General features: G+C 43.6%; 1 protein-coding gene across 1 annotated transcript; it reads left to right on the forward strand.

Annotated features, from left to right (window-relative positions):
• The first annotated feature begins 31,757 nt into the window (after positions 1–31,757).
• LOC119259388 (cytochrome P450 1B1) lies at positions 31,758–40,937 on the forward strand. The gene is made up of 3 exons (XM_037528210.2): positions 31,758–32,176; positions 32,663–33,706; positions 36,707–40,937. The coding sequence occupies exons 2-3, from the start codon at positions 32,664–32,666 to the stop codon at positions 37,293–37,295; spliced, it is 1,632 nt and encodes a 543-aa protein (XP_037384107.1). The 5' UTR covers positions 31,758–32,176; position 32,663; the 3' UTR covers positions 37,296–40,937.
• Positions 40,938–64,198: the final 23,261 nt, after the last annotated feature.

The raw sequence follows: 64,198 nt of genomic DNA on the forward strand, positions 1-64,198 counted from the left end.
GAGTCCATTTTCCATAGGCAGACTCCGAGGAAAAAAAAAATGGTAGAGATAGGTATGGTAAAAATAATTTGGTTGGTTACTATAGAAAACTGTATGATTCCTCAAAAAATTGAAAATGTAATAGCCTATGATCCAACAATTTCACTTCTGATAAATAATCAAAATAATTGAAAACAAGGGTTTTTGTAAATCCATGCTTGTAACAGCCCTGTTCACAAAGCTTGGAAGCAATCTAAGTGTCTATCAGCAGATAAATAGGCGAAATGTGGTCTGGTCATAAAATGCATATGATGCAATGTTATTCAGTCTTAAAAGGATTTTCTGACCTATGTTATGACACAATGCACCTTGAGAACATTATGTTAAGTGAAATAAGGCAGTCACAGAAACACGAAGCCTGTATGATTCTAGTGCTTAGCATAGTCATAATCATGGAAGCAGATAGTAGAAGGAGCAGTTGCCAGGACTGGGGAGGCAGGGGGAACAGGGAGTTGTTTTCAATGGGCATAGAGTTTCCATTCTGCACGAGGAAAGGGTTGTGGAGATGGACGGGGCGGGGATGGTTGATAACAGTGTGAATGTGCTAAGTGTCACGAATTATACACTCAGAAATGTGCAAAGTAGTAGAACATTTTGAAAAAATATTGGATTAGTGGTTCTTTCATAGATGCTGTTCAATATTTTTCTTTGCTTTTATCTTTTATTCCCTGCAAGAAATTCACACTTTCACACTGAGGCCAAACAGAATTACTACTTTACAGTTTTGCAATATGAATGAACTTTACAGTTATGAATTACTTTACAGTTTTGCATGACTGAATGAACATACTTTTCATAGTTCTATCATGCTTCTGATTGCCATAAAATTTTTTCCTTTTCTTTGGCTCAGGACATGACATTGGAAAATAAAGATGAAATGGATAAGGGACAGCGGCCATGACATGTGTCCCCTGAAGCTCATCTCCTCAACCCTCTTGCATTATAATTATTTTATTCCATAACCTTGAACTTGGGACCAATCATAAGATCCTACATCTTAGGGTTCCCAGAAAAAGAACATATTAATTAAATATGTATTCAATGTTGTTGATGTGTATGTATCGGATTAAGTGCTTTCCAGACACTATCTCCTTTAGTATTCAACAGTTTGAGGCATGCACTATCATCAACCCCATTAACCTCAATAGAAACTGAGCTTTGGGGAACTAAGGAATTGCTGTGGGTCACACATGTAGGAAATGATGGAGTCAAAATTTGAACCAAGGGCACCTGGATCCAGAGCTCAGGTTTTAGTGACTTGCTGTAGCTACATTGTATCAGAGTGTGGCAGCAGAAGGCGTGCCTGCATGGACTAGCCATGGGCTCTGTGACTCTGTCGTCATGGTGTTCGACACATTCATGTGAGGGCACTGGAAGCTGGTGACAAACTATCTGCTCTGAGTTTGAAACTGATAAAAAAAATGACACATGGAAGAGATAAAGAAAGATTACATCAGATGGAATGTGCATATCCAACACATATCTATACATTTTAAATCATGCAATGGCTAATTTTATTTTATTTTATTTTTTTTTTTAATATTAAATTTTATTTTTATATTCCCCCATACAATTGCAAACGCCCCATTCTGACCCCAATCCTTCCCCTCCCGCCCCCCACCCCCCAAAAAGTGTCTCTGGTTCATAGTTTTTTGTTGATTTTGATTTTCACTTTCTTATATTCATTTTCCTGGTCCCTTATTTAAGTTTTCTAGATTCCTGCTATGAGTGAGACCATCCGGTATTTTTCTTTTTCTTTTTGGCTTATTTCGCTGAGCATGATCCCTTCCAGTGCCATCCATGTTGCTGCAAATTGCATGTGTTTATCTTTTTTGAATGCTGAGTAATATTCCATGGTATATATGTACCACATCTTCTTGATCCAGTCATCTATTTTTGGGCATTTGGGTTGTTTCCAAAGCTTAGCTATTGTAAACAGTGCTGCTATAAACATAGGGGTGCAGGTGTTCTTTGGAATTGATGTTTCTGTGTCCTTTGGGTAAATACCTAGGAGTGGAATTGCTGGATCATATGGAAGCTCTATGTTTAGTAGGTCCAGAAATCTCCACACAGCTCTCCATAGTGGTTGGACCAGTTGCAATGGCTAATTTTAAAACAAACACCATACTTAGGCATTTCTCTAAATGGGGACTTAAAGTTATGTAAGTCATTCCTTTTCCTTGATATAATGGTAGAATTTAATTAGCAATGCCTTTTAGCATAAAATCAAAATGATTATCGTTAGTATTCTCATTCACCGCCTACTCTGTTTTTCTTTCATTCCTTAATTTCTTATCTATCCTTTCTGTCTCTCTTCTCTCTGCTTCTTCATAGGAATTTAAGCAACTGATTTAAATGTTGAATAAAATGTCCTCCATTGGATAGAAATCACTTCTGACTGACGAGGCTAATATCTTTGGATAGAAATTCAGCCTGTATGAATCTTATCATCTCATGCTGGTCTTCTAATGCTGTGCTGTGCATGACAGAACTATCAAAAGTTTATTCATTCAGCTAACCTTTATTGATGCTCATTGGTACCAGGCATGGTGAACTTGCTTGCCCAAGGTCAAAAGTATGTGGCAGATTCAGGATTTGACCCCGGTCTATTTGACTTCAGAGCCTAGCTCTTAACCACCACACTATATGTCCTTCTAGCCAAGGTCAGCCTCAATAAGTACCTCCAAGAGAAGTTTCCCTAGTAATGTAGGCAGTCATTGTAGAGCCACTGAGTGTCAGCTGCCGTAGCTAATTGGAGGTGACTTTGGACTGTGACTGGGCTTTCTGTTCCTAAGAAAAAAAGGCATGAGGGTGAGGTGGAAGATTCCAGTTGTAGTCTGGAGGAGACAGAAATCCCCAAGATTTAGGAGAATAATATGGTCAAATAAATGGTATCATGTATGTGGTCAACTATATGGTCAAGTGCTGTCGAGCTGAGCTGGGCTTTAAAGATGATCTCATTTAACTTTATTTACAGTGAGGAATTTTAAGATCTGAGAGGTTAAATAAATTGTCTAAGGACACACAGCTAACTAGATGCATTACCAAGACGTAACTTTTTCGACTCATAATAAACTCTTTTCTCAATCTACCTTCACTCTGCTTGGAGTTTATTTGCTTTTAAGAAGTCTGAAAGATCAGATAATTAAATTGCTTTTGGCAATATAATTTCACATTGTACAGTTCTGCTGAAAGTCATTCTAATAATAGTCTATGGCCCTACCACACTGAATTTGTCTGATCTCATCTGAAAGTCATTCTAATAACAATGTAAGCAAATCTCCCAAATCCATGGGGTTACAAAATGTTTCTCCCTTTTGCTAAGCTAATATACAGAATTCCAAGATCATATTTATATAGTATGAAATTTCCAAAGAGCTGGGTAATTTCCTATAACAGCTCAGCTATGTACTGACTTTCCACACTGAAAACTCAGGGTTTCCTGGCAAGTCCCGTTTCCTTCTGTTCAGGGAATACAAACTCCTCAGCTAAACCCTCTGGTTTACCTCATCCACAGCATCCATGACCAGGTCCCCCCAGCCCTTTCTAACAGTCCCACCTCCCTTGCTCACTTTCTCTCAAGATCCTACAATCTTGCCTAAAACCCTTGTTGACTGAGCTCCCTCAGATGGTAAATTCCTGGGAGGAGGATTCCACGTTTCCCCCAACTAGAAGGAATACCGGACTAGAACTTCAATAAGCACACTTCTGCATTCAAAAACATCAGATTCAGGGCCTTCCCTGGTGGCGCAGGTGGTTGAGCACAGCGCTGTGAAGCTGTTCACAGCCTCAGCAGCGTGGGTTCTATCCCGGCCGGCCAGGGAGCTACCGCGGCTAGACCTCTCCTGTCTCGCCCGCTGCTCCCTTCAGCAGTGTATTTCGTCAGTCTGCCTGTTCTGTTCCCCGCTCTGTCTCTGGTGAATCCTCTCACCCTCCCGCATATCTGGCCTGTACCCCGGTTCTTGTACGCATGAATAAATAAATCTTTAAAAAAAAATCAGGTTCTAGCACTAATCTATCTTTTAAATTCCCTGGACCTCAGTTTCTTCATGAGTGAAAATAGGGCAACACTCCTTTCCTACTTACCTTTTAGGGTTGTTCTGAAGAATTTGAGAGTTAGAGTTAGGGTTGTTCTGAAGAATTTGAGAATTTGCCCCCATCAAGGGGGCAAATGGGCCTTCTGTGTTTAGCCCCTCATGTCAGAGCTGAGCAGAGACCCAGAGGTGCTGTGACCTCTCACCTTGAGAGGCTTACAAGGACTGGTTAATGGCAAAATCAGAACCAAACTTCAGGTCCTTGCTGATGTTCTTTCACTACTCATTGCTGCTATGATGATAAAGGAAAACGTGCTTAAAATGATGAATCACAGCACCAGCAGCATGTAATTATTTAGGTATTAATTAATAAACTATGTATAGAGTCAGCATTAATCAAAATGTTTTTCATGTCTTAATAGGGCTGAAGGTTGTCAGGAATTTCTAAAGGGTCAAAAATATTATGTCCAAAAATAAATCCTACTCCTTCCAGTAAACACAAGGAAAACAGGAAGCTTAGCTAGAGATATTCAAGCTTGGCCTCCAGCAGTCATCTCTTCTTGCTTAAAAAAAAATATTATTGAGATGCAACTCACACACCTTAACATTCACCATTGATGATGTACAGCTCAGTGGTTGTTACTGTGTTCACAAGACTGGGTAGCCTTCAACACAATCTAATTCTAGAATGTGCTCATCATCCTGCAGTGCTGTGAATGTCAGTTTGGTCAGGTTGAGTGAAGCTTCACTGAAGTTTGTCTTGGGGCTCAGGCATTTGACTTGGGATCCTCAGTGTGGTGGTCCTCCAGGCTGAGATGACCAGCTCTCTCAAGTAAGTTCACTCTTTTTTTAAAAAAGATTTATTTATTTATGCATACAAGAACTGGGGTACAGGCCAGAGGTGTATGTGGGGAGGTAAGAGGATTCACCAGAGACAGAGGGGGGAACAGAGCAGGCAGACTGACTGAAATACACAGTTGAGGGGAGCAGCGGGCAAGAGAGGAAAGGTCTGCTGTGCCTTGTGGGTAGTTCCCTGGGCGGCCAGGGATCAAACTCTTGCTGCAGAGGCCTGGGATAGCTTCACAGTGCTGTGCTTAACCCCTGCACCACCAGGAAGGCCCCATTCTTTTAGGCTTTGGGTTTTTTCCCCTTTATTCTTTAGTTAGAGGCTGAAAATGTGAATTTGGGGGTTCTGGTCTTTCCTGGGTACTTTCCATATGTGCAAGGGACAGAACCTCCAGGGCCAGAAGGCCAACAGAAGAAAAAGTGATTTTCCTCTGTGACAAGCAGGATAAATGTGGGAGAGCGCCACAGGCTTGGGTGGCCAGGAAACGCAGGAACGCTTCCAGAGAAAACAGAGCGTGTTAAGAGTCCTTCTGTCTTCTAGCAGGATGTAATTTGTGCTGAGTATTTACACATTAGTGATTTTCACTGTTTAATATTTTCAAACAATTTTTCATGGTCTCATATCTCTTCATTTACCCAATATTTATAAGGCACCATCTATGTGCTAGGAACTTTATACTTCAGAAATAACTATATCATCAGGGTTGTCTTAAGAGGAAGCTGTAGCTATGGGTTTTCCATATGATTCCCAAAACACAGCTTATGCCTCACTCTGGGCCACAGTACAATGACCACTCTCTGCAGGCAGCTGAGGATAGAAACTGGAATCCTGCCAAACGAAGTTTCTTGTCCTAAGAAGTCATCAGCTTCAGGATGAGTCTGCAGAGGCTGTTGTAAGGGCCATGGTGAGGGCTGTTGCCATTACCCCCTGGTTTTGTTTTTGTTTTGTTTTTTTAAAGATTTATTTATTTATTTTTGCATAGAAGAACTGGGGTGTAGGCCAGAGGTGTGTATGTGTGGAGGGGGTGGGGATGAGAGGATTCACAGAGTCAGGAGCAGAACCAGTGGACTGACCGAAATACACTGCTGAGGGGAGCAGCAGGCGAGACAGGAGAGGTCTGCCGCACCATGTGGGATTCTCGCCGGCCAGCTGGGATTGAACCAGCGCTGCAGAGGCTGTGGACAGCTTCACAGCGCTGCGCTCAACCACCTGAGCGACCAGGGGAGGCCCTCAAATAATTTTCTTTTAACTAGTATACCTTTTTCTGTATACTGCTCTCACCAAAGAATTTCTTTGTTATGTACGCTCTTAAAGAAAAGTTGGAAAATAGAGATAAACACCAAGTAGGAAAAGGAAATTATCTATTATCCCACTACGCAAAGATGCACATTCATAAAATGTGGCATAAACATCTCATCATCTCCCTAGTTCTGACTTCCTTTGATAGCAGTTTCATAGCCTGCTTTTTATGTAACAGTGTATGGGGACCATTTATCCAGGTCCTGTGTTTTCTTCTACAATATAATTGTTACAACTGCCTGCTTTTCCACTGAAATGTATATACCAGTATTGATTTAATTAATTGCTTATTATTGGGCTCTCAGGTTTCCCCATAATATATGTACATATATATGTGTATTTGTATGTATACATATACATATATCTAAATATATATATACACATATATGGATAAACATTCTTGTCTCTACCTCTTTTTTCCCATTCATGACCATTCCCATTCATTATTATGTCCTTATAATGATCCTCAGAAGTGGACTTTCTGGGTAAAAGGATAAGCCAAAAATGTAAACTTTTTGAAATTCCCATAGAGAATCTTTAGATTCTGAGTTAGGTCTCTTGTTCTGAAATTTAACTCAGCTATGTGACCTTGAGCCTAATTAACCCTTACACAAAATGAGGAACATGGTCACACACCACTGTATTTCAAAAGATGATTCTGGAAAGAATATGGTAAGACTTGTGATACATAGCATAGGGTAGACACTGATGCTTGACCCTTGAGCAGGCAGTTTTCATCCTTCCAACAGACACTGATTTTTTCAAGTATTTAACCTAGTCCCATTATAGTCCTTATACCTATAGAGTAGGAGTAAATCATCTAAGCATCATCCCTTCACTTCTGCCAGTGATAGACAGAGGAATAGGTATACAAAGAACTGAGTTGTTTTCATGAGATTCAAGGGGAAACTTGCTGGAGCTTCTGGACAATTCCTCACTCTTAAGAGAAGTACAGGAAAGGAGAGGCTCTCCCTGGACACCATTACACACAAAGATTAAACTTGGGCTTATTGCTGCAATAGCCATATGAGCCCCTGCCTGAGAACTAAACTAGCACAGACGAGTATCATGGGGAAGCAGGACTGGAGCCACTGGATTAGTCAACCTTGAGACCTGACCCACTTCAGAACTTCAGAACTTTGAGACCTAACACTGGTGGTGTATACTCGTAGAATCAGCCAACTGGAATTGCAATGCTAATTCTGATCATCTTTTTCATTTTCTTTTTTAATTATAGGAAATGTTTTTTAGTCTTTTATAGGTTTCCTTTCATTTTCTTGTTTCCTCCCTTTCCCAATTTTCCAAAAAATATTATGCCTCAAGGGAATGTTTGAGTGAAGAGGTTAGTGCTTATTCCAACAATTTAGAAGTGACTCACTTAAATCTGCTGAGCTGAAAGAACCCAACCCTGCTCTTCCAATTTCATCACAGAATCAGAAGAGTTCCACCTAATGGTGACAAGGAAAGCAAGGTTCAGAGGGATTGTGGTGCAGAGTCCATGATAGCTGGTTCCCAAGCAGCAGTGGCCAGACACTCACCTGGAGTTCCTGTGTGACTCCTTCCATGCTTCAGTGGGGAAATTTCAACAAAAACTATCATCATTGGCTTTTCCTACTCTCTGTTTCTTGGTAAATCAAAGCATTCCATTTGTAGCAAGACCCCAAAGAGCAATGCTCCTATCTACCACAGGGGAAGTCCAATTTTCTTTAGTGATTCCTGGTGATTTTTTCTAGAAATCCTTGGGCAGATGTCTCACAAATAATCCAGACTTCTTCCTGCAGTTCTACAGTGCACCCCCCTGGGCCTACCCCTCCTGCTGTCCTTCTGCTTCTTGAATTACTATCTCTCTGGGCCCGTGGTTCACAGTCCATGCTGCTGCCAAACCCTCCATTTCCATCCAGCCCAGGAACATTGTCCCTTCTCTTTCTAACTGTTCAGGGTTGGCAGCCACTTGTGTTCTCCAGTCGCTATGATGACTCTTGTTTCTCATAGTTGCTGATTCCACGTGGGTTCCCCCAGTGGAGCCGTGGCCTCTAGTGCGGAGCCTGCTTACCTACTCCTTACTCGGCCTGCTCCTCCCGAGATAATACATGCATTCCAGGAATGGGTTTTACCAGGGCTGGCTCTGTTACAGCATCACGCTCTGTGAGGACCACATCCCTCTCAGTATTCAACTTACTCGGGCAGCTTCTCCACCTGCTGTGTTTCTTGGAAACCTCACTTCCAAATTATGCGGTGGGACGAGAGCTGGAATTCTCAATCTATGATGAACTTTGGTTTGGGTATTTGTTGAGCATCTATGAATCCTTTAAAATGTATTCAAAGTTTTGTATAAAATAACCTTTTATGACACAAAAGCCTCTAATTCTAATCACTGTCAAAGGGTCCCATGATCCTCTAATGGTTGAAAATACTGCTCTCTAGATGATCTCTAAGCCCAGTTCTGTGGCCCTGTGATTCCCTAATGCAGGCTTGTAACAAGCATACCAAAAGCTAAATCATTCAGTCACTCTCCCAAACTACGCCGTTCTCTCTACTATACTCTGTACTTAAGTGTGTACAGTTCATGCAAGAATTTATAACCTTATTTACACACGAGATACTATGTGGTTTTAAGAATATAAAAAAGAATTTGAAGTTGAAGCTCTTTTTAGCAAGATATTAGTACTCTCATAAAATTCTATTTATTCTAACCTCAAGTACTATAAACATTGGGAGATCTTTCTTCTTATAGTAATAAGCCTTGGGAGCTATACTAACTGGAAGGATATTGGGACAGGATGGCATTTAGAACTGCCTCCCTTCCTGGTGCTCCTTCCTTTCCAGGAGTGGAGACCTGGGGGAAGAGCCTTACTTTTTTTTCTGAATAAGTTCACAATTGATGGCAAGATAGTGTTCTTCTGTAGGGACCCAAAGATCATGGAAAACACTCATTGGGGAGCATGCAATGACTGATGGCTGAAACTGTCAATTGATCTAATGATAATAGGTGAAATACATCAAAGACATCTTTACAGACACATCACCCAAAGCAGTGATAGTGAAGGCAAAGATCAACAGCTGGGACTACATCAAATTAAAGAGCTTCTGCACAGCAAAAGAGACAATAACCAAAACAAAGAGAAACCCCACCAACTGGGAGAACATTTTTGCACCCAACACTAATGATAAAGGACTGATCACAAAAATCTGCAAAGAGCTGATGAGACTCAACAAAAACAAAGAAAATAATCCAGTCAAAAAATGGGCAGAAGAGCTAAAAAGAAATTTCTCTGAAGAGGTTATGCAAATGGCCAACAGGCATATGAAAAAATGTTCAACATCACTTGTAATCAGGGAAATGCAAATCAAAACTACCATGAGATACCATCTCACACCAGTGAGAATGGCACATATTAAAAAAACTAGCAACAACAAATGTTGGCGAGGATGTGGAGAAAAAGGAACTCTCCTGCACTGTTGGTGGGAGTGCAAACTGGTCCAACCACTATGGAGAGCTGTGTGGAGATTTCTGGACCTACTAAACATAGAGCTTCCATATGATCCAGCAATTCCACTCCTAGGTATTTACCCAAAGGACACAGAAACATCAATTCCAAAGAGCACCTGCACCCCTATGTTTATAGCAGCACTGTTTACAATAGCTAAGCTTTGGAAACAACCCAAATGCCCAAAAATAGATGACTGGATCAAGAAGATGTGGTACATATACACCATGGGATATTACTCAGCATTCAAAAAAGATAAACACATGCAATTTGCAGCAACATGGATGGCGCTGGAAGGGATCATGCTCAGAGAAATAAGCCAGAAAGAAAAAGAAAAATACTGGATGGTCTCACTCATAGCAGGAATCTAGAAAACTTAAATAAGGGACCAGGAAAAAGAATAACTATAAGAAAGAAAATATCAAAATCAAATAATTACCAACAAGAGACGCTCTAGGGGTGGCGGGCGGGGAAAGGAGGGCTTGGGGTGAAAATAAGGGGGTTGTAATTGTATGGGGAATATAGAAATAAAATTTAAATTAAAATAAATAAATAAAAATAATGATAATAGGTGAAATATAAGTGATTGCAAACCTACACAATTGGAAGACAATCTTCTTTCAAGAGTAAATAAAAAATCTGCCTGTACTACTTATAATTTGGAAATTTTCAGCATTATCCCAGTCATTGAAAACATAATGTAAGCGTGATAGAGGATATTGCATTTTTTTTAAGTTGTGGTAAAATACACATAGCAAACAATTTACCATCTTAACCATTTAAGTGAAAAGTTCAAGTTATTTTGCAACCAATTTTCAGAACTTCCATATTGCAAAACAAACTCCATAGCTATTAAACAGCTCTTCCACCCCAGTCCCTGGCAACCTCCTTCTATTTTCTGTCTCTAGGTTTTCAACAACTCTATGTACCTCACAGGAGTGAAAGCTTTTTTTGACTGGCTTCTTTTACAGAGCATAATATCCTCAAGAGGTCAATTTTTATATTAGCTATTTTTTTCATTCGTAAAGAAAAAAAATAATTAACAATATATCATGTGACCAAACCATTGACTCAAGCAGAACACTTCATAGGCAAATACTCCTGTTCCCGTCAGTAAATCTCAAAACCTTACCTGCAATGGCCACCAGGTCTAAGAAGAAGAAGACGTGGAGGGAGAAAGAAAAGGGGAGCTGATCCATGAAGAAGGCAGCAGAGTGAGTACTGGAAGGCACTGAGGCATTTCTTCCTGGCCAGGGCTGCTCCTCTGGTAGCTGATTAGCAGAGAGGGCTCCACGTGGACAGGAAGGGAATTAGAGTGATCATTTGTGAATTTTCTGGTACTGCTAAAGATGAGTCTCTTTTTATCTTTAAAAGAAGAAAATAATTTATGACATCAGTCATTCAGCAGGCACTTTGAGTTGCAAATAGGAAAACTGGCTCTCCTAAGAAGCTCTGGGTTCAAACCTTCCACTCCCTCACCCCATCCCATCATCCTTAAGGTCAGCATTTGCAGGTGAAATGGCCTAGATATATTATCTCTCTAGCTCTTTCCTTTTCATTGAAAACAGGAGCTGCTCTTTCTGTCATGTATTTGTATTACATAAAGTCATTTCTGGATCTTTGTTTAAGACAAGGAGGCCACGATGAGGAGAAACTTGAAAGATGGTTGCAGAGCCACGGTCAGCCTGAGAACAATCAGGAGAGCAGAAGACGTTCCTATGTGAACCGTGACGCCAGAAGAGGTTTCCTGCTGGACTGAGCTCAAAAGTAGGGTTTGAAGAAAGCAAGTAAAAGAACCTGCCTTCTTCGGCAGAGCTGCTGGGGTAAAAGCTAGGAAAAAGAAACAAGGGAAGAACCTGTGCTAGGAAGGGCTTCAACAGGAGGCTTAGCCACAGCTGAGCAAGAGGGAACATCCATTTGTAGCTTGTACAGGACAGATGGAGTTCCTGTCCTGAGCACCCGCACACTGAAGTGCAGGCCTATGAGGAAGAGGGTTTTCTTCTTTATGGTGCCAGTCTCTGGAAGTACTTAGCACTAAGTAAATGATTTTATACAGCTGGACAAATATGGTCTATAGGCAATGCTGCCTGATATCTCTCTGTGGAGGAACCTATTTCCCCCCATAGTTTCTAGAGCATTCTAAGTTTCTGACTCACGGTCAACCAATAAATCCTGAAAAAAATTTTAGTTCGGAAAATAAATGTACTTGTTCTAGTTTGTGAAGAGCTGTGAAGCATTATGCTCCATGAGCTGAACCCATGAGGGTCTTGGAAGTAGGCACAGGCGTGACATATGAAGAGAGCAGGAACTGTGGTGTGTGTGTGTCTGTGTGCGTCTGTGTGTACATACATCCTCAGGGTCTTCTCTTATGACCCTGTCACATCTGCTTGTTTTTTTTAGCGTGGTGACATCTGGCAGCATTCAGTTTTCCCTCCAAGCTAATGTTCAAGAAACTGAGATGACCCAGTGTCACTAAATTGTCGCCAGCTGTGTCTAGCTTGCACAATCTGTTATTAATATCAGAGCTGAATATTACTTATTAACCAAATACAGCTTATTAATCATTTATAGGTATGTGGTGATGGTTAGAGTAAAACCCTCAAGGACTGCATCCTGGCAGCTAAGAACTTAGGGACTTCAACAAAGAGACTAACAATGGAAATGTGAGGAGAGCCACCAGCACACAAAAGGAAAATGGGATCAGAGAATACAAAAAAATCCTTTTATCTAATGCACAGTTCTGTTTACAGTAACATTTGGAATGCTTCGAGAAAAGAGACAGTGCTATCCTTTGAGGAGGAAGGAGTTAACCTCAGAACACACCTCTCAAAGTGAGGATGGAGCGAAAACTGCAGGAGGAGGTGGTTAGGCTACAATTAGTCCCCATTTCTGCCTTCAGCTGGGTACCAATTGCCTGAGAGTGCCCCTCTTGGCACAGGATGTGTGAGACTCCTTTCTCACATCCCTGGGGTTCTGAGTTTTAGGGTTCAACTCTCTGGAGGTGTCCTCTCTAACTCCTACTGAATGTGGCACCACCTGTGAGCCCCTCCCAAAGGCATCTGAGCAAAGCCACAGGTAGCACAATCATGCTGCTCCTCTTCCTGTCTCCCCCACCGCCAGAAGCTGAGACCACAGGCAGGGTCTCTGGACCCTGTACAAGCTGAACTGGGAGGGGCTGCGAGCTGGAATCCCATGACTAAAGACTGGGAGCGCAGTGCTAGGACATTGTCTTGCCAGAAAAGTGGTCTGAGGTTACCAGATTTGAGAACTCACTAGAGACTCAAAGGATGCTGGTTGTGATGGAAGGAAGAAGTAACCCAGAGCTTTGGAACACACATGTCCACAAGCACGTGCACACACATACACACACGCACACACGCACACACACATGCACACAGCACAGTCTTGCCATGTATGTGTGTGAATGTACATTTGGAGAGAAGTGTTCACAGCACATCTGACCAAATGATTCCGTGTTTTATTTCTCAAATTACAGGAGTAACATGTGATCGCTGTAGGGGGGAAAAGACCTCATAAAAAACAGACATGTACAAAGAAGAAAATAACCCTGTCACTGCAAGAAACATTGACCATTTTGTATCTGGTTTTTTCTCTTGGCAGACTGAGAGTATTTTGTTTTTCAAAACTGAGATCCTAGTCAATATTACTCTTTCGTTTATGTGAATGATTTGCTGTTAATCTACATTAAGTTAAGGGTATATTATGACCCTTCCCGCCTGTTCCCATGATTTTCAATCCTGGCTGGGCATCCCCTGTCTGGATGCACCCAATCAGACCATTTAAGCGCAATCAGGATAAACACATCTACTCATAACCTTCCAAGGCATCGGTATAAATAAGATCTCTATGTACCGCATAGTCCCACAACACCAGTATTTGTCGTGAGGGCACATGACAATCTGTGTTCTATCTTTCATGTGAGTATTTCTGGGAAGAGAGAATATTTTCCTCTCCCATGCCTGTCTGTCTCTGTCTCTATCTCTGTCTCTCTCCTCATAACCAGGGGATGGAGTAGCTTCAGCACTGAGGGAAACACTAACTTTTGCCTTTTGGTGCCAGCAGGCCTTCCCTGGCTCCAAAAAAGCAGCCTCACAACTTCAGAGCTACTGGCAGAGGACAAGCACCCGCGCTCGGAGGGGGCCTGGAAGCCTATGGTGTGGGTGGAGAGCCTTCAGTGGCTCCTCCTCCAATCTGCTACCATTTAAAACCATCTGGGGCAGGGAGGTAATTTGCTCAGCCCTTCAACTTGTGTGACCACACACATTCTTTAAAGAGATGTTTACTAGCTTGACACAAAAACAATTCTCATCAGAAACGTTCAAGAAAATATTCTCAGTTTTCGCTGCTTTCCCCTGTCTGTCTTTCCATAAGAAAGGTATCTGTGGCCTCTCTAAGCCGGAGTTCAGATTTCCCCCTGGGCTTTGACTTTTCCTTCACAACTTCCTCTTGCTACTGTGAAGCGCTAGGTGGCTTTTCCTTGCTTTCCAGCTCTAATTCCTAAACCATTCCATGGTCCATGTCCCAGTGGGCGAAGACGGGTGGGAGAGCAGGTTCAAGTTCTGCCTGGGGTATTTTACTGACTCTGCCAGTGCAGCCCACTCAGCCCTGGCTGGGAGAAGGAACCTTCTCTCGGAGGAGGGGGAGTCCAACACTCCTGACAGGACCCACAAGGTTAAGTACAGGCCCTTCTCTTTAAGAATTCATCTGCTTTCTCTATTATTTCCCCCTGCGGTAATAACCCAGTAATAAACCTAAAGAGAAAGAGAAAACACGATCCTTCAGGCCTAGGGAAGGGATAGGAGCAAATAACAGATAATAATGAATACCAGCAAGTACAGTGGCAAGTCCTTTACATTTTACAAAGTTGTTTCATATCTGTTTTCTCACTATTTCCACACAACATCCTGAACAGAATACACAACAGGTGTGATGGTTCTCTCTGTAACTATAGCTAGGAGCTGCGAGGGATGCACCGTACCTCCCACCTCAGGACAGAGGAACTCGTTCCCTAGCTGTGGGAAGAGTTGGCTGCTGATGGCCACAGCTGAGTCCCCCACTGGGAATTGCTCTCCACCGAAGGGGTCTATCTCACCCCTCCGAGGTTACAGCCCCTCCTTTTCTGTGCTTTAACTCTAAACAACTCTAAAGGGTCATCCTAGCTCCACATGGGGTCAGCTGAGAACTCTAGCAATTGTATAGAGTTCAACAAATGGCATTGAAAATTGCATATTTTATCAGTTCAACAACTCACCATGGCTATCTATTCATATCAATGGATAGACACATAATCTTTACAAGCTGCAAAACATTCCATTGTATGGAATACTATTTCACAATCAAAAAAGATAAACTCTGGGGCCTCCCTGGTGGCGCAAAGGTAAAGCAGCAGCCTGTGAAGCTGTCCACAGCATCTGCAGCACGAGTTTGATCCCCGGCCGGCCAGGGAGCAACCCACATGGCGCAGCAGACCTCTCCTGGCTTGCCAGCTGCTCCCCTCAGCAGTGTATTTCAGTCAATCTGCCTGTTCTGTTCCCCACTCTGTCTCTGGTGAATCCTCTCACCCCCCACACCTCTGGCCTGCACCCCAGCTCTTGTATGCATAATAAATAAATATTAAAAAAAAGATAAACTCATGCCATTCGCAGCAACATGGATATTAAATAAGTGAAGGAAAAAAAAATAATGGATGATTTCACTTATAGGAGGAATATAGGGGAACTGAACAAGGGATCGGGGGAAAATAATAACAATAAAAAAAATTAACAGGCAGTTATAAGTCAGAGACATTCTGCAAAGGAGGGGAGGGAGAGGGATCAAAATAGGGGAAGGAAGAGCACAAGGGACTATGGTGATGGTGCCTGGGGGTGAGGGGTGGGGGGTGAGTGGAGGGGTCGTGAATTGGTGGTGGGAATTATGGGGACGACACCTGAGAGGAGAAAGCAAATATTGTACAAACATGAGCAATGATGTAAAATATATATACACAAATAAATTAAATTATTAAAAATCACCCCATTATATGGATAGCTCATAGTTCATTTAATCAATCTCGTATTGTTGAATATTTAGGTACTTTCCAATTATTTGCTATCAATTAAAAGCATTTTGCTGAACATCATTGTATATATATTTTCTCAAATTTGACCAATTATCTTTCGGAGGAGTCCCTGCAATGGGATCGCTGGGTTAAAGGACACTGCCCTCCAGAAAAGCGATAACAATTTACATTCCTAGCACAAGTGTTGGGAAAATCCCCAAATCCAGCTGTCTCAACTCAAGCTCATAATAGTAAGCCTCAACGGACGCTCGGCTCTGCAGTAGAAGCACACATCACTACATCGTTTGCTTTCCTATTTTGGGGGAATCAAATCTTTTTATTTCTCTTAAGCCTACCATATCCCATCCCCCTCTTCGGTACCTCGCTAATGTGCAGGCAGGTTTCATACCTAAAAATATGGAAGCCATAAAGGGCAACACACGTACCTGTCTACCTCCGAATCAATACACACACATCCTACATGCATTATGTACTGAAACCGATTTTCTGTGCCTTCCAACTTCACTGTGACAGAGTCACATGGCTAACATTGGCCAATAACTTACTTAAGCCATATTTGCCAGACTACTCAAGGACTTGTCCCTGAAATATCCCTGTTCTTTTCATCGTGGTCACCATCATCATCATCATCATCATCATCATCATCATCATCATCATCATCATCGTTATCCCCTTTCCTGTCCCCCCAAAACAACGTAAAACAAATACTGTCATTTCCCATCTTAAAATATCAACAGATCAAAAATAACAAAATAAAACAAAAACCCCCTCTTAAGCCCCAGTACCCTTGAAACTCAGTCCATCCTCTGAGGCTCCCTCCTTGGCAAATTTTTTTGAACAAGTGGTCTGCACGCTGCCTCCACCTCTTCACTGCCCATTCTCTCTCTGTCCACTCCAGTGAAGTCCCACCACTCACTCCAACTGTTCTTGTCTAGGTCACTGATTCCTTTCATATTGACAAACTCAATGGCCAAGTCTCTGTCCTCATCTTAACTGATTTGGTGGTAGTGGCATTGTTCACAACTGACTCCCTTTCCCTGAAACACTCCTCCCTTTGCAAACTAAGATGACACACTCTGCCATCTCCTGACTTACAGAATTCTCAGCTCAGTCTTGTGTACTGGCTCCTCCCTTCTACATTCCACATGAACTTTGAGTATTGGAATAGCCCAGATTCAGTCCTTGGCTCACTAAGCCCTTCCTCTCACTCCCTCCTGCCTCCTCTTCTTCTCAGTTATCGACACTACAGTGAACGCCAAAAAACTTGACCAAGACAGAAAGAAAGAAAAGTAGATATAGATCCATGTCATGTTATTTATCCATCCATTCCACATATTTATTGAACAACTATTATGTGTCAGGCATTGAGCAACCCAGACACAGTATCTGCCCTAGAGGGACTTAACTAGTGGCAGAAACAAATCTAACCAAGAAATAAGATGAGTTGATTGCAATGAATGCCAGCTAGAAGAGAGAGAGGCAGGATTGGGAGCTGCAGCGTGGCCTAGAGAGGAAAGGCAGAAATGACACTCTGAGAGGGCATGTGCAGTGAAGCTGGTCATGCAAATATCAGAAAATAACAACAAACAGAAACTGAGCAAGAGAAAACTCTGACATTAGATGCACAGCAAGGAGACCAGTGAGTCTGCGTGAAGGAGAGCAGTACGGTCCCAACAGGGCAGGCCATAGTCGGAGTGTGGGATTCTATACTAAATTTACGGGTAACACATAAAATTGCAAGCAACATATTTACAATTTCATTTTAAAAAGATCTCTTGGTGAACCTGTGGAATCTGAACTTTATGTTAATTCAAACTAGTTGGAAAATGGTCTCATACATTTTTTTCCATTGAGTCATATGAAACTTTAGTAATACAATGATATATTCATTAAAAAATAAAAGATCCATCCCAGAGGCACATATCATATAGTACAAAACTCCCACACTCAAAGCAGAGGTAGGTTAATTACCAAGATCCCTGAGTAATTATATAAAGGTCTCTCTTTTCAAACATTTGGCTTTATTCAAGATCTTTGTCCTTTTTTTTGTTTTAATATAAGAAGAGGGAAAACCAGGTTTGTGTCTGAAAAATTTTTTTGGCATAGGCTCTAAATAAACACACCAAAGTTTCTCTAATGTTCCTAAATTCATAAGAGGGCAATTTCTTTACCTAAGTATAATTAGGAATGACTTATTTTCTCAATTTTAAGTGAGTTTCTGAAACATATCATGTGATACAGATGATTATTGGAGAATAAAAGCTGTTGCTGCCCTGTCCAGGTCACGATTCTTACCATCCTGCTTCCCTCTACAACTTGTTACCACTAATGACTGAAATCTAACAGCCCCTGCCATGATTTAATGTATACAATTCAAAGTTGTTTTAAAGGTCTCAGCATTGCAGGTAATTGTTTCCACTATCCCTGTGGCCATAAACTGGGAAATCCTTTGTGTATTTAAGATGCTCCTCTCAGAACATTTGGATAGCCACTTAACACTATCTTCAGGATAAAAATAGTATGGGAAGGAGGGTGGTGTGGAATTTTCAGATCTCTTACCACATTTGGGCTAAAATCACCATCTAGTTATAAAAATATAGATTATTCCATCCCCAAACAGGAACCTACCTGCTGGTATCTTGAGTTACCGGCTCTCCAGCTGTCTCTTTCCCTCCCCTTTAGACTTTGTGGGTCCACTTTGTGGAAGTCTTGACTAGGAATTCACGAGGCTAATTCTTTCTGCACTCTTAAGCCTGCTGGGCCTGGAAGCTGTGGTTGGTGCTCTTATTAGCCAAAGATAAAGGTTCTCTTCCATTTCACTTTGCCGAAAACTTCTAAGGAAAGGTCTGAAGCCCAAGAAGTGACCCCAGGGTCCCGGACTCCAGAAAGGGAGTCAGGCTGATTTACACCCCGCCAGCTTCCCAGCTCGGCAAGTCCTTACGTGGAATTCTGCAAACAAAGCTAATTTCACATGTTACTAAAACAGATATTTGTCTAATGGCAAATTTAGAGAAACACATGAGGATCCCATGTCCATGTGCTAATTTCTTTTCTGTAAGCTACTACATGCGACGACCACACAGATTCTTAAAGAAAATGCACATGTACTCGGTGTCCTTGCGGATGCGGAAATCACTGCTGGACATGGTAAGGCCAGATATCACTTAGCTTCTGGCATTCCTGTCTGATCTCTCCACCCCCAAGTGTTCCCAGCTGGTAACTTCCCTTCACAGATTCTCAAAGGAAAACAACTACCTCCTATGCCTTTCCCCCAAAGTTCTTCCTGTGCTTTCATTTCTCTACTCTGGTTTGTTATCTTAAACACTAAGAGTCCCTTCACCCTCCCAGTCATTTTTAGGTTCAGAAATTCTCTTGCTTCTGATGCCACTACTTTTCCTGCCCCCACATCCCCCTTAACTTTGGAAATCAGCTTTGCCATGTTCATGATAATTTTTGAGACATCTTATTCAACAATTTTTAAAACAACCCACCCTTCCTTTTTCCCTTAGCTAGCATTCCAGGCTGGCAGGGAGGGGAAGGGTTGGCCTTAGCTGCTTCTGCCCTCTGGGACTTGAGAATTTACTCATTTCCCCTCCATTTCAGGTGTGTGTCTCCCCCATCCACACGGCTGGTAGTGAGCTGGTTTTATCTGCTTCGTTTCTCAAATATTTCTTGAACTCGTCTCAGTCTTCTCTAGTTTTCTCTGAGAATGTTTTGTAAAGTTGCATTTGTCTTGCATATCCCAATTATTAAAGAAAAAGGACACCTGGCTACCATCCGCTGAATTCCCAGTATAGCCTGTTCTCCCAGTCACTGTCAATGACCTCTAATCCTCCACGGGTTCTTAGTGAGTCCAGGAGTATGAAATTTCTAGCTTCTTTACTCTTAGGTGCTGTATGTGACAACTACACAGATTCTTCTTCAAATATCTTTGGTGAGATATATTTTAAGAAAAAGGTACCTTCAAGGACACAGTTATCTTACCCCATAGTGCTTTCAAAAGGTGATTATATTTTCACTAAGGTGATCAGCTTTTGAAAGAACTTGATTCTTTCTTGAAGAAAATGTTCAAAATTTGTAGCATCTTCCCTGGAAGGGCAACAATCCAGAGTGGATTTCAGAACTTGTTTGGGGGGGGGGGTGGGCGGGGAGGTAGGGACTCAAAACGACAGACTCAAAATGGAGTCATTTGTGCTAAGTCCATCAAGACTTTACCCCTAACCTCGACCAGGGATGCAGTCTTAATGGTCAGGGTGGAATTTTCTGGTTAGCACCAATGAGATCATCTTTCCAGTCCTCAAGACTTTTTTCCATTCCCCGGAGTATATTATCTAAGCCTAAAACAATTTCCTCGTCCCTTGCTCTCTTTCCACCTATAAAAACCTCTCATTTTGTGATGTTCTCTAGGGCACCGTTCTACTGGCTAGAAGGGTTATTGCTCAATTTATGAGCATATTAATGAAACCAATTAGATCTTTAAATTAGTTATTGAACCATTTTCATTATAAAAAATTTGCTGTTGCTACACTCACCTTTCCAATAACACAGCTCTTCCTTTATCACTGTGTTTAAAAGTACTTCATATTAACTTTTTAAAAAATTGAATGAGCTTTTCAAATCTTCATTAGTAAAGATTTTTTACCTAGTAAAAATCAAGGAATTTGAAGAATTTGCTATAAATTAAAATTTGCATTCAGCAAGAAAAAGATGAGCCTACACAGGATTTGTTTTTTTTTTATTTATTATTATTTTTTATTTATTTATTTATTTTTTAATTAATAAATTTTATTTTTATATTCCCCATACAATTGCCTGCAATCGGACTTTCCATCACAGGCAACAGCACTGTCAGGGGCCCACATTGGAGAAAGTATAGGGCAGGTGGAAGTAGTCCTAAGGGAGTCACCTTATACCAGAAAGAGGAGGAGCCTGGAGCAAGTAAAATGGACAGCATTTTTTTTAAGTTTCAGAAAAACTCCTAAGTAATCTGAGTTAGGTACAAATTATAAAACCTGCTGACAGTAGGCTAGAACCCAGAAGGTTCTAAGTCTGGCTAAGGAGAAAAAGAACACACAGTCCCTCTTGTCAAGCAAGGCAGACCACCTCTGCCCATTGCCAAAAAACCAGCTTTCTCCTGGGCCCCACACACCCAGTCTTATCCCTGGGACCCGCTCATCCCAGCCTAGCCAGGCTGCCTTGGAATGAGGAGTTTAGGGCCGCTCAGTTCAGGCTGTGAACTTCTAAGCCCTTGAGCATTCTTATTCCACTGTGATGAAATCCACAGGATTCAAGATTTAATTCTTCTGTGAACATTGGGTATATATCAGATGCTGGGGGAAGGAGAAAGGGCAGAGAGGAAAGGTTGGGTCATACACATCACCAAGTCCCCGCTTTCCAGGTCCCGAGGGTCCACTTGAACAGAGATATATTGGACCTGAAACCAAAAAATAACACCAGCAAGAATGAAGTCAATGAAACAACAGTGCAAAATGCTCAAGGGATGCAGAGCAGAAAGCAAATCATTCCGAAATGGGAAGGGAAAAGGAGAGTGATTTTTTACAGCCCAGAAAGGGAGGGGGCATTTTGGCTGAGGGAACAGCCTGGAAACATGGGCTGTATTTAGAGGCCATTTAGCAATTTAGAGTGACTATAGGGGAAATTCAATAATTTGGTGAAGAATTGAGATGAACAAGGAACCTGGGAAATGGTCCCTAGAATCTTCATCGTTTTATGTGTGAGGCAAATAAAAATATCTTTAAAAGAGAATTTAAAATGACTTTTCTGGCCAGTGAAATCTTTGGAATAACAGAAGGGAATTACAGGTGATAATAGTCATATTTATAATAATAATAGCTGCTACTATTCTTTTGTCAAACTGGAAGTGATTTAGGACTTAACCCAGCTGAAGGAACTTTAAAAACCACCTCATCCAACTCACTTATTTTACAGATGAGGAAACTGATGCCCAGAGGAAAACTCTCAAACCCGTAACTAGTTAGGGGCCAAGCAGGGCTGGAGCAGAGATTTATTTCTAAGCCAGTCACTTTCCACTAAAATGTGTCAATCTGTACCCCTTTTTCAGAGAAGAAAAAACAGTGGTTGGAGCTCGAGAAGTTTGCCTGATGTCCCAAATTCATCGGGGGTGGCTCAGTTGGAAGGTACTGGAACACCCCAGGACGTCAGGAGCGTGGAGTCAGCACTCCTCTATGGCACTCTTATCCAAGTCAGACCCTTGCACCAGACAGAGATTGTGGTAACTAAAGTACAAGCCTGCCTGCTTCTCCACTCACGACCTGGGTAAGAAACATCAGTACCGCGAGGGGTCTGCTTTGTCTCAGCTGCCACCAGCCTAACCACACACCAGTCCGGCTGCAGGGAGCTCTCGTGCTTCCCACCAAAGCCTCAGCTGCAATCTGGTTCAAATTAGGCATTTCTTGCCTGAGTAGAACAAATCACTTAGGTTATAGGCTGACAAAAAGGGAACAATCTGCATGCTTGGAAAGCTTAGGGGGAATTAAATTATGAGCTGTCACTTCAGAGTTGTTCTTCTGTCCTCTCTCCCACCACCTTTCAATTGCCTGCAGGAGTCCTGGAGCCTTGCGTGCAAGCTGAGCAGTAACCTAAGGCTTAACATAAACTTCAGGCTCTCAGGTCATTGGGAAATAACAGGTATATCCGGTTGGGTCTTTTGTGCTTGTCTGCACGCAAATTAAAAGCTCCTGCAAAGCTGAACTCTGTCCACATTCTCCACTGGTTGGGGAGAAGGGAGGCTGCCTTGGAAGAGATTTCTCACACAACCTTTCAGTTTATTTTTCCAGGGGATGAAGAATAGTGATTGTTTGTGGGAAGTTTGCACCTCTGGGAGGCTAAACTCGAAAGGGGTAGGAGGTAGAGGTGGCCTTGTGCCAGAGGGTCTGCTGGGGTGCAGGACTCCCAAGAAAACCATGTTAGGGCTTTGAGAGAGTGTAGCTCCTACAGACCCTCAGAGATGGGAGTGGAGGCTGTAGCACCAGCGCCAGCACTTCCTGGTGGCTATGACAGCAGCAAGGTAGCTTGTAGGAGCAGAGCTGGCTGAAAGCAAGGGACCGTGCACCTGGGCTCCCCACCTCTCTGTCTTATGATAACCCCAATACAATTCAGTTCTGAAGCCTCCCGGAATGTCCAGTCTGTCCCCATCTTTGTCCAATAGGAAGCAGCAACAGTCATGCCTCTTGCCCCTGAACTGTGCAGCTTGCTCCAGCAGGAGTTCACTAGCTGGTATGGTTGGAAGGGTGTTTGGAGCTTGGTAGACATGTATTCCAATTTTGGCTCAGCTACCACAGAAGCTGTGTGGCCTTGACTGATAACTTCAACTCCTCCTATTCTGCTTTGTAGAAAAGGATTATGTATGGTAATAGTTACCTCAAATGGTTGGTGGCAAAGGATTAATGAAATGATTTATATCAAGTGTTTAGCATACTGCCTGGCTCAAATGCTCAATAAATGATAATTCTTATATTATTAGCAGTGCATTATTATTGCTACCTTTGCCATCACTGGCAGACATGCCACCCAAATTGGGATCAGATGTTCTCCTGGCTCCACACCTGAGCAGGGTGCCTCACCCCTTCCATTGAGCCACCTGTTCCCAGCCACTGGTCTTAGCCCTGGCTGGGCTTTGGACAACAGAAACTTGGGTACCACTCTGCCTCTACTTCCAGATCCTGCTTGGGGGTGAAGGTCATCAGCTGGCCTTAGCACCTGGGGCTGGTCCCTCTGCCTTGGCCAGCAGGGTCCCAGCACTGTTTGAATGTGCTCTTACTTCTCCTGGGAGCTTTCCTCTGGAAGTCAGTGTGGCATCGCTCCCTCTGAAGTCCACCCCACTCCCACCGACTTCTTATGGCAAGAAAACAGCACTTTAGATACTTCTTAGATGGAGAGACACAAGAAAAAGAACCTGTAAGCTTAGACAGTGGTTTGGGGACTCTTGGGGGTAGAGGCATCCCTGAGGCCCTTTCAGGGGATCCACAGGGTTAAAACTGTGGTTAAAACTGTGGTTCTTTGCCTTTCTTAGTTTCCTTTTTGCACAAGTTTATGAGGGATCTTTCAAAGGCTACATGATATCACTGCAGATTGAATGCAGAATCAGATATGAGTATTCAGCTGTCTTCTGTTAAGTCAGAAATTCAAGAGATTTGTAATGTCAAATAAGGTCATTCTTATTAAATCTTTCTGGATTTGGAAAATTACTTATTTTTCATAAAATATGTTATTTATGTTTACATGTATTTGGCTTACTCTTTCTAATGAATAAATATTTTAAATTTTGCTCAATTTTCATGTCTAAAATTAAAAAATATTGATAGGTAGCACTTAAATAATAGTTCTTCGGATTCTGTAATCGTTTTTAAGAGGTCCTAAAAACAAAACATTCGAGAAGCACTGAGCTAAGATTTTGGCACTGGGGTCTATGAAATCATCACTTTGCTCATTTACTTCTAAATAAAAGTATTACTTCTGGGGATTGGAATAGTGTGAATTTTATACTAATTTCAACATAATGGGTTTGATTGTAGGAGATCTAGTCATGAAACCCATGTGGAGCTTGCTTTCCTTCCAACTCTCTGCATGTTCCAGCCACTGTTTTAAAGGAAAATTTTCTAAATCCTCCCAAGATTGGATTGTAAATTACAGAGATTAAGTCATGCTGGGCAGATACCACTGGGAAGGGAGAGAGTTTGGATTGCACCCACCTCTGGCAACTAAGAAGGCTTTGCCTGTGGGGTCCTGTGCCCTAGAGTTCTTAGCTCTCCTGTCCAGGGTCAGGCTGGAGGTTGCTCAGATCCTTAATAGGCATAATAAGGCCAGAGAAGTTTATGCTTAGCGTATGTAGCGTGAGAAGGCAGGGCTTCTATAAGATTTGTCATGATGGGAAATAAATTAATGAGTGTTTACTCATTAATGTGTTACAAATGGGCTATGGAGCTTGCAGACCTGAGTTCAAATCTTGCCCCTTTACTTGCAGGTCTCGCCTGTGTGACTGCTGGTAGAGTTCACGGCTCTGAATCTTAATCCCTTTCTATGTGAAGTAGGCTGAAATACCAACACTTTTAGGATGACTGAGAGAAGTAAATGAAACAGTAGATAAAAAACAGAAACTACAGTGCTTCGGGGGGAAGGTTAGCTCCTTTCCCTTCTCTGCCCCAACTTGCTTTGAGTTGGTAGGCAGCGGTGGAGAAGACTAGAGCAGAGGCCACCCACCTGGCCCATGCTTGGAACACCAGAGAGGAGGAGCACCCTCCTGTTTAGCAGCACAGTGCTTTGCACATTGCACTTAAAATTGTGGGTGTGCTATCAAGCTATTGCCAGCCACTGCCGGCCAGGAAGCTACCTACCCACATGGCACAGCAGACCTCTCCTGTCTCGCCCTCTGCTCCCCTCAGCAGTATATTTCAGTCAGTCTGCCTGTTCTGCTCCCCATTCTCTCTGGTGAATCCTCTCACCCCCCCACACCTCTGGCTTACACCTCAGTTCTTATATGCATAAATGAGTAAATCTTTTAAAAAAAATTGTGTGTGCTTGTCCCTTTGCCAATTAAATGCTATGTGTACTTTGATTATCACCTTTCTGATGTGCCTCTGGGAGCCTCAGGTTTTGTGTCAGAGCCCAGCAGTAAGAGAGGACAGAAATGAGAGCTCTTGCTAGTCCAGCTTCCCTCAGGAGTCCTTGCTGGGGAAGTGATTTCCATTTCAACCCAAAACCTCATGCATTCCCTGGGGTGTGGCAATAGCCACCTGGGAACTTAAAGCACAAGATATGTCCTTCCTGCTTCAGGGAGCTCTGAAATAGTGAATGGAGAGCAAGGTCCTAGCCAGGGTCCCCTGAACAAGCAATGGCTCAGAAACTGACAAGTCGCTCCTTCCTCCTGCATTCAAACCCTTAGATGAATGAACCACCAGGCGCGGAATCAACACAATGGACAAAAGGAAAAAAATGAAGCTTAGTCACCACCAAAGTCCAGATAATTGAATCTAACTTTCTGTTTTGGATGGGGGAGCAGTCTGGGTAATTTCCTTACTAGCATTTAAGAAGAACATACAGAGAACATTCTGCCCTGCTTTCTGGGACGGCTCCCGAAATGGCCCCAGGTCTCGCAGCTCAGTCATATGTGCCAGGATGTCCCGGCTCTTAGGCCATAGTACACTCTCACCCAGTCCTGGAGGTAAGCAAAGAAGGCTGCTTTCTGGAAACAGGAGAGCATTGCTTCATCTGTACAAACCATGGGAACTCCCGCAGCAGTCCTGCCTGAAGATCTCACCCATCTGCACTGGGGCAAATGGTGTGTTCTCAACTGTCCTTGGCACGGAATTGCAGAAGTTTTGTCCTGGGGCTTCATGACTGCAGGGCTACAAAGCACTCATGAAAGCCACAGTGGGACTGGCCAATAACCTAGCTTGAAGGAAGGAACCAAGCATGTTCTTGCCCAGGTTCTTTTGAGAATCCTCCTACCTCCATGCTAAGGGGTCTGGAGTGAAGCACATTCTGGTGAGGTGAGATGAGGTTAGGAAGAAGACTGCGTGGCAGCCATCTGGGATTTGGAGGAAGACGTAAATTGGCTATTGGTGCTGAGACTTTTTCCCAAGAGCAGATGGCTCCGAGGTCAGCCTTTTCAAGGCAGCAGCAAATGGCCTCCCACAGAATAATGGTAATCACTGATCCCGTTGAAGCCCATACTATGTGTCAGGACTGTTCTACACTCACATAGTGCTCACCACAACTCTATGAAATAGGTATTGGCATCATCTCCATGTAACCTAAGTGCAGGCTGGACCCAGATAGAGATTTGCAGCAACGGAAGTCTTTCAACCGTGGTGAGTGGTAGAGCCTGGTTCAGACCCTGGCTGGCTCCAGAGTGGAGCTATTAACCACACAAAGTGCCACCTCAGAAGACAAGGAAGAGGTGATTGCTGTCACCTTTGGCCTTTAGGAGTTTGCAGGTGAGTAAATGTGTCGAGGCCTGTGAACCATCACACAGAACCAAGCAGGTCACATCTTTATCCCTGTGAAGTCCAAGGCCCTACATGGCTCTGAGGTGACAGGACAAGAATAAGGGCTTTGGAGCAGCAGCAATAGTGATGACTGACATTTACTAAGAGCTCACTCTTTGCCGTCAGCCGTGCTAACTGGTTTCCTCACAATATCTCAGTTCATTACCTCACAACTCCCCTTTGAGTTTGGGACATTATTATCCCCCTTGTACAAATGAGGAAACTTGGGCTCAGAATTGTTAACTAACACAGTCAGTCCTTATAAATAAGAGAGCTGGGTCTCACACCCAGGAGTATCTGGCCCCAGCAGCCACACTCCTGATGATCTTGGCAGCTGGCTTTTTCCCTTTAATCTCCTCTGCAGGATTAGTCAAGCCTGGAAGGCATTTGGGCCTATGCCCAGGGACCAGGAAAGAATTGTCATCATCTCATGAGATATCCAGGGCCGGCTTCCGTGATGTCCTCCACAGGGATGTGGAGATCAGGAATTATCGCCCCTACATTTTACCACCTTTATCTGGGGATTTCCCTCATCTGTCTAGAAGAGATGACCAGAAACAAGCATACATATTCTTCAAAGTAAGAGATAGGAGTGAAAGACAAGTGATACTTTGTTTTCTTTCTGCATTTACAAAGTTAAATTACAGCAACAATTCTTTCTAAAAGGTAATGTACTTTGGCATATATCACCTGGTACAAAACCCACATTCATGGCGATGCAAACTGGTCCATTTTTCAGAAGACAATGAGGTGGTTTCAACTCTGAAATGTGTATTCCAGGCATCTCTACTGTGAAACACTTGCAGAAGCCTGTGGAGTCACACAGAAAAGTGAAGTCACTGCAGTAAGTGTGTAATGGTGCTTTGGAGACAAAGCAAATGACCATCGGAGAGAGGTGACTGAATAAATTAGTGACAGTTACACTGTGCAATAGTTTAAAAGCATGGGGTAGAGCTATACTTTCTGTTGAGGTCACCAACACAATTGTTAAGTTAAAAAAAGTCACTGAATAGTAAATATACATGATCTCACTGTATTAAAATATGTATATATGTACAAATACACATCCATGGTTCTTGTGGTTAACATCAGAAGGAATGGCAATATGGGTTTCTCCATTTTTCTGTGTCTTCTTATACAGTGACTGAAGCTTTTGTAATGAGTCTATTATATACTACCTGTTAGTTTTAACATTTTATTTCTGGCCAAAACAAATATAATGTAATAAATAAACCATAATTCACACATAACATATAGTATATACATTACATCAACACATGTATATGCATACATAGAATATTTGTTATACATACAATTATAAATCACATATAATAGATTTATTACATATAGCATTATAAATATTTAGATTGAGTTATATAAGATACATGAGCTATATTAATATACTAACATACAATAATATACAATGTCATATAATGTAATACAAACCACAGTCCAAAGTGTTTGGCCTAAAGTGGTTGAGAGTGGGCTTGTGATTATTGACCCCTAGATGTGCTTTCCCCGAGTTGTTTTCTTGCTCCTGTTCTGGTCTCTGACCCTCAGAACCAGCAAGAGTATCCACATGACCTCCACAGGATGAAACACTGTCCTAAAGTCATAGATGCATTTAGTAGGAATAGACGTAAAGTCTCATATTCAGTATTTTTCAAATCAGTTGCATAAGTGCAATTAAAAACTCAGAATAGGATAAGTCTTATAATAGAGGGTGAAGATTTTTTTTGTTGTTGTTAATCATATGCTTAACCTGGGCACAAGAATGGGATTCCGACATTTCTAAATAGTCCCCAAACTTGACATGCTTTAAAGGAAATGCTGTGGCCAATGGGAAGTAACCATGTCCCTCTGGGCTGGTCACTTGGGGTATTCTGTTCAAGTCATGCACATACTAAAATACTGTGTTGTCTAGAAGGCCCAGATAAGCTGGATAAAGTTCTAGAAACCAAGTTATTCAAAGAATGATTGAAGGAACAGGAGCATTTTGGAGTATCTATTGTCTTGGCCAATATATGAGTCCCTCCTGCTCAATATTTATGGGGTGACCCACTCATACCAACTCAGGACAGTAATTCCATCAGAAGGAAGGCCACTAAGGCCTGCACTTTTAGACATTTGTTCCCTGGGTTTCTACTACCACCCCATCCAGTTCCTGAAACTCACCTTCCTGACAATGGAACCGGGAGCCTGCTGTCCACTGCATTATCAACAATGAAAAACTTCATTTTCCCAATTCTTTGATCAAGTACAGAAAACTTTAGACAGATGAAGTATTCTCTTTTTCAACTTGATTTCCTAAAAATAAACATTTATCAAGTTACTGAGAAAATGTATAAAGCAACAATTAATCACAAACCACAACAAACAGAAATATACATTTGGATTCAGCCCTGATAATTAAAGAATCTGGAATGGATCCTCACTAGAGAATGAGGGGTACCCAAAGCAGATCTGGGTTTACCCTAAGTTTTCACTAGCTACCAGATGCATACTCCAGCAGAGGTTGATGCCTCTGAGACAACCTGAAGCCTGTAGCTGCTGAGGAAGGTGTCATCTTGATAAGGACCTATCTTTTTCACAGCATTTGCTCAACTGGTTCCACTGCTTTTATAAGACTTTGTCATAGAACAGGACTTGAGCCTGAGGCACCCCAGCTTGGATGATATGCTTGAACTATTTATGTGGCAGGAGGGCATGTTTCTAGTTCAATTAAGCATTATCTGGCATTATTCAGGAATTTAATAGGTCTAAAGAACAGCCGTGTTTTGTACTTTTCAGATAGGGGTTGACTTGGTTTAAAGACAACCAATTCTGTAATTCTGGTAGATACTGTGATAAAGACTTTCTAGAATGTTGATAGCTCAGATTGGCATTAGCCCATAGACAATTTCCATCAACTAACTTAAAACCTAATGAGAGAACTGATGCATGCAGCAGTCTTGAATTATTAGGCAAAGGTCTTGCTTAAAAGCTGGGTATGGTAAAGTTGTTATGACACTCATTTCAGAAGATATGTAGGCCAACACAGCTCTGGGAAACCAATGCTTATTTACCCAGTTGCTTCAAAGCCAATTTCATCAGGAAGCAGAGTACTCCATCATGGTGTGGGAAATCATTTCCAGAGAACTTCTCAAAAGCTACCGTATGGAGACTTTTACAGAAAGGCATTTAATAAAAAAATCAGATCAGATGTTTTACTGTTGGTTCCAGTCTCTCAAGAAGTTAGACTTTTTTTAAACACCCTTGCAAGTTCCTTTAAAAATTTAACCAGTAATTTCAGCTATAAAGCACAGTCCACAGGTCTCCCTCGTTCAGAACCAATTTAACTGCAAAAGTTGAGCATACCATTTCTCTTGCAAGCCTCAGAATCTTCAATTCTGTAAGCAAAACAACTTTTAAAAATTCTTGCACCTTTTTTTTTTAGGTAGACATGAAAGAAGGTATTTGTGCCTTTTAGCTGAGTATTTCCTTCCACATTAACTCACGATGGATACGGAGTAGGACTTTATAGGTGCAAACCTGGTTCCACCTCTTGATTGCTGTGTGATCTCAGGTAAGTCATACAACCTCTCTGAACCCACTTCCTCATCTGTAAGTGGCAACTGTAGAGATTCAGATTCACAGCGCCTGCAAAGCTCAAAGCACAGGGTTGTCACGTGGTAAACGCTCAACTCCAATGTTCACACCTGATGACCCTGGCTGCACAGAGGTGCAGTTCCTACCTGGTTAACTAGGATCCATCCCACCTTTCTTGCGGACTCTCCCTTACCCAACCCAAACCTTGCAGAGAAAGCCTTTTTCTCTTGAAAATACTTTGTACCAGCGAGAAGGGATGGGCGCAACTGGCCGTGAGTTGACCCCGGCCCTAGAGTCCCTGGTGTAGCAGATGAGGGACGCGTCCAGCTCCCGGCGCAGGCGCGCGCAGAGCAACCGGCGCTGGGGAGCCGCGAGGCCAGCATAGCATAGGCGGCTGTGCGTGCGCCGCGAAGGGTGGGGGCGGCCGGCACCCCGCCCTCGGCCACCGCCCCCGCCGCCGCCTCGGCGTGTCAGGTGCCGTGAGAAGTGCCAAGGGATATGACTAGAGCCGACTTTTGAGAAGCGGCGCACGCAAGGCAACAGCTCCGCACGCAAGGGGGAGGTGACAGCAGAAGAAACTTCTCAAGCGGCTAAAGTTCGCGGGCGCGCAGCAGACTCGTCTGCTCCCCGAGCCCCTCCAGGAATCTTCAGCGCGCCCTCCCTCCCCCTCTCGCCCCAGAGTTCATTCCAGCAAGGCTCCGGGCCTCGCTCCAGGGACTGCGCCGCCGGCGCGCGCGAGCCGCCCGGTGCGCGGCGCCTCCTGGAGGAAAGCTCGCCCGGGCGGGCCTTTGTGTGCCCGGGACCCTCGCGGCAGACGCACTGGGGCTGGGCACGGCCTCTGTCGCGGCTTCTGCAAGTGGCCACGGGAGGTGGAAGGAGAACTTAGTGCGCCAAAGCCCCACCTTGGAGGGGCCGATTTGTTTGCTAAAACGTTCAGATGAAATAAAGTTAGGGCGGCTGGAAGGCAAGCCGCCGGCACAAATTGAGCCTTTCTGGTTTGCAAACGGACAGATTTCCTGATCGGCTGGGCGCCCAAGGATCCCCAGCGGGCCTCTCCCGGGGCGCGAGGCCAGAGTCACCGTGAGGCGCGGGAGGTCGTGCGCTGGGGCGGGCGCGCGCTCCAGCCCGGAGCGCAACGGCGCGGGCAGGTTCTGCCTGAGCGCGCTTCTGGGGAAGCCTGGAGGCCCCGATTGTGTATAGGAGCCGTTTTCCCGCAAAAGAGAAGCGCGCACCGCCGCTTCCAGTAAAACAGCCAGGTACCCTGACCAGGCCGTCGGGGCGCCAGGGTCCTCCCACCCCCGCAAGCCCCGCCCCTCGAGGTCCCGCAGCCGCCTCCCTCCGCGAGGTCATAAAACCGGGAGAAGCGGGATGGCGCGCCCCGACTCTGCGGAGGGACTGTGCAGCCCGCCACGCCTCTCGGCGCCAGCTGTCAGAGTTGCACTGGGGGCGTGAGGGCTCGGAATTGATTCCACTCTTGGATCTTGGGTCTCAATCCCCACGCGGTGAGACCACCCTGACTTGGCTTAGGTCTCAGGTGCAGCGGGGTTCAGCAAAGGCGACCTCATTCTCCATCTTCATCCCATCCAGGAGTCCCTGGTATTGTCGACGCCAAGAGACTCCAGATCGTGCTAAAGCTCAAGAGCCCGCAGCACGTGTCCAGGGCGGGCTTCCGACTCCGGAGACGCTCGGGTTGACGTCTTGCGCTGCGCAAAGGCCCGGGGCCCTTCTCCCTACAGCCTGACGCTGTAGCGCCTTGAAGGCGCGCCTCCTGGCAGGTTAGTCTCTCCGTGGCGCCGCCTTTCCTCGGCGTCTCTGACCGTTTATCGCACACGACGGGTGGAGGGTTGGGCGCAGGAGCCTGGGCGGTCGGCTAGCTACTGCACCAACGCCCTGATGCCCGCCGGATTGCTACTCCGCCACCTCCATGCTGCCCGCCGGGTTGTCCCTATTTACAGGAGCCGGTTTTTGGTTTTTTGGTTTTGGTTTTTTTTTTTTTTGCGGCTGGGCTGGGAGGGGTTGGGGTCTGGGTGCCATCAGAGGGACAGAAAGTGCCCCTTCCCTTCTGTAGGGCGTGAGTTTGGGATGGGAAGGAGCGTCTTCACTGGCTTCACCAGTGCGCCAGCCCTGACCTGGCCCTGTACGCAACCAACATGTTCTCTACCCGTCAGCACTAGGTAGCCCGAGGCTGGGGTGTAGGGACTTGGGGCGCCGGCTCCTTTCTCCCACACCTGAGTGTCACGCTTGGGTCCTTGTGTCTCCAGCATGGCCACCAGTCTTAGCCTGGTCGATCCTTGGTCGCCGAGCCCGCTGTCCACCCAGCAGACGACCCTCCTGCTGCTCTTCTCGGTGCTGGCCGTCGTGCACGTGGGCCAGTGGCTGCTCAAGCAGCGGCGCCGGCGGCCGGGGTCCTCGCCCCCCGGCCCCTTCTCGTGGCCCCTGATCGGAAACGCGGCGCAGATGGGGAAGGCGCCGCACCTCTCGTTCGCTCGCCTGGCGCAGCGCTACGGCGACGTCTTCCAGATCCGCCTGGGCAGCTGCCCGGTGGTGGTGCTGAACGGCGAGCACGCCATCCGCCAGGCCTTGGTGCAGCAGGGCGTAGCCTTCGCCGACCGGCCGCCCTTCGCCTCTTTCCGCGTGGTGTCCGAGGGCCACAGCATGGCTTTCGGCCAGTATTCGGAGCTCTGGAAGGCACAGCGGCGCGCGGCGCACAGCACGCTTCGAGCCTTCTCGGCGCGACAGCAGAGCGGCCGCAGCGTCTTGGAGCGCCACTTGGTTGGCGAAGCGCGCGAGCTGGTGGAGCTGCTGGTGCGCGGCAGCGCGGGAGGCTCCTTCCTGGACCCGCGGCCGCTGACCGTGGTGGCCGTGGCCAACGTCATGAGCGCCGTGTGCTTCGGCTGCCGCTACAGCCACGACGACCCGGAGTTCCGCGAGCTGCTCAGCCACAACGACGAGTTTGGGCGCACGGTGGCCGCGGGCAGCCTGGTGGACGTGCTGCCCTGGCTGCAGCGCTTCCCCAACCCGGTGCGCACCGCCTTTCGCGAATTCCAGCAGCTCAACCGCAGCTTCAGTGACTTCGTGCTGGACAAGTTCTTGAGGCACCGCGAAAGCCTTAAGCAGGGGGCTGCCCCCCGCGACATGATGGACGCCTTCATCCTCTCCTCGAGAAAGGAGGCGGACGAGGTCCCCAGCGGCGGCCGCGCGGGGCTGCATGTGAAGTACGTGTCGTCCACCATCACCGACATCTTCGGCGCCAGCCAGGACACGCTCTCCACTGCGCTGCAGTGGATGCTCATCCTCTTCATCAGGTAAAGCCTCCTTTTTCTCCTCTGTAAAAAGGGAGGTAGACCAGAACGTGCCCAGGTCGCCACAAGCGCGCAGGGAGGGTTTGCGCTTTGCCTCCAGGTCCTCTTTCTCGAGGCGCAGCTCCGGAAGGCGTGTTGCGACTGGGCCCCGCCCGCGCGCGCACCCCACCCAGAGGCGCTCCGACCGCTCCCCCTTCCCTGATCCCGTCGCTACCCTCTGCGAACGGGGACAAATTAGTGAGAACGCCACTGGAAAAAGATTTTTTTTAAATAAATTTTATTTTTATATTCCCCATACAATTGCAACCCCCTTATTTTGACCCCAGTCCCTCACCTACCCACCCCACACCCCCCATAGAGTGTCTCTGGTTCCTAGTTGTTTGTTGATTTTGATATTTTCTTTCTTATAGTTATTCATTTTCCTGGTCCCTTATTTAGTTTTCTAGATTCCTGCTATGAGTGAGACCATCCGGTATTTTTCTTTTTTCTTTCTGGCTTATTTCGCTGAGCATGATCCCTTCCAGCGCCATCCATGTTGCTGCAAATTGCATGTGTTTATCGGAAAAAGTAAGATTTTTAAGGTGCCATAGATTCGCCTTGCTCTCTTCGCCTTCCTGGCACACGGGAAGCAAAATTGGAAGGATCCTGGCAGAAAGGAGAAAGCTGGGATGCGCTCAGGAAGCACAGCAGCCCGCAGGGCGCGGCTAGCCATCCGCGGGAGTCCCTGGCCTCCGAGCGCGGACGCTGAAAGGGCTTGGTTCCCGGGCAATAGAAGCGCTGGCAGGAACACAACCCTGCCTAAGCGGGTGATTAATGGGAGGTGTTAGGCGCCCCAAAATCAGCGGATAATATCGCGTTTATGAAACCACCGCGCTAGGAGGGAGGCGCGTCGAGATAAAGAAGTGACAGAAACAGTCACCTTTACCGTGCGCCCCGCAGGATCAAGATGAGCAAACGAGTTCTCAGGCGGCCCTGGCGGCCCTCACGGCCTCTGGGCTGGTCTGGGTTATCTGGTCCTCACTGCCTATCTCGATGGAGATCGCGGACCTTCACTACGCCTTGTTAAGAAATTGAGGGTTGCCAGCTGTACAAAAGAGTTAATTTTACGCAGTACATAATTATACTAAAAAAAAAAAAGCCACTGTTTCTCTAAAATTAAGATTTAACTGGGCGGCATGTATTTTATCTGGCAACCTTATCCCAGGGACCAATGTCTCTTTCAAGGCATGAACCACTAGAAATCCTGGCCGTGCCATTATTTGAAGCACAAGAAATCGTTGCGGGATGCTGAATTGCGGACGATCCGAAAACTGGAAGGGAAAGAGCGTTATCAGTTGTTAGAATCCACTGCTACTTTTTATTCCTTTAGATACTGTACGGCTACTTTAGCAAATTGAGTATTTTTGTATATTTAGAATCATTTTACTTATTAGGGAAGGGAAGGAGCAAAATCGAATAAAGAGAAGTCAGTCGTGGGTGAGGAAGAAAACCACCCCCAAATGGGATTCACAGGTCCTTGGAGATAAGGACAGTATCTTTGGAAACAGCCTTTACTTTCCCTAGAAACCATATTGTAAATGGTTCTTCGTGTACTCCAGTTGGGCAGCAAACCAATAAAACAATGCTGGAGTTACTGTCAACTCAATATAGTTAATAATTTTTCCCTCAATTTAGTGAAAAGACAATATAACAGAGGTTGGCAATTACCCATTTGGGGGTCATTATGTTTCATTGAGGTTCAGCAATGTCCATTTTTCTTGTGTATCATCTGTGGCTGCTTTCCTTCACAGACCCAGGCAGAGGGTTTGGTCTACAAAGCCTAAAATATTTACTGACTTTTTATGAAAACGGTCTGCAGACTCGTGCAGTATGATGTTAAAGAAGCAATTTTTAGAGCCATCCATAATCCCATCACATATGTGCTTAAATTTCTTCCAGAGTTGCAATAATTATTTACATATATATATTTACTTCCAACATCCACTTATTGTAGTGGGCATTCCCCCACATTTTAAACTTTATTTTGGTATTTTTCGATGACTATGTTATATTTTGCCATAATGACATACCGTTGAATGTAATCATTTCTTGAACTTTAATTTTGTTTGCATTTTCAAAAATTTTATCGATTGTAGTTATAAATTTTTGTACCTGATATTTTCTGAAAATATATCTCTAGGCATGGATTACTGGGTTTAAAAAGAGTGGAGAAGAGTTAGCCATTTGAATTTGCTTTGAATGAAGACTTTGTCTCCAGAAAAATCGTACTAGCTTATCTCACCAATAGTGACTAAGTATTATTATTTATACCATGATCTCCTGAGTATCAGGGATTTGTTTTGAGATTTAGAAGATATATAGTTTTACCTATAAGGATACCAGTTATCTTTGTATACAATGAGAACAGTGTGTTTGCTGGAATTGTCCAGAGAATGAAGAGGAAAAAAAGGATCCCTTTCAGTGCCGCATTTTAGCTATTGCCTTTGTAGACTCTTTGTTCATTAAGAAAATTTAAAACATGTTTTATGACTACATCGGTATAAAGATACATATACTAAAATTACATATTAAAACACGTTCTTTGATCTAAAAGTTCATCCTTTCTTTTGATTTTTTAAAAGAAAGGAAAACATTTTTGTGGGACCCTAAAAATTATTGTGGGTCCTTCTCACTGTGTCTGCCATACCTAAAGGGAGAAGCCAGCCTTGTCCACTAGTCTGCTTCTTCAGGCCGAAAAAAACGTAAGCATTTCTGATTTGTAAGAGGAAAGGGAGCTTTTGCCATGTGAAGATTATTACAGGAAATATAACTATGAACATCGATCTTATAATTTAGAGAGAAATTAGGAATCTGTCTAGGATATTTTTTGGTGGGAAACATTCCTTCAGTTAGTAACCAAATTCAGCTAGCTTGTTGAAAATAGAATTTTTAAAAATTGTAATGTGCTTTCTACGTGAAAGAATTAATTTTCCTCACTCATTTTCCCTCTGCATGAAAAACCAGATATCCAGAAGTGCAGGCTCGGGTGCAGGCAGAATTGGATCAAGTTGTGGGCAGACACCGGCTGCCCTGCCTGGACGACCAGCCGAACCTGCCCTACATCATGGCCTTTCTTTATGAGGCCATGCGCTTCTCCAGCTTTGTGCCTGTCACCATTCCTCACGCCACCAATGCCAGCGCCTCTGTCTTGGGCTACCACATCCCCAAGGACACCGTGATCTTTGTTAACCAGTGGTCTGTGAACCATGACCCCGTGAAGTGGCCGAACCCAGAGAACTTCGATCCAGCCCGGTTCTTGGACAAGGACGGCTTCATCAACAAGGACCTGGCCAGCAGAGTGATGATTTTTTCAGTGGGCAAACGGCGATGCATTGGGGAAGAGCTTTCCAAGATGCAGCTGTTTCTCTTCATCTCCATCCTAGCTCACCAGTGCAATTTCAGGGCCAACCCAGATGAAACCTCAAAAATGGATTTTAATTACGGCCTGACCATTAAGCCCAAGGCATTTAAAATCAGTGCCACTCTCAGAGAGTCCATGGAGCTCCTTGATCGTGCTGTGCAAAAGTTACAGAGCAAGGAAGATTGCCAGTGAGAAGTCAGGGGCAGGTGGAGATTGTAGAAGTCCTCAAGTCTTAGGAGGTGGGGAGTAAAATTAAGGTTTTTTCTTAGTTTCCCTTTGCTACTTTCTTACTTAGCCTTAAAGTGAGCCTAAACTAACAGACCCCAGATGGTGTGCTTCCCACAGGCCTGCTCAGAGTGAGCCCTGGGCTTTACAGGAGCCCTGGGAGGAGTTTTTGAGTCAAAAGAGTTAAAGGGCCCAAGGGGATTTTATACATAAATTGAATGCTGGGAATAATTTCTCAAGGGACCATCATTTGGAGTTAAAACACACAGACACATGCTCACATCAGTGAACAGCTCATTATCCATTTACTAGACACACGCATACATATTTTTGTTGTAACAAAACTAAAAGCAACCCCATAGAGTATCCACTGAAATGTCTTTAGTTGATAAAAAGAAAAAAAACTGGAGACTGCAGAGGTGAAGCACATGTACACAGATCATTGGCATCACCCAGCTCTCACCTAAAAAAAAAAAAAAAAAAAACAAGTACACGAGCGCTCGCGCGCGCACACACACACACAAACTACCTAATGAAGAGACATTTCAGTAATCATACCTCCCTGGTGGGACTCAAGATTTATGTTTCATGTGTTGTAAATTGCCCCAGAGAAAACTATATTAAGCAAAGATTCAGACTATATCACTGAACTTGCAAAGACAAATAGTTTTGGTGTAGGACATAATTGAAGGTGATAAGGGAAAAGGTAAAACCTAGAAATTTCCTTCAAACCTTTTCAATAAAACAGCTTAGTTAGGCTCTAGTATCTAATGGCTGGATTAATCTTTTTGCCCACTTTATGTGCTTTTTTTCATCCCTTTATTGGATGAATTGGAAAGCCATTTGCTCAAAAAAATGAATAGTAGTGGATTTAGTGATTATAGTGCATTTCAGAGATTTAACACGGTTTAAAGTGTAAACTGTTAAATTGCAAACAATTCCAAGCAGAAATCATACCTCAGTACAGAATTTCAATTATGAGAGGAAAAAAAAAGATTTCAGTGTACTGATTTCAGTAAGTTTAATAGGTTAAAAAAGTCACCAAATAATATTCAATATACACTTTATTACATAATCATTCACAAGCAATATACATTATTTTTATTAATTAAAAGTAATCATTTTGATCAAGAAAAGGTTAAGTAATGTATGTCTTTTATAATGTCATTAGAAAGTAGAAAAGTACGGTCAATTCAACCAATTTTGACTAATACATAAGTGTGTGTATGTATATATGTGTGTGTGTATATATATATATATATATATATATATATATATATATATACCTTTTTTTATGTCATGGCAAGTAAATTGAAGCAAGGTCTCTTCTCTCACCCCAAACTTGAATGAGACCTGAAAAATCTCAAAATTTGATCTGTGAGATGTATTCCTTATCACTTTACAACGTTTTTGTTAAAGTCATACTCACATTACAGAATCTCTTTTTGAAAATAATCTAGTTAAAACATAAGCATTCCAAACTCTTGATGTGCTTAAAATTTAATTTAATAGTGAAGTCATTCTGATGATTTTGCTCCATTTGAATTAGTGGAATCTGACCATTACCCTGTGGATGGCAGAGAAATTTAGCCTCTATCTGCCTGGTGAATAGTGAGGAATTCAATGAATTATCTGGATGTTCTCTTTATAAGGTAACAAGGGGAAAAATTCCTATTTTAATTGACCTAGTTTCTCTTTTCAGTGGTGTTTTTTTGTTTTTTTTAAAGTAGCGTTAGTGTCTGTTTTGGAAGGTTAGAATCAGAAGATGGCCCTTGGGAGGCTGTTTTGGAGATTTGCAGTTGTGTTCCTGTGGAGTTGATCAGATTAGTGGGCAGCTTGGAAGGCAGTCACTTTGGTAACTGTGAAAACAAAACTTTAACAAAATATGTTCAGTTTATGTAAACACCTGAAAACTTAAAAAAAAAAAAGACGGAAGATTGCAAAAGTACAAAATGAAGTTTGAAGTTTTAACTTGCATTGCATGTGTTTGTCCAAAGGAAGTTGTACAGTGTCTTAAAAGCTTATTACCTGTTACATTTTGTTAAGCTTTTTGGACTCTTTTATTTAAAGTTATAGAGATGGGAGGGTAGGATGCTGCTATTGGGGGGAGGAAAGAGACAAGACTGAGAAAATGACAAAGAAGAAAGATGATTAGACATTTCCCCATCAGTTCCAAATTCATTCATTTGAAGCACTTAATCTGAAGCATCAACATTTGAGAAAATAATTGTTTCATGTGACATCCCAAGTAGACTTTTAAAAATCTACAACATAGATCTATTTTTAATTTGGGATTTTTTTTTCTTAATAAACATTTCACATAATTTGAATGAATGAAATCTCCTATCAGTACCTCTTGCCAATACATTTCAATTTTTTCTGCACTGGCTATTCTAGAGCATTATAACCCCTCACTACCTTCCAGCCCAGCCATGATTTTGGGCTGCCCCAGTCTATTTGTTCTGATTGAGAAATGTGAGGCAGCAAAAGGAATCATGTCCAACCTGCCTCATTAAGTCAGCCAGGTCCAGATGGGCTACAATCTGTTTTCACATAGGCTCAGTCTAGCTGATGTTTTCAGCAACAGAAAAGCTGTGCTTATATAGAAGAGAGTACAGTAAGTGCTTGGCTGTTACCTGGCTGATTTAATGTTTATGGCCGAGTCAAAGGAAGGAAAGCAAAACAAAAATCAGATAACCAAACCAAATTTGGAGCCTACAGTAATCAGATTACTGACTTAATCAGAAACCTCATTTTATTTCTAACAGAAAGATTATATTTGCTGATTACCATTAAAGTCAGAAGCTCTACTGTAGATGACTGCAATAGCTAAGGTATATCATTTATTAAATGCTTCATTTATAGATTAAAATTTTGAATTTGTAAGAAAATTGCTTTATTCCAAAACCAAAAATATGTCTCAATGTTTCATTTAAATGCTAAAGTTTTGAATTTTTAAGACAATTGCTTTTTCACCAAGCAAAAAGATTTGTTTTGGGATTATCTGAAAGTTTGTTTTGTGGATTATCTGAAAGTTTTCACGTTTCAGAACTTAGCCTTTACCTGTGAAATGTTACTGCAGTCTTAATATTTTCATATTAGATCTATATTAGATCCAATAGTTGCATAGCATTATGTATTAGTGTGTATGATTTTAGCTGTGACACAACTGTGTGACTGAGAAAAAAAGGTATGCTTTAGTAGATGTTTTTGTGACTCAAGGACAGCTTCATATTTAACCTTTTCTTATTTTTATATTTTATTACATATGCTTTTATTATGTACATAGCAACTATAATACAGTTGTAACTGAAATAGATTTTGAGGACACGGAATTATTATGTAGCTTTTTCTATTTGATATACCACATTAAATAAATTCTGTATCTGCATTTACCTATAATAAAACACTATTACCCCCAAAATAAAAATCGCTTTCATATCTCGTTGTGAAGTTTGAGTTTGAGTTGTAGCAAATAGAGTCTAATGCATGTATTCATTTCAGCTAATGTTTATAAGTGCTTGAGTGAAGCATTTTAGGCTGCGTGCATTTTTTCCTTCCTGATAAGCTTTTCATCATACAGTTTCCTACTATTTTCCTGATCTCTATATTTTGGACTTAGAAGAACCAATAGCAAACAGCCTAGCAAAGTGGGGATTAATTTGTAATTTTGAAAAATGAATTCTGCTTCATCTAAAAAAATGCACAACTTATTATTCCCCAGCAGTCCGATAATCCTTTCCTTGAATTTTTTTTGACATGAAGGCTTTGTTTTTAATTTGGTTAATATACGTTGATTCATTCAATTTTTAAAATGGATATATGCCTTAATAAGTGCAATTAATAAGTTGCAGTTAAGTACAAATTAAACTTAAGAATAATAACAAAAAAAAAGGTGTAATTAATATCCAAGAGAATAGAATGGGTTTGAGTACACCATAAAATACTACGTGGAGATTTTTTTTTTGGCTGATCTTTTTACCTAATAAAAGACTTGACTTCACCGGGTCCCTGGGGTGACTGTCCAGGTTTTCAACACCCCACCCTCACAGATGGCAGGGTTGGGTAGGCTAACAGCCCTTATTTCTCCCAGACTTGAGCTCCCATTACTGTGAAAACAGGAAGAGAAATCATGAAGTAAATTTGCAAGAAGTGACACTGATACTCGGGCTTGAGAGCATCACTTTAGCAGCCAAGCTGACTATGAATTTGTTTAAGAAAATACTGGCTTGTTTTCGGGAATACTGACATAAGATCTGGGAAATAATGGTCATGAAGGTCCGGGGCTAATGAAGTAAATATTGTCATAGGAAAGTTTTGTGTTTTTTTTTTTTTTTTTAATTGTAATTGGGGTCAGGTGTTAGCAAAGTTGTCCAGCAGAGTTGAATTCTACCCAATCAGTCCCACTAGAATATAAACTGGACTGCAGGGTGAGAAATGAATATAGCTTTAGCCCTCAAACAGGTATATGTATATTTAAGAAAAATTACAATAGATACAGGGGTCAGTCCTATTTGCAGTTTCAAGCATCCCCTGGGGGTGTTGGAATGTATTCCCCAGGGATAAATGGGAACAATATAAATCAGAGTCTATCTATTCTTTGATCTCTGATTCTTGGTTCCACAAGCAATATTCCTACCTTTGCCTAGGGCACATCCAAACAATGGCAGGGAGAAATGACATTGTGAAGTGCCCTGAAGAAGTATAACACCTTTTCTTCTAAGCATCCTTAAGCTATTTTTTTTTAAAGATTTATTTATTTATGCATACAAGAGCTGGGGTACAGGCCAGAGGTGCGGAGGGTGAGAGGATTCACAAGAGACAGAGTGGGGGACAGAACAGTCAGCTTGACCGAAGTACACTGCCGAGGGGAGCAGCGGGCGAGTCAGGAGAGGTCTGCTGCACTGTGTGGGTTGATCCCCGGCCCACCAGGTCGAACTAGTGCCTGCAGAGGCTGCGGATTGATTCCTAGTGCGGTGCTTAACTCCTTGTACCACCAGGGAGCACCCCCCTTAAGCTATTCTTTATGTTAAAAAAAAAAAAAAAGTTATGTTTTGTCTTGTAATCTTAAAACCTTTGTCCTATAATCTGTTTGGGCCAGGAATCCTGGCTAGCGCCAAAGGCCAACCAGCGATTAGGAAGTGGCCTGACTGGAGAACTGTGTCTGATGGGTGCGCCCTCCCAGCAAATGGCTCCTGGGACCAATCCATCTCAGAGACCTCACGTAGACTGAACACAGAAAGCACTGACCCAGGGGGGAGAGAGCAAAAGAAGGCATGAGACAAGCATGCTGAAGGGAAGTCATTTTTGAAAAGAGCATGACTGGATTACTGGAACTGGTTTTGAGCCACTTGAAATACTTTTAGGTGATAGAGAGACTGAATTAAGTAGTATGCTAAATAAACAACACAGAATTACAGCAAAAACCTACAGCTGCTGATGCCTTCAATTCAGGTTAAGGTTCCCTTCCTAAGCCTAAAAATCTTCTTGCCTCTTTAAAATTTTTAATTGCTTTTATGCCTGTCACCCACTTTTGTGTCTCCGCCTCTCAATACTGCTGAATGTGTACTTTTTGTTTGTATGTGTTCCAGCAAAATTTGTGTTGTCTTGTATACATGTGTTTTTAATTGTGTAACTGCTGTACATATTTCACCCTGTTACTTAATCTCTTAGCTCACTATTTTAAAGCCTGTTCCCGTCTGATCCCATGGCTTCTAGGAGTCCATGGTGTTCATCCACCACATTTCCCTCTATCAGTCTGTGGGGTAGGGGCCCCCAGATGACCTCCAACTTCATGTGTTCCCAAATAGTGCTGCAAAGGACATTCTTGTACATATTCCCTTGTGGATCCATGGAAAAGTTATAATACATACCAATGCACAACTACAATTGTTAGGTCTGCAAATCTTGTCTACATAATTTATGCACTGTGAGTGTGTTCTCCAGAATGTCAAACCAGCCACCAGCTGTGTGTGAGAATTCCCTTCTACCTATAGTGCCACCATCACATGGTATGGCTTCATCATTTTAAAATGAAATATAATACCTTCTTGGGAGGGATAATGCATTCAATAAATCTTTCTAACCCAGGAAAGAAAAGAGATTTCCACACTCATTTTTCATTACTCGGATAGTTATGTTATAGGACAGGGAGAGGGGCAGCCCAAACCCCACAAAGTTGCCTATTCTGAATGGGTTCTGCCATCCGCCGCATCAACACAAAACATATGAGACCTTAATGGGAAGGAACTTTAATAAAACTAGGAAACAATACAGGTAAGGCAAAGAGTCTAGCTTCTAAATGAAGCACCCAAAGTTACCCATCCCCTCGTGGGTAAAAGTCCATCTATATGGGAATGGCCCAGAGCAAGGCCCCAAAGCCTGCCACAAGTCTAAAGCATCTTCCAGTGGGGACCCACAGAAAAGGGTCAGAAACAACCAGACAAGCCCGGAAGGAAAAGAGCAAAATCAACATCAAGATAAAAGCTGCCATTGTCACCTCCCCACGGGTCTCACCCACATCTGTGTCACCCAGTCCACGACCAAAAGACAAGCGCAGCTTCTTCACGTGTCTCTAGGCTCCATGCGCCTCCTCCAGGTCTCCTGGCTCCATCCTGCTTCCTTCCTCAGTCTCTTCTGCAGCTTCTTCTCTTCCTGCTCAGCTCCACCCTCCCTTGGGTGGGGCAGGGAACCTCCCCCTTTCCTGGGGACCACCCTGTTACAGTTATACTTGCCTTTATACCACACCTCCTCTCCTAGAGGGTCTATATTGAAAGCAGAAGCTGGATCCCAACAGCTCTGTCACCGAGCAGAGTTCTGTGTACGGGAGTGTGAGTGAACACAGGCGTGAGTTCTGTTAAACCTACTGCTCAGCACTCAAGGTCACCGCCATCTTTCTCCTGAAGCAGTTTTCGTTGGTACCCTTGAGTCTCACCTCATTTTCTTCTCCCTGCTGTGGTGTTGAGCTTGTTCTAGGTTTCCTCTAACTCACCCTGAAACATGCAGGAATGCCAACCCTCGGGGCTCCAGCCCTTGGTCTGAATAATGACTTTCAAATGCTATAACCCACAGTATGAGATGCGGTAGAGGCAGGACAGGAAGGACACAGTGCAGGTTTCCTGTGATCCAGCAAACCGGGTAAAGGCGGAGTCAGAGTCCTCAGTGGTTTTGCAGGTTTTTATTGGGATTACCAGGTACACAGCAGGCAGGGGTGCTGGGGGGCCGAGAGGCTGGCAGGCCTCCCAGCCGGTCTTCACTCTGGGCTCTCCGGCCTTCTCTCGGCTTCTGCTGCTTCTTTCTCGGCTTCTGCTGCCGCTGGCATCCCCGTGATGCCGCCCTTAAAAGTCTAGTCTCTCAGCCCAGGTGTACCCACTTCAGGTGCCCACCATCAGGCATGCATTCAGGACCTCAGGGTTCCCTCATCTATCCTAATGGCGGGAGGGCAGAAAAGCCTGATACCTTTTACCTTACCTTACAGATGCATTTTGCATTATGACTTAGTAACTGTGTATGTCATGATATAAAAACAGTACTTACATAAAAACAGTATTTATGATTGCATTCTGTAATGCAATGTTTTCAAATTGATTTTACCTTTGTCATTGAAAAATACATCACAAAGGAAAAAGAAAATGAGCAAATTATTAAAAAAAACCACCAAAACAAATAAAAAAGTACCACAATGAGCTACCACTGAAAACCTAGGATAGTAATTCAATAAAAAAACAAAAGCGGGGCCTCCCTGGTGGCGCAGGTGGCTGCGTGGCAACACTGTGAAGCTGTCCACAGCCTCCGCAGTGCCAGTTCCATCCCCGCCAGCCTCGGAGCAACCCACATCACCAGCAGACCTCTCCTGTCTCGCCTGCTGCTCCCCTCAGCAGTGTATTTCGTCAGTCTGCCTGTTCTGCTCCCCGCTCTGCCTCTGGTGAATCCTCTCACCCTCCCATGCATCTGGTCTGTACCCCAGTTCTTGTATAAATAAAATAAATCTTAAAAAGATAAAAGCAAGCAACCCTGACAATACCAAGTGCTGGAGAGAATATGAAGTGACTAGAATTTCAAACATTGCTGGGGTGTGGAATAAGTGTGAAATGGTACAGAATAAACTGGCAACCCCCCTCTTGATATTTATCCTAGAGAAATGAAAACTCACTGTTATAAAAGTTTACATAAATGTTTATAGAAGTTCTATTCATAATCATGAAAAACTGGAAACAACGTAAGGATCCTTGATTGGCTAAATAAGCTGTGATACATTCATACAATGGAACCACACTCTGATTAAAAAGGAATCAATTACTGATCCATGCAACAACTTGGATAATAATGTTGAGCCAGTAAACCTGCCTCAAAGACATATACTGTCTGATGTTAACTATAAGGCCTTAAAAAGATAAAATTCAAGTGATGGAAAGCAGATCATTGGTTACAAGAGCTGGGGCTGGTAGGGTAGATGTTACCATAAAGCATGGTGGAGATTTGGGGGGTTTCTGATAGACAAGGGTCTATACATATATTAACATTCATAAAACTCTTGTTAAAATAGATGGAACAAATTATTTAAGAGGTAAAATGAACATAAAAGAGGATGAGCTGAGGTTAGCAGGAAGCAGGGCAATGCTGTCAGATAAAGAAACACTGAACAAGGTGGGGACCCAGATGTGTGGACCACTGTCATGGCAGAGTGAGTCCTGGCAGGCTGGAGACAAGGTGGTACTAGGTTCCCAGGGCACAACAGGAAAGTAGAACATGAACCTTTGGGAGGAACAACAGCAGCTAAAGCCAAGGCTGAAAAGTGTCACTCAGGGCAATTTTAATGCAGTACAGTAAGTGTTAACTGAGCACCTACCAGGTGGCAGGCTCTTTTGTGGGCATCAGAGATACAACAATGAACAGGATACCCAGGGCTTGAGCCTTTGGGGTTGATATTCCAGTGGAGTGGTTGGGAGGAGAGAAAAATAAAGAAATAAGATTTCAGTTAATTTTAAGTGCTGTAAAAACAAAACAGAGTGGTGTGTGTGTGTGTGTGTGTGTGTGTGTGCATGCATGTATACACACACGTGCACTGGGGGCTCTTCAGAATAGGTAGGGAGGGAAGCCTTTCTGAAAGCAGTGCCAGGAAGGGGTGGGCATCAAGGACAAGCCCCCCGCCCATTCTGTTGCTGTGAAGGAAATACCATTATTGAGGGATGAGAAAATACTTACACTAAAAAAAAATGGTTGCAAAACAGTCCATGGATCCGGAGCTCAGTAATGGGTCACATCCCACTGTCTAAATAACATCCCTCCGCACACGGAATAGCAAACACTGTTGGTAGGCCTATACTTAGTCTTGGCTTCTGGTTTTGCCAAATGGCGTTGGCGTTGTCCAGATGGTTTCCTGCCACTGACTCCCATGCTCAGTCCCCATCACTTTCCCTGGGATCACTAAAATGATTCCTGAAGAATGGCCAGGTAGCAGGCCCTCTATGTCCGCAAGTCAGCGAGAGATGACATACTCAAAAAATGCAACAAAAAATCCAAGTTAAAATGACGGCTGATTCCTTAATTTTATGTGTACCGAAGAACTTGAAATTGATTCTTTCAAGCACTTAATGGATCTTTTTCTGGATCTTCATGGACTCTATCTCTGGCCCTTGAATAAAACTTTTACTATATCTGCCTGTAAAGGATTTCTACCCTAATCTCGGTGGGGTTGCTGAGCAAAGCAAGCAGCTTGGGTTACTATTTTCAGGATCTTACATCCAAGCGCTTGGCCTGCAGGTCGAGCAGTGCTTCTTTGCTTTAATTGTTTTACCACACTGCTCAGGCTGTGGTCAGGCTGGGGGGCACCGGCGGGGGTGGGGTGGGGGGAGGGCTTACTCAGCTTTCAGAGTGCCACACAGTTTGAGCCCCACACTTGGAGAAAATGCTGGTGTGCCTTTGGGTCTGCAGGCATCTCCTGGGACTTGTTCTTTGCTCACACTTCACTGCTGCTCCCACTTGAGTAAGCTAGCAGGGCATTTGGTTCTCCCACTGCCCTTCTCAACAATCACCAGCTTAATTTAAAACTCTGCTTCTGCAATTTCCACAGCCCACAGGCAAATCCACTTAGCACTCTGCTTTCCTAGTGCTGATCTTGAGTGTGAAAGGGAAGCACAGGTTGGACAAAGGAGTGCAAGAATAGTTTCTGTTGTGTTTTCCAACATGGTTTTCTAGGCCTAATTACAGTACACAGCAGAATGAGCCTGCCTACCACTTAGTTTGGTTTTTGAAATTTCTTATTATGACTTTTTAAAAGTCACATTGGTTTATAACATTATACAGGTTTTGCCACTTAAATTTCCAACTTCAAGAGATGGTTCTGAAAACAAGTATTAAGGCTTTGCTAACAAAATTCACCCCATCAGGCTCATTTTCTTTGTGACAAGGTGTCAGGAAGTTCAGTTCGTCATATACACCTGCCACATGGCTCTACAGAGTCCCCCACTTTCTCACTTCCTTTGTCCAACCCCTTCACCTCTCTCTCTCTCTGGCACCTCAGACCTCATATTCTTCTTCTTCTTCTTTTTTTTTTAGATGCAAAATATTCATGGCAATGCATTGACTATAAGAACAGAAGACTAGAAACAACCCAAATATTCATCAATGGAAAATAAGTTAAATTAATCACATTACATAGAATGGATTACCGAGCAATACTAAAAGAATGGATTATGATTTGAAATATAAGGATGCCTTTGGTTGTCGTCCTTTTTGTTTTGTTTTAATATATTTTTTACATCATTTTTCATTTGTGCACAATGTACGCATTTTCATCTTGGTTATAGTCCCCATACAATTCCCACCTTTGTTTTGATGAAGCCTCTCCCTTTAACACTCAGCTGATCCGCACCCCCAGGCGCTCTCAACTTGCCTTTGCTGTCCTTTTTCTATTTTATTTTGTTTTGTTTTCTGTTTTTCATAAGACTTACCTCTTGTTAACAGAATGTAAAATTATCTTTTAATTTTGATTGTGGTTTATCATCTGTCTCTACCAGACCCGGGTCCCATAATGTAAATGTCACAGGAGTGGGCTCCTTAATGTGGCTTGAAGAGTAGAATATCCAGTCACCCTGGTGGATTTTCTACACACTCTCCAACAACTGGCTTGCATTACATTTTAAATTCAGATGGTCTGATTACTGCCCAAATAAACAATACACTCACAAAAAGAAATTAGCTAATCATCATTCTATAGATCTGTGCTATCCAATATGGTAGTCATTAGTCACATGTAGTATTTAAACTCAAATGAAAGACTATACTTTCAGGGGTCATTTCTATAGTTCGTCAAATTCAAATGAATTAAAATTAAATAAAATTAAAAGTTCACTTTCTCAGTCTCACCGAGTCTATTTCAGGTGCTCCCTGGGCCCATGGGGTTAGTGGCTACTGTTCTGGGCCTCACATACCCTCACAGCCGACAGCTGCCCTGACAGCATGGCTATAGGTGAGTCAGTACGTCAATTTATAGATGCATCTGTTTATTCAATAGGTAACTATATATTTAACATCTACCTTGAGTGAGGTGTCCTGACAAGACAGATGACTGCACAAGAGACTAAACTAAGGAGATTTCTGACCCTAAATTAAGTCTTCATCTTTGTCACTGGTGCGGGTGATACCTTTCCCGGGAGGCACACTCCCTGGCACAGCCAGCCTCCCAGGCCTTGCTGCCCTTTATTCTTCTTGCTGCACACTCTGATTCTGCCACTTCCAAGTACTGAGCCCTTCATGTGCTTCACTTTTCCAGGTGGAAGTTTCATAAAAGCAAAGGATCACCCACACTGCTGCTTTGTATGTTGCTTCCCTGCTCTCATTTCCTTTGGATTTTAGGCATCAACCATTCTGCCTTTGCCTCAGACAGGATTCTAGACTCAGTAAAACTCACTATTCAATTTTGAATTGTCAAGCTTCTGTTAGAGCATATCAGAAGGGAATTATAAATTGCACCAACAGGCCTTGTCACCAAAAATTAAATAGAAACCCATTTCAATTTCTTAAACTCATGTCTTTTAAGTAGTATCTTGTTTTCAGTGTGCCTAATTTTTTAAGTTCTTTTTATATTTCTCATCAGATTTTCTATTACATAGCTCCTATGCACAATAGCATATATCATCACACAATAGAATAACATACGGTATTATACTGATTTAATAAATAGGTGAGGAGGTTAAAATAATCATTCAGAGTCATTTAGTGAAATGACCCTTTGTTCCCACATTAAGAAATGCACATGGAGTTCATGCAGAATCACATTTTCTCTCACTTTTACTATCTCAATGGGGTGGCTGGGATTTCTGTTGGAAGTTGAGCCATGGCAGTATATCCAGACCACCTTTTCTGCCCACCTGAAAACTAGTTTGTTTCCTCGTCAGGCTGGGTATAGGCTCTAAAAACTTTTAAACCTTCCATAAAATGAAAAAACTGAAAAAAAAAAAAGTCATGAGATGATTCCTTGACCTCCTTTTTTAAGAGCATGAGAGAAGAATCAGAGACAGGGGTATCTGGAAGGAGATGGGTGGTCACAGCAGGTATTCTTGTAAAGTAAGTGTGGCTTAGGCACATGTGTGTGCCAATGACAATGGTCCCACAGGGAGTGAGCCAGGATGAGGCAAGGAGAGAAAGGGGCTGGTGTCCCAGAGAAGGATCTATGGGTGGGACGCTGTGCTTGGTGCATGAAGCTCTTGTAAGGGGCAGGGGTGGGGGTAGGGTGGGGAGTTGTTAGAGCTTCTTCATGTCTTGGGTTCAAATCTTGTCTCTGCCACTTCATAGAAATGTATGAATTTGTGCAAGTTCATCTCTTTAAGTGGATGTTCCCTCTTGTGTACAATGGAGGGAATAAGGTCTCAGAGGTCTCAAATTCAATAATTATCATGAATATTCACATAAATAGGGCTTAGCTTGGTGCTTGGAACAAAACAAACATGCCATTACTGTGTGCTATACTTGCATTATTATTGCTAATATTAGGCACAGAGGCTGAATAAACAAGATGACAAGATATATAAATCATGGTCTTTGCCAATAAGAGTTCAGTGGGTGAGAGAAATATGTAAACAATGATAACACAAAGCAATCACTGCTTTCACAGCCTTCACCTGTCACCCTCAGCAGGAATGCAGAGGCTGGTGAGGACCCCGCAGACACAGGACTGGACCTCTAGGTCTCCATTTAATACACTTTCCTCCTTCAGAATAGGTCCTTTTAACACTTGCTGCACCATTAGTCCTAACTTTTCGTCCCTATTCCTTTCTGCCTCCTTTCTCACCTTCCTGCCCCATAGGGGGAGGAGACAGATGCTCCTGAAGAAGTGGATTTTCCAGGTCTGACTTGCTCAACCCCAGGGAATGGCGTAATAAGAGCAAACCCCCAGACTGTGAGAGAACTGGCCCCATTTGGAAGCAGTTTTCTGGAAAACAGGATGGAGCCATATTATCCATATTTTCCAGGTTAGAAAGAAGAACCTACAAGACTATTTATGTCAACAAGCAAGTTATTCAAGGTCATCTAAATTTTATTCGTTGTCTAGATCTATCACCTAATGCCACGCCTGACAGTGAACAGGTACTCAAAACCTGTTTGTTAAATGACCAGAACAAGTTCAATTAAATGACCAGAACAAGTTCAATTCATCTAAAAAGGCCATATAAATGAAGATTTATTATTGAGCTGCAAACAGATCTCAGGCCTTTCAGTTCATAGCTTTGTATTTCTCTCTGTACCTTAAGTTGCAATGGATTTGGCAGCCCTTCTTCCTTATCACCTATGCGGGCTGCTAGCCAGGGATAGTCTAGGTATCCCTACTACTTACTTCTTTTGCAAATCACCTCCAGAGAGGGCAACTTTCACTTGGAAGGACTTATGGATGTCTGATGGGTCTACGTTTGTTAGAGATTCTTTTCCAAATGTATTGACTCCAACTTTAAGCCATCAGCTTTCTATTCACAGCTGAAACTCAGTTACAGGCGTCTTACAAATCAGCTGTGGGCCTTCTCATCACTTCATTCCTTTTCATTGCTCAATAGTATTTGACTGTGTGAATATGGAATACTTAGCTGATTCATCTCAGTGGAGAATGAATAAAACAAACATCTGGATTGTTTCTGCTGTTTGGCTGATAAAACTTGCTGCTATGAACATCCACATACAAGTCTCTGTGTAGACATATTTATATAAATCTACTTGCACCTAGTATTTGCATTTTCCAGTGTTTTATTGTAGCTACAATGGGTGCAAATATAGAAAAGGTGTGATTTCTACTTGTACCATAGATCAGGGAGCTGAAAAGGGGGGTCCAGACTATGCTCACAACCATGGCGGCTCCTTCACTACACTTGCAGTTGGTTCCTCCTCTCCCTGATGCAAAGAGACCTTGGCAACCAACCCTCCTGAACCACACAGGAGATAGTTCTGAATTTCCCAGAAAACAGCTTACACAACATGGGCTATCAGTTTTCTGCTTGGCTCTTCCCCCATACACCAAGATAACTGAACCAGTAACACAGAACTCAGCTTATTTGATTGTTGGGAAAAACCGAAAACACCCTAAGGGAAGGCAGGGCAATGTGACTTGTGCCCAGACACTCAACCTTGGCCCCCTCCTGCTCCATGCTGGGTGCTCCTGCAGGCCCTGCTCCTTGAAAGGAAAGTGGGGTGGCAAGGGAGGACACTGCCTGCCGGAGGAAAGTCCCCAAAGGAGTGATTTCTGCCTGCTAAAATGGAGCCAGCGAGTGTCCCCGGTGTGGATGGGGACTTACAAGACCCGGAAAGTATTGCACGTGAGTCTTTTCTCAAACCTCCCTTTCTCTCCCCATCACATTCTGAAAGCACTGGACGCGACTCTCCGCGGAGACAGTCACTGGCTCAGTCAGCGGCTCAGTTTTGTTACTCACGGAGCTTGCGGGACATCGGGACATCGTCTGTGAAGTGGGCGTGATGACCTTGTGGGGAGCACGGAAAGCCGGGGTGCGCAAGCATTTCACAGAGGCGCCTCTAGGAGTAGTTGTGGATTTCCTCCCGCGAGTTTCTTTGACGCTCTCAAGAGCCCATGCGAAACGGAAAACAGCAGCAAACAAAAAATGTCAACCCCGGCAAGTATCTCAAGGCCCCAAACTCTGGCTTGAGACCTAATTAGGTCAAGAAAAGTAGCACCGGTTTACCAGCTCGTGTGCGCGCGCGTGCTCCGCTGGCTGCAGGGGCAGCAGCACGTGTGATGGATTGAAGGTGTCCCCTAGGATTACACAAAATTCATTTGATGCTTAAAGCACTTCTGGGGTTCCAGGCAGTGAGCTCATTGCTGACTTTGTTTCTGCAGACTTCTATCAAGCCACTAGCATCTAGGGCTATAGCCAACGAGCGCCAAGGGACATGTGTGCAACAGAGGTGTGGGGCTAAAACACAATGTGGAAAGGTCGCAGGAGGTGGGTAAGTAGCTGGAAGAGACTCCCTGGAAGCTAACAAATATTCTCCCTTCCTAGGAGTCAGTTGTTTTATGTGTATTTGTGGAATCTTCCTAATAAAAATCCTGCATGGTAAGATTTTTTTTTAAAGATTTATTTATATATACAAGAGCTGGGGTACAGGCCAGACATGCGGGGGTGGGATGTGGGGTGGTGGTGGTGTGTGTGAGAGGATTCACCAGAGACAGAGCAGGGAACGGAACAGGCAGACTGACTGAAATACACTGCTGAGGGGAGCAGCAGGCGAGACAGGAGAGGTCTGCTGTGCCATGTGGGTTGCTCCATGGACAGCGGGGGATTGAACTCATGCTGCAGAGGCTGTGGATTGCTTCATAGTGTGGTGCTTAACCCCTTGCACCACCAGGGAGGCCCCATGGTAAGAATTTTTTTATACCAGTTTCCAGATGAGGAAACTAAGAGGTCAACTTCACTTGCTCAATTAAGGTACAACTCATTACTTGCTAAAGTTCATACATGTTGCAAGTGGATTTGAATTCAACCCCGAATCCAGTACCTTTTTTCTTTTCTACTGTTCCACTTTCCCTAGAAGCCTAAAATTCCAGGAAATAAGTGAAGTTCAGTGATAAAGGCTTACATTTCCCCCACAGGTTTTGCTCTTGACCTCTTCCTATTCTTTCTCTAGAAACATACACGAAAGCCCCCAGGACGCCTGAGACAGCTTTGCACTCAGCACAGTGGGTTTTTGACCAAGTGACTCTTTGATCTTTAGCACAGAGAATACTGTATCTACAGCTCAGACCAGCACATCTTTAGTTCTACTTTCTCCCCACAGGAACCCAAGAGTCTGTCCATGTGTTATCAGAACAGCTAAAGGGTTACATATGTCAGCACAGAAGAGAGCTTTGACGCGAGCGCTGCGTCTAGGAAAGGAATGCTGCTACAGTGTTTTGGCAGGAGCTCTGGATCTCTTATTACATTCCCCTTGATGCCTCGGTGCCTGCCAAAATGAAGGTAAATGAAGCGGGAGCCTCCCAGGGTAAACACTCCTCCCAGGGACCAGCATTTGGACAGGATAGCAAGATGCTAATTACTCCATTACTCTTGACTCCCACTTCCCGTGGGTGAGGTTATCTGGTGCTGGGTCTGCACTGCCCATGTAACCCCTGGCGCCTCTGGAAATAAAGATGACCACAGCAATGGAAGTCTTATTGCAAGCAAGTCTCCACTGACAGTGAACAAATAAAGACCTCCAATCACAGCTGGTGAAGTGTATTCACATTTGTCACATCACGTCCTCCATCTGTGAATCCTATGAACCGGGCAAAACAGGAAAGAGTAGCCTCCACCCTCTTGCTGAAGATCCCAAGTCATGCCTCTGGGCTCCGGGTGCCAGTGTTCTGCGGGTGCCGATACCCCCAGAAGACACGTGAGCTTTCTGTGATGAGATCTCCATGATTCCCTGTCACAGATGTCTATTTTCCAGTTGGACCCATCAACAAGGGGCCCCTGGGTATGTGCCCAGCTAGCCTGTTCTTTCCTCCTAAGTTCCTCCTTTTCCAACCGTCCTCTTTTCTTCTGAGCCTTGCTCGCCTTCCTGGTTGGCATGCCTTTCCATGCTGTGGTGTTCAGAGCTAAAGAGCTCATGGTTTTTTCCTGGGCAGTTGCTCTGAGTGCTTGAAATGGAAGCATCCATTTCAGTGACCTGTGAATATCCTGTGCTGTGGAAGGACTAGCCCAAGATGCTGTTGCCCCCTTCTGGTGAAACGGATATGAACCAGTCTTTTAACAACTTTAGTCTATCCAATCATGCACACCCTCCTTTTCTTCTACAGGCTAATTTTTGGATAATCCATTTTACATGCCACTTTATATATATATATATATTATATATATATGTATAATATATATATAATACATTTTTTACATCATTTTCATTTTGCACAATGTATGCATTTTCATCTTGGTTATAGGCCCCATGCAATTCCCACCCTTCTTGTTTTGATCTTACTCCCTCCTCTCCCCCTTCCCCAGGGTAGTGTGTCTCTGGTTTATAATTGCTTGTTGATTTTGATTTTTACTTTATTAGAATGAGATTTTTTTCCTGATCCCTTATTTAGGTTTTCTAAATTCCTGCTATAAGTGAGACCATCGGTATTTTTCTTTTTCTTTCTGTACATGCCACTTTTATTATCTATTTAATGTGGATGTGTATTTGATTGTATTTATTACCTTTCCATTCTGTTTTACAGATTGGTTAATCTACTCACTCATTATTCATTCATTAATTATTGCAGCTTCATAGTATTTTCGTTATATCTAGTGGGTATGGCTGTCCTTCATTACTTCATTACAATACAAGAAGAATCTTGGTGGCATTTGAATTGGAATTAAAACTGAATTTGTAAATTAACCAAGGAATCTCAGATAAATTTAACATACTATCTTTTAGTCTTATTTATTTAAACCATTAGGATCATTAAAGTTTTGCTTACTTTTCAGGTACAATTCTTAAGCTTATTCCCGGACACTTGATTTTGTTTTGTGGTTTGGTAAACAGAGTATTGTCTTCCATGACATCTTACTGAATATTATTTGTATGTGACAGCTATTTGTTTCTATAAATTAACGTTTTACTGCATTACCTGAGTAAATTCTCTCACGGTTGAAAATAGTTTTGCAGATTTTTTCTTTTCATGTCTGTAAGTTTATTTACCTTAATAAATAATTAAGGTAAATTATCATAATAATCATACTTCACTTATCATACTTCATTGATACATCACTTTCAAATGTTACATTATAATCTTATTTATCTTTTCTAATTAGAACTAATACTTTTAGAACAATATTAATAGTAGTGATGTTATCCTTTTCTTGTCCCTGACTTCTGTATAAATCTGCTAAATAGTGATAATATGTATGAGAATTCATGTAAACATCTTTTATCATGTTAAAAAAGTAGACTTCTACTTTGCTAAGAATTTCTTTCATCATCAAGAAAAGAGGTAATCTTATCTCTTAAAATATTCTTTTTAAATGCATGCTTTATCATGAACATTATAGTAAAAGGTTGAAATGCATAAGTTACAAAAAATAAATGTAAATATATTGGAGGATGTCTGTTATTTCATATTAACTGAAGCATGCAATTGAAAAGTTTGGAGACCGGTGAGTTTAGAAGGCTATAATAAAATTACTTATATTAAAACATTAGCACTACATACCATTTAATCTTACTTTGTTAATACAGAAGACACTTCAGGATCTTGAATGCTTTAAGGTCATCATTACATTACCGCCCTATCTGGGTCTTATCCCTCATGCTCAGAAATCCAGACTGAACCATGAGATGTTTCCACAAAGGAAGCCCTTGGTTAGCTGGAGCCACCATGGGAGACTAGCAGTTAGTATTTAAGGAAACCATCTCCTTAAATACTATGAGTGAAGGAAGATTACAGAGGAAAGAAAATGACATTCGGATGTGAGGCCATGGGCATAGTTTCATTTTCCCACCTAGGAAGGCAGTCAAGGTGCAGTTACAGCATTACCAATGACCTTCCTGGAATACTTGTTTTCTTCTGCGTTATCAGCTTGAAATGGCCCCTACGTGTTCCTCAGTCACTGGTGTTAGCCTAATATTTCATCAAGCATTAACAACCCAGTACCATGGGCCTGAGGAATGTGACCTAGTAAACTTCTAGGTTATAGGTTATCTTTATGTTACCAGCCTAACTGGGTTTGTGTCACTGTTCTTGGCTCAGGCCTGACCACAATAGTGGTTATAGGTTATCAACTAATGGAAGATTGGTTAGCTGGGATCATTCATTGAAAGGCCTTGGTTTTCCTCTCAAAAAGTCTGATTTTTTGGCTTTCTGAATGTGGACAGTTCTAGTGAAGCAGCAATATGTTGGGGTCCCTCAGCTCCCCATCCCCCATCAAGCAGGCACCACAATATGAGGACGCAAGACAGAAGGTAGATACTTGTGGCCTGAGCTTGGCCTCTCTGCATCACACCTCGTAATGAGTATGTGTTGGCTGAAAGATGCTCAGCCAAGATGAGGTGGGAGTGATCCCATATGGGCAGACCAGGGAGCGGGTTAGAAGGAAGCAAACCTCCATGGCTTCAGCCCAGTGGGACTTCCTGTCAGGGCCCCTGCCAGAAGTCTTCCTGAGTATTTGATTCTGAAAAGTAAGACAATACCATTATTCTTTGTTGTCATAAAAAGGGAATATATAGCTGGAGGGATAAACATCTCAACCAACTAATTCATGTTATGAGCTATATGGCTTTCTGCAAATTTTCACTCAACCAAGACATGTGTTCTTTTAAAATTAATACCTGCAAAACTCAAAGCAATATACTGATTTATTCCATAAAGATAATTCCCTGGCTAACTGGTTTGTTTTACATTGTCAACAAGAGTAAGGCGTTGGCAGGTGGAGGAGGTGGGTGCAGATAGAAATCTCATAAAGTCTTGGAGACGAAAAGCTTGGGTTCACATGAAATAACTGCTCTGAAATCTAGAGTAAATTCAATGTCAGCATCTCTCTCTCCCACCCCTTCTCACCTCCTCCTCCCTTTTTTCCCTTCCCTTTCCACCCAAGCAGTCCTGACCTGGGCTCAGCATTAGGCTGCCAAGGTCAAATCAGCAGCCACATCCAGGTTAAGGCTGGAGTGTGATGAGGTCCACAAGAAGGCTAGTCCTGTTCTAGCCTGGAGGGCCCCAAACTTGAACAGCCAATGGGTTCAGACCCTAATTCAACCAGAAGCTCCTAAAATGTAACAGCATGATGGCCTCAGCTCAGTTGGAGGCCAGGGGCTCAAAGAATGGATGTCCCTAGGCTCAGCCTAGAGGCTGGGAAGGTCGACCAGCAGGCTGGGCCCAGGATAAGCCTGGAGGCTCTGAGGTCTACCAGCAACCTGCACCAGCCTATGGCTGGAGGGTTATGAGGTTGACCAGCAGGCCGGCCCTGAGCTAGTAGGCTCAGAGGCGTTAGCTATCAACCATGAACTGCAATTAGCCTAAGACTGGTGGGTGATGAGGCAACAGGCAGACTGGCCCCCGGCTCAACCTGGAGGCTGCCATGGTCGACCAGCAACTGGTCCCAGCCTAAAGCTCCAGGGTGATGAGCTCGACCAGGAAGCCAGACCTGAGCTAAGCCTGGGGTTTGTGGAGGTCAACCAGCAACTGGCTCCAGCCTAAGCCTGGATGTCGCTGAGGTTGACCAGCAGCCCGGCTCAGTACTCAGCCTGTAGGCTGCCGAGATTGACCAGTTACCAGCCCAGCCTAAGGCTGGAGAGTGAGTAGGTCGCCCCACAGGCCGTCCCCAGCCTAGGGTTAGAGGAGGTCGACCAGCAGGACGGTCTCTGGATCAGACTGCAGCATGCCTTGGTCAACTAGCAACCAACTTCAGCCTAAGGCTGGAGGGTGACAAGGTCAACCAGCAGGCCAGACTTGGGCTCAGCCTGGATGGCGCTGAGGTCGACCAGCAACCAGTCCCAACCTAAGGCTTGCGGGTGATGAGGTCAACCAGCAGGCCAGCACCGGGCTAGCATGGAGTATTCTGAGGTTGAACAGCAATCAGGTCCAGCCTTAGACTAGAGGGTGAGTAGGTCGACCAGCAGGCTGGCCCCAGCCTAGGGTTAGAGGGTGAGGAGGTCGACCAGCAAACCGGCCCCTGGATCAGACTAGAATCTGCAAAAGTCAACCAGCAACTTGTACCAGAATAAGGCTGGAGGGTGATGAGGTCGACAAGCAGGCCAGCACTGGGGGCTCTACCTGTACGCTGACGAGGTCAGCCATGACCTGGAACCAGCGTAAGACTTGTGGGTGATGATGCAACAGTCAGGCCGGCCCCTGGCTCAGCCTGGAGGCTGCCGAGATTGACCAGTTATCAGCACAGTCTGAGGCTGGAGGGTGATGAGGTTGACCAGCAACCAGCCCCAGCCTAAGGCTGGAGGTAATGAGGTCAACCAGTAGGCTTGCCCCAGCCTAGGGTCAGTGAGTGGGGATGTCGACCAGTTGCCGGCCCCTGGATCTTACTGGAGCCTACTGAGGTTGACAAGCAACCGGCCCCAGCCTAGAGGGTAAGGAAGTCGACTAGGCTGGACCTGGGCTAAGCCTGGATGTAGCCAAGGTTGACCAGCATCCGGCCCAGCCTAACGCTAGAGGGTGATGAAGTCGACCAGCAGGCCTTACCTGGGCTCAGCCTGTAGTCTGCCGAGGTCAACCAGCAACAGGCCCAGCCTAAGGCTGGAGGCTCATGAGGTAAACAAACAGGCTGAACCTGGACTCAGACTGCAGGCTGCCTAGGTTGACTAGTTGCCCAGCCCTGGGCATTGGAGGAGGTTGCTGAGATACACTAGTAGACCAGCCCTGAGCATTGGCTGGGGGCTGTCGAGGTCAGTGGCTCCAGCCCAAGGCTTGAGGCTAATGAATTTGACCAGCAGGCTGGCCCCTGGCTCACACTGGAGACTACTGAGGTTGACCAGCCTAAGTTTGGAGGCTGATGAGGGGGACCAGCAGACTGTCCCTGGAATAAGCCTGGAAGTTGCTGAGGTCAACCAGCATCAGGCACCAGCCTAAGGCTACAAGGTGTTGAGTTCCACCAGTAGGCTGGCCCTGTTCTAGCCTTGAGCACCCCAAACTTGGGCAGCTGGTGGGTCCAGACCCTAATTCAACTAGAAGCTCCTAGAGTGTAACAGCATGATGGCCTTGGCTCAATCAGGACACCAGAAGCTCAACTAACTGGATGCCCCTGGCCTCAGCCTGGATGTGGGGATAAGCCCATAATAGAGTAATGTTTCCGCAAGGGATGGCATCAAGATGGAGAGATACTTCATGTATTCCTGGTTGTGAGAAGAGAAAATAGAGGCCTTAGACATGAAATTTTGCCTTATGCAGTTTTTAAAGAATTCTGTAGTAGCATTAATGAAAATGGAATACGAAGCTCTTTTACTAAGGGCATGTTGGAATCGATAAGCACTAGCTATGAGCTGAATGCCTGGGATTGGAGAGTACTTGTAAAAACTGTACTGACTCCGGCACAATATTGTGTATGGCTCCAAGAATTTCGTGACTGTGCTGCGGCTGCCAATGAAACAGCAGGTGATGCCATAACATTAGATATGACTGTAGGAGAAGGGCTTTATGCCACGCCCCAGGAAAAAATTCTGTTAGGGGAGTTTTTCATCAAATTTCAGAAGCTGTTGTTAAAGCACGGTAAAAATCCTGGAAACAAATACCCCTTCAGGCTCATTTTCCACAATTAAACAACGCCCCACTGAGCCTTATTTGGATTTTATTGATCGGCTTCAAAGTGCGATTACTAAACAAATTGATAATAAGGAAGCAGCAAATGTTCTCCTGTTGTAATTAGCCTGTGAGAATGCAAATGGAAATTGTCAAAAGGTTCTTGGCTCCCTAAGGGCTACTGCCCATAACATTCCTGAAATGATGAAAGCCTGTCAAATTGTCGGCACTGAATCCCATATGGCTCAGGTCTCTGCAGCAGTTTTATAAACTGTTTCCAAAATGTTTTACCTGTGGTAAAGAGGACCATTTTTTTCTTAAAAACTGCCATTTACGGGCCTCCCCGGTGGCGCAGCAGTAGAGCGCTGGGTTGCGAAGCTGCCCGCGGCCTCTGCAGCGCCGGTTCGCTCCCCGGCTGCTCCCCGGCCACCGGAGGAGGGTCCCACATGGCGCGCAGACCTCTCCTGCCGCCCGCTGCTCCCCTCAGCAGTGTACTTCGGTCCTTCTGCCTGCTCTGCTCCCCGCTCTGGCTCTGGTGAATTCTCTCACCCTCCCGCACTTCTGACTGTACCCAGTGCATGTATAAACAAAAAACAAACAAACAAGCAAACAAACAAATAAAAGAAAAACATGCCTCTATAAAAAAAAAAAAAAAAAAAAAAACTGCCATTTACAACAAAATAGTCCAACCCAACCCAGAAAAAGATGTTCCAAATGCTGTAAAGGATTTCATTGGGTCATCGATTGTTACTGCAAATATGATGCTGAAGGAAACCCAATTTCAGGAAATGAGCCGGGGGGCCACCAGCTCCTGCACCCCATCAAAAAAAAGGGATTCGAACGTACAACATGCAAACCCTGACTTGGAAACCACAGAGATGCACCCCCTTTCCTGCAAGCGCAAATCTCAGAACTAAAGGCTACACCCAGCAATGCAGGGCTGGACTTGCAAATTTCACAAGATTTAATTTTAGATGAAGCAGGTGGACCTTTGCCCATGGGCTATGCTGGTTTGATTTTAGGAAGATCCAGTTTTTCAGCTCAAGGAATCCAAGTGCTACCTGGAATCATTGACTCAGATTTTTTTTTATACTATATACATACATACATATATATGTATTTTTTAAAGATTTATTTATTTATGCATACAAGAGCTGAGGTGCAGGCCAGAGATGCATGGGGGTGAGAGGATTCACCAGAGTGGGGAGCAGAACAGGTGGATCTACTGAAATACAATGCTGAGGGGAGCAGCGGGCGAGACAGGAGAGGTCTGCTGCTCCATGTGGGTCACCTCCCTGACCTGGGATCAAACTCGTGCTGCAGTAGCTGCGGATTGCTTCACAGTGCTGATGCTTAATGCCTTGCACCACCAGGGAGACCCCATTGACTCAGATTTTACTGGACAGATCAAGCTAATGATAACCAGTACTGGATATCACATTATTTCCTCTGGAACCTGGCTCACTCAATTAGTGTTAATTCCTTTTTCACACATGTGAAATTCTGGTGCACTATGATCACATGTGAGATTCTGGTGGTTTTGGTAGCTCTGATGCCTATTGGGCAACAAAAATTTCTTCTAGTAGACCCCTTCTGACTTTTAATGTTGATAATCACCACATTACTGGGTTAATTGATTCTGGGGCTGCTATCACCATGATAGCTTCCAAAGATTGGTTACCTAATTGGCAAACTTGTTCCTCTTGCTTTTCAGGATTAGGAGGAACACAAATTCCACGTGAGGGCAAAAAACTTTTAAAATGCTTTGGCCCGGAGGGACGAACAGCTGTAATCTCACCCTTTGTCCTAGCTCTCCTAGTTACTCTATGGGGGAGTGATCGTCTAACCCAATGGAATTTTACACAGGAACCTCCCCTCCAAATTTATATTAAAAAAAAAAAAGATTTATTTATGCACACAAGAACTGGGGTGTAAGCCAGAGGTGCGGGGGGGTGGGGGTGAGAGGATTCACCAGAGACAGAGCAGGGAGCAGAACAGGCGGACCTACTGAAATACACTGCTGAGGAGAACAGCGGATCGAGACAGGAGAGGTCAGCTCCCTGGCGGGCTGGGCATGCTGCAGTGGCAGGCTATAGCTCGATAGCACTCTCTTTAACCCCTGTGCCACCAGAGAGGCCCCCAAATTTATCATAATGCCACTGCTGCGCTGTCACCGCTCCGGCTACGGTGGACCCCAGGGCCACCAGACTGGATGGAGCAGTGGCCCTTAAAAGGAGAGAAATTACATCAGGCTAAATAACTAGTGCAGGAACAAAGAGAAGCTGGCCATATAGAGCCTTCCAACAGCCATGGAACACTCCCATCTTTTGTATACCTAAAAACTCAGGTAAATGAGGAAACTCCACCCAGCTTTCCATAGTGGTTGGGCCAGCTTGCACTCCCAACCGCAGTGCAGGAGAGCTCCTTTTTCTCTACATCCTCGCCAACAGTTGTTGTAGCTAGTTTTTTTTTAATATGTGCCAGGAAAAAGAAGTAATTATAATAAAGTAAAAATCAAAATTAACAAGCAGCTACAAACCAGACACACACTATCGAGGGAGGGGAGGAGGGATTAGGGTCAAAATAAGGGTGGGTGAGAATTGTATGGGGAATATAACCAAGATGAAAATGCATACATTGTACAAAAATGAAAAATGATGTAAAAAATACATAAAATTAAATAAAAAAAAAAAGTCAGGTAAATGGAGGTTACTGCAAGATCTCAGACAGGTTAATGCCCATATCATCCCAATGGGGGCTCTACACTCGGGTATCCCTAACCCAGCTCTTATTCTACAAGGACATCATCTCTTTTTTTTTTTTTTTTTTTTTTTTTTAATAGAGGCATGCTTTTTATTTATTTGTTTGCACATCATCTCTTAATTATGGACGTAAAAGATTGCTTTTTCACTATTCCTTTACATGAGGAAGATAAAGTAAAATTTGCTTTGTCTTTACCTAGCATTAATGCAGGGGCTCCTCTAAAACACTAGCAGTGGAAGTCTTGCCTCAGGGAATGATAAACAGTATTTGTCAAAGTTATGCAGATCAGGCCTGAGAGGCATTCCCAGGTGCCATCATTTATCATTGTATGGATGGTATTCTTTTTGAAAATTTTTTTATTTTTTACATTATTGTTCATTTTTAAACAATATTTGCTTCCCCCCACCCCCTCAGGTGTAGTCCCCATAGAGTTTCCTTCCCCATGCACCTGTGCACCATCACCTCAGTCCCCTATGCTCCTCCCTCCCTCCCTCTGATCCCTCTCCCTCCTCCTCCCCTGCAGGATGCCTCTGATTTATAATGGTCTGTTTTGCTTTGTTGTGTTTTGTACTGTTACTATTTTTTCACACTGATGTCTTATTTGGTTCCCCTATATTCCTGCTATAAGTGAAACCAACATGGATGATATTCTTTTGGCCTATCCTGATGCTAATACCTTGGCTAAATGATACACCCATTTACTGGATAATACTTCCCAGGCTGGTCTACAAATAGCACCGGATAAAATTCAAAAGACTGAACCCTGAAAGTATCTTGGTTTCACTATTACACAAAGGAGTATTCGCCCAAAGAGAGTTTCTTTTAATATTCCTGACTAGTTAACGCTTAATGATTTACAAAAATTACTGGGCAATATAAACTGGCTTTGTCTCTTCACGGGAATCCCTATCAGTTAACACACTTAGTTGGTATACTTAAAGGAGCTCCCAACCTCTCCTTTCCTCCAATTCTTTCATTAATGGCCAAATCTGAACTTAAACAAATTGACCAATGGTTGTCCACTCATCAGAATGTGTACCTCAACAAACCAGTTCACCTCATTATTCTCAACACTCCTCATAGTCCTACAGGACTGATATGTCAGTTCCATCCTGCTGTTGGAGTGATTGAATGGATATTTCATACCCCCCACCCCAAGAAAAAAAATATGCACTCATTTAGAGGTCCATACCTTTCTTCCAGAACAGGGATGGCTCAGATGCGAAATGCTCACAGGATCCTGATATTATCAATCCTGGCCTCACTAAGTCAGATTTTCATGCCGCTCTCCGACAATCTGAACCCTTCCAAATAGCCATGGCTGACTATATTGGACAATTAAACTTTTCTTTGCCTCATGGAAAATCTTCATGATAAAATCCTCCAAGGAGATCCGTTATTACCTGTTTCC

This window comes from Talpa occidentalis, unplaced genomic scaffold (genome assembly GCF_014898055.3).
Source record: "Talpa occidentalis isolate TD23 unplaced genomic scaffold, MPIMG_talOcc4v2.1 talOcc4.5, whole genome shotgun sequence".
Classification (NCBI taxonomy): domain Eukaryota; kingdom Metazoa; phylum Chordata; class Mammalia; order Eulipotyphla; family Talpidae; genus Talpa; species Talpa occidentalis.

What these genes read in the sequence shown, in the direction of transcription:
- LOC119259388 (XM_037528210.2), top strand. Translation starts at nt 32,664, where the DNA reads ATGGCCACCAGTCTTAGCCTGGTCGATCCTTGGTCGCCGAGCCCGCTG. An exon ending in ATGCTCATCCTCTTCATCAG is followed by an intron (nt 33,707 to 36,706) that starts GTAAAGCCTCCT and finishes ATGAAAAACCAG; the next exon opens with ATATCCAGAAGTGCAGGCTC.